Source organism: Neoarius graeffei, chromosome 10 (assembly GCF_027579695.1).
Source record: "Neoarius graeffei isolate fNeoGra1 chromosome 10, fNeoGra1.pri, whole genome shotgun sequence".
Classification (NCBI taxonomy): domain Eukaryota; kingdom Metazoa; phylum Chordata; class Actinopteri; order Siluriformes; family Ariidae; genus Neoarius; species Neoarius graeffei.
Window position 1 is genome coordinate 38,550,815 of NC_083578.1, and position 72,089 is coordinate 38,622,903.

At 43.4% G+C, this 72,089-nt stretch overlaps 2 protein-coding genes across 3 annotated transcripts; one reads left to right on the forward strand and one right to left on the reverse strand.

Moving 5' to 3' along the window:
* Positions 1-956: 956 nt before the first annotated feature.
* On the reverse strand, positions 957-37,251 carry pptc7a (protein phosphatase targeting COQ7 a). Of its 2 annotated transcripts, XM_060931783.1 has the most exons (7): positions 36,662-36,733; positions 32,668-32,825; positions 29,368-29,547; positions 25,410-25,608; positions 12,789-12,912; positions 12,565-12,694; positions 957-1,870 (listed from the first exon to the last, which is right to left on the reverse strand). In XM_060931783.1, the coding sequence occupies exons 2-7, from the start codon at positions 32,690-32,692 to the stop codon at positions 1,812-1,814; spliced, it is 717 nt and encodes a 238-aa protein (XP_060787766.1). In that variant the 5' UTR covers positions 32,693-32,825; positions 36,662-36,733; the 3' UTR covers positions 957-1,811. The 2 variants fall into 2 exon arrangements, with proteins under 2 accessions (XP_060787766.1, XP_060787765.1); XM_060931782.1 differs by lacking the exon at positions 32,668-32,825 and having other exon boundaries at positions 36,662-37,251.
* On the forward strand, positions 3,670-6,138 carry LOC132893057 (E3 SUMO-protein ligase ZBED1-like). Its single transcript, XM_060931784.1, has 3 exons — positions 3,670-5,142; positions 5,427-5,571; positions 5,711-6,138. Exons 1-3 carry the CDS (start codon positions 4,982-4,984, stop codon positions 5,846-5,848), a joined length of 444 nt encoding a protein of 147 aa, XP_060787767.1. The 5' UTR covers positions 3,670-4,981; the 3' UTR covers positions 5,849-6,138.
* Positions 37,252-72,089: the final 34,838 nt, after the last annotated feature.

The window sequence follows — 72,089 nt, forward strand, 5'->3', positions numbered from 1 at the left end:
AGGCCGCTATCAAAGCAGCCTGGGCTTCAATAACACTTCAGCAGTGCCACAGGCTGATCGCCTCAATACCATTAAACATTAATGCAGTAATTTGTGGTAAAGGCACCCCACCAAGTACTGAGTGTATAAATGAACATACTTTCAGAAGTTGGATATTTCTGTATCGCAAATCCTTTTTTGATTAATCTTAGGAAGTATTCTAATAATTTGAGATTGTGGATTTCTGATTTATGAGCTATAAACCATAATTAAAATAAAAAAAAAAAGCTTGAAAGACTTCACTTTGTGTAACGAATATAAAATATGAAAGTTTACCTTTTTGAATTATGAAAAAATGAACTTTTTCACAATATTCTAATTGAGATACAGTAGTATGTGTATATGCATAGTACAACAGTAAACTTCACCTTAGGGAATACAATAGTGTATTTCAAGCTTGTCTTAGAGACAAACCATCACACAGCTAGAAAAATAGACCTTTATTCAATTACATCTTTATGACATACATCTACTTATAGCATTCATTTGCCCTGTGCATTAACAGCGTATACCTCAATGAATATTTAAATTACAAAAAAAAAAAAAGCTCAGGAAGAAAAACACTAACACGCAAATTACAACTTATAAAATGTTATTTTCATATACAATGGTGTTTCCTATTGCATATGCATAAAACCAGGCTTGCTGTACGTCTACCTTTATCATACAGTATATCACTCAAGTCTACATGTATGCACGCACAGATGCACACACACATTGAAGCGTGTGAATCTTCAAAGTGGTTAACAGAGCATAAAAGTTTTGTTTTTCTCCCTCATAAGATAAAACCTTGCAGTCTCTTGCATTATTACATAACCCACACTGTGTAGAGAAACTCCAGTCTAATACAGTAATAATTTATATATTACTAAACAAAAAAAAATTTTTTTTTGGGGGGGGGGGGGGGGGGGGGGAGGGGAGAGGAGATAGGATTTTCCATCATTTTCTCCCTAATTTAGTCATGGCCTCCCCTATTACATGACAGCTAAGAACCAGGAAGAGTGAAGGCTATTTTGTATTTCCTTCAAGGTATATGATGCCAGCCAACCACATCTTTTCAAACTGCTGCTCATGCAAAGTTGGGGCAGCATAACGTACTTCCCTCTCAAACATTATTTTTGGCTGTGGCATCATCAGTATTTGAACTAGCGAGCTCCAGTTGAAGATAGGGTGAATGCTTTTCTCTTGTGCCACTCAGGAGCCTCTAGTACAACTTCCCTTTACCCTGGCTCCCGCATTGTGATGTTACACATTTATGCAGAGCCATTTTACAGGTAGATTGGCCAAGAATATACACGAGCTTAATAAAATGGCTTTTTAAAGATTGATAATTCTAGGCCAAACTAACTATTTTCTGAGATTCATCATGAATCACTGTCCTCTACGTTTGCCATTGGTATCTGAACATCACTAAAAACTCCATACTCAGACTCTTCTAGCATAATATTGCAATTTTCATGATCATCTCCACACAGCTCCCTGCTGGAACAATGTTAATCCTCTCAATGGCTAACTTTAGGTTGCATATTCCTGCAGAGGGGTTAATGTAATGGATTGGTCTCACCCATCATAAAACTAATTGATTTAATACTTATTTTAAAATGGTTTACATGAAGCTGTAAAAGCCAGACTGAGATGAGATTTGTTAAAATCCAATGAAGAGGATCAGGGTTTGGTCCTTGGCAACGACATGAAAACTGCTCCCCCCCATCCTGCCAGCAGGAAGCAATGACCATTCTAATGAAGAGGACAAGTGGAGCAGTGCAGTCACATCAGTTTGTGTACTCAGCAACAATAGACAGTAGGACAGTGATGTCATCTGGCTTTCCTCCTATAGAGAAATAGTGCATTCATAGAAGTAAAGCTGCATTAGCAAAACACTGCAGAAAATTGTTCACATTTGCAGAGAACAGTTACAATAAAGCAGCATAACTGACATATTGCACTTTTTTTTAATAGTTAAGGCTACATAATTAACAAATGCAACAAACTTTTGTATAGGTCACTTAGCATTGGTTTAACTACAGGGAGTGCAGAATTATTAGGCAAATGAGTATGTTGACCACATTACCCTCTCTATGCATGTTGGCCTACTCCAAGCTGCATAGGCTTGAAAGCCTCCTACCAATTAAGCATACCAGGTGATGTGCATCTCTGTAATGAAAAGGGGTGTGGTCTAATGACATCAACACCCTATATCAGGTGTGCAAAATTATTAGGCAACTTCCTTTCCTTTGGCAAAATGGGTCAGAAGAGGGATTTGACGGACTCAGAAAAGTCAAAAATAGTGACATATATTGCAAAGGGATGGAGCACTCTTAAAATTGCCCAGCTTTTGAAGCGTGACCATCGAACAATCAAGCGCTTCATTCAAAATAGTCAACAGGGTCGCAAGAAGCGCGTTGAAAAAAAAAGGCGCAAACTAACTGCCCGTGAACTGAGGAAAGTCAAGCGTGAAGCTGCCAAGATGCCACTCGCCACCAGTTTTGCCATATTTCAGAGCTGCAACATCACTGGAGTGTCAAAAAGCACAAGGTGTGCAATACTCAGGGACACGGCCAAGGTAACAAAGGCTGAAAAACGACCACCACTGAACAAGACACACAAGATGAAACATCAAGACTGGGCCAAGAAGTATCACAAGACTGATTTTTCTAAGGTCTTATGGACAGATGAAATGAGAGTGAGTCTTGATGGGCCAGATGGATGGGCTCGTGGCTGGATCAGCAAAGGGCAGAGAGCTCCAGTCCGACTCAGACGCCAGCAAGGTGGAGGTGGGGTACTGGTATGGGCTGGTATCATCAAAGATGAGCTTGTGGGACCTTTTCGGGTTGAGGATGGCATCAAGCTCAACTCCCAGTCCTATTGTCAGTTTTTGGAAGACACCTTCTTCAAGCAGTGGTACAGGAAGAAGTCAGCATCCTTCAAGAAAAACATGATTTTCATGCAGGACAATGCTCCATCACACGCATCCAAGTACTCCACAGCATGGCTGGCCAGAAAGGGTCTAAAGGAAGAAAGATTAATGACGTGGCCTCCTTGTTCACCTGATCTGAACCCCATAGAAAACCTGTGGTCCCTCATCAAATGTGAAATCTACAAGGAGGGGAAACAGTACACATCTCTGAACAGTGTCTGGGAGGCTGTGGTTGCTGCTGCACGCAATGTTGATTGCAAACAGATCAAAACACTGACCGAATCCATGGATGGCAGGCTTTTGAGTGTCCTTGTAAAGAAAGGCGGCTATATTAGTCACTGATTTGTTGTTTTTTTTTTTGAATGCCAGCAATGTATATTAGTGAATGTTGAGTTGTTATATTGGTTTCCCTGGTGAAAATAAATGAGTGAAATGGGTATATGTTTGTTTTTTGTTAAGTTGCCTAATAATTATGCACAGTTATAGTCACCTGCACACACAGATATCCTCCTAAGATAGCTAAAACTAAGAAAGCCCTACTCCAACTTCCAAAAATACTCAGCTTTGATATTTATGAGTCTTTTGGGTTCATCAAGAACATAGTTGTTTTTCAATAATAAAACTAATCCTCAAAAATACAACTTGCCTAATAATTCTGCACTCCCTGTAGTTTGACATCTGTTACAAGTGGGCTAACTTACATCATCCAACATTTGTCACTAGGGCTGGGTTCAAAAGATCGATCCATGATCCGATATCGATTCACGTTCAAAAAATACGAGCTCGATTCAAAAATGTGTGGATTGATCTCTTCCAGGTGGCTATAGGCACTATTTTCTCGACCGCGCAAGGACCGCTATAAAAAGCGGGGTACCGGCAAACGAAACCGAAACTTAAGAACGCGAGATGGCTGAAGCTGCACAGCTAAAATCACCGCCTGGCCTGAAAGCTGATGTACGGCATTACTCTGGATTCAAACGTTACGAGGACAGAGACGAACTCGACAGAACAAAAGCAGTGTGCAAACTGTGCCACATAGAGGTAAAATATAGTGGCAATACAACCAATCTCCGCAACCACTTATCCAGGCACCACACCAACACAGTTTCAGCTAAACCTGCTGCGAATCAAACTGCACTTGAGAAGGCATTTGGTGTTAAATTTCCTTCAAATTCTCAGCGTGCCTTGAGCATAACCGAGGGTGTCGGAATATTTATTAGTAAAGACCTACACCCCTACAGTGTCGTAGAAAATGCTGGATTCAAACTACTGGTGAAGAGACTGGAACCATGCTATGTCCTGCCCAGTCGCAAACATTTGAGCGAAACGGTTATCCCAAAAACATATGCGAAAACAAAAGACACACTTGCACATTCGCTGAAGTCTGCCGAGAGGGTGGCGTTGACCTGCGACTTCTGGACCTCAAGAAATACCGTATCATATCTTACTATTACATGTCATCACATTGACGAGGAATGGAGGCTAGTCTCAAGCGTTCTACAGACCAGAGCAGTTGAAACGAGCCACACTGCAAGTAACCTTGCTGATCTGCTCACCGAAGCCATACAGGAGTGGGAAATACCGTATCTGACAAAGACCCCGCAATTGTTACAGATAATGCCACAAACATTGTGAGAGCTGTGCAATTAATGGGGCATTTTCATATGGGGTGTTTTGCGCATCTTATCAACTTGGCATCGCAAGCAGGTCTAAAAACTCCAGCTGTCGCACGTTTACTGGGGCGAGTAAGGCGAATTGTGGCATTTTTTCATCGAAGCCCCACTGCAAGCCACACACTACAAGAGAAGCAAAAACTTCAGTTGCCACAACACAAGCTCGTGGTGGACATCACGACCAGATGGAATAGCTCCCTGGACATGGTGGAGCGCTTCCTTGAGCAGCAGCCAGCCATCTCTGCAGCGCTGCTGTCACCCGACGTCCGCAGGAGGGAAAGCGATATCTGTACTTTAACGGAGACAGACATCACCACCGCAGAGGACGTGGTGAAATGCCTAGGGAGGGCCAATGAAGACGGCCACGCTCGCCATCTCTGAGGAGGCATCTCCAACTATGTCCATGGTTGCACCACTGCAGTCCCAGCTTTTGAGTCAGATGAGATGCACTGCTGAAGACTCTTCTGTGATTAAGGAGCTCAAAACAGCAGTTCACAACAACTTGAATTCAAGGTATGTTCATTTAACATAGCTGTGTAGTAGTAGCACTGAATTGCAATGTCTTAAATACATAGAGTTTAAATAGACTTGTCTCTGATTTTATTTATATTTTCTTACTTAGAATAGAGCAGGCATTTAACCTCTGTAATTTTAGACTGTACAATTAGTATATACTAGTGTGTTTGCATGACTGTCTGTTCCATCTGTATGCATTTACTGTAGGCCTACCATGGTATACACAATGCATGCATGTTTTTTCTATCTATTTATCTAGTGATATTTGTTCCTCTATACAGATATGAAGCCCTGAAGGATAATTTGTGTGTAGCATCATCACTGGATCCACGTTTCAAGACTCTACCATTCCTGTCTGATGAGGCACGTGATGCTGTCTTCTTGAAATTGACCTCTGAAGCTGTTCATCTGGACCAATCAACTGATGTAAGTTTGCAGATTATGTATCTGTGCACATTTGAATATTTAGACTTATCTATATAATTTTTTTTTAAATTGGGCAGGACAAGATTGTGAATTCAAGTTAAATTGTGTATTATTTTCTAATATTTTTCTGCATCAGCAGCATGCTGAGGAAACTACACCAGAGCAAGAAGACACCTCCCATGGTGACATCGTTACTGCTCAAAGGAGCTGCCTCACTCCACAGCATGTAGACCAGCTCCTTTTCCTCCAGAAAAATTACACAGTTCCTGAAGACTAGGAGTCTTATCAGTCAAGCATAATTTCTTACACTTTGCTGTGGTTGCTGAGCTACTGTTTTTTATTTTCTTTGTGGTCATTGTTGGTTAGTTCTGGTCATTGTTTTAATCCTGCCATGGGTATGTTAATCAACCAAAAGATGGCCACCAACTGTCATGGTTACACTCAGACTTAGCAGTCAAGCATCATTTCTTACACAATTGCTGTGGTTGCTGAGGTGCTTTTTTTTCCTTTGCGGTCAGAAACCCTGCCATGGGTATGTTATTCAACCAAAAGAGGGCCACTGAATGTTATGGTTTTGATTTAGAATTCAAATAAAACCTGGATTTTTTTCATTCCAAAATAAATCCTTTAAATCCTTGACTCTTCTCTCGCTGTGTGTCCCTCTTACACATACACAGATACATGCACAAACACATATGGGGCTGTTCCTGTCAATAGGGACAGTTTTTACTTTAAAGTGACAATCCAGCAATATCTAAGTAGATCGATATCGGATCGAATCGGATCGTGACCTTATGAATCGGAATCGAATCGATCCAGGAAATCTGGATCGATTGCCAGCCCTATTTGTCACAGTTTTCTGCATCTAGCAGAAGGTTATCAATTATAATAAACTGAGTGCAGTGTAGTTCAAGCAGGCCATGAAGTCAAGCTCAGCCTTCAATCCCAGCTACATCAGCTGACTACAGCTGATCTAGGGCGGCATAGTGGTTAGCACGGTCACTTCACAGCAATAAGGTTCTGGGTTCGAGCCCAGCGACTGAAGGGGGCCTTTCTGTGTAGAGTTTGCATGTTCTCATGTCTGCGTGAGTTTCTCCCCCACAGTTCAAAAGACATGCAGTTAGGTTAATATGGGGCAGCCATGGCCTGAGGTTGGGCTGAAGTGCCCTTAAACAAGGGCACCTAACCCACAACTGCCCACTCCTTTGGGTATGTGTGTGCGCACTCATTGCTCACTTGTGTGCGCATGTGTATGTTCACTGCTTCAGATGGGTTAAATGCAGAGGTTAAATTTCACTGTGTGCTTAAGTCTGTATTTGAGTGTAGTGACAAAGGGTTCTTGGCTTCTTCTTCTTTAATCTCAAACCAGCCCACATCAGCTGTCAGCTCAGCTGATTCCCTTCTATGCCTTCTAGTGGCAAGTCTCTCATAGAGCGCCCATTTAAGCTGCTTTAACCTGCCTACCTTTGCTGCTTCCTCTGCAAGCCATTTTGCAAGAGAGCACCATTTCCATTCATCTGAGCTCTCGTTTGGCAAGTAGAAGTCTTCTGCTCCCAGGATTAATGAATGGCCTGCGCCCAGGCTCCTGGAAATCTTAATAAATAGCATCGCGGCTCCAGTCTGCACTTCCCTTGAGGAACGGCTTGCGTAGTCGCAGAGGGCATCTGCATCAAGCCCCCAGCTGCAGATCTTTTCAGCTCCTCTGCTCCGAGGGAAGCTGCCGAAAACACTGCCCGCACTTCCACGCGGTCCCAGCTCCGGCCGCTTCGCCACCCAAGAGCGCGCGCGAGTCTAAGCCTAGCAGCCGCACATGCAGACCCGAATAACTCGTCAGCCTTGCCCAGCATCCAGTGTCACTTGACACCATGAACTTCAGAATACAAGCCCTGGAGTCCAGTTTGCTCCCTCTACAAGTTGGTGTTTCCCAGCAACAGCAGGTTTGTTTAGATCCTCCATGCTTCCACGTTAGCCACGGGGCAAGCTCCTGCATCACAGAATGACATCACCACCTGACTACTCAATCTGACAACTTGCATTAACCCTATACGAGCCTAATAATCGATTTATCTGCTCTTTGTAATGACAACGCTCAGAGCATAAATAGTTTTCATTCATGGCATGCCTTTACACCCTTTGCATTTATCTGGCTAAATGGAGAGAAAGAATGTATTTCTCAGTCAGGTTCACCTTCGATTGTTGCAGCAGCTAGATAGATAGACAGACAGCTCGTCAGAAGCTCTTTGCTGGACCCTCCTTAACAAGTGTAAACTGCTTTGGCGCTTCACCTCTCGATGACTTGCTAGTGGATGACCCAATTCAAAGCCAGACCAATGTATCTCAGGGCTCAATATATTTTTTCCAAATTGGATATTCCTCGATCTGAAGAGAAAATATCAAGCCCTCTCCAGACTATAGAATTTCTAGGCATCACCTTAGACAGCAACCTGATGCAAGCTTCACTGCCTCTTGGGGAAAAAATCAAATCGCTTTAGAGAGGTCATGAGAAGTGCAGGAGGCAATAGCAATTTCAAAAAGGGAATCGTTTCTATGTTTGGACAGCTTAACTACGCAATGCGGGTTATTCCCCAGGGATGCTCCTTTGTATCCAAGCTTCTTGATCTTTCTAAATCTATAGAGAGAACTCCATGACAGGGTGAGCCTGGATACAGGCTGCAGACCTGAACGCCAGTTCTGGTCTCCTTCTGTTGGATAAATGGAACAGTATCTCATTCTTCTATAATGAAAACATGGAGTCTCCATCAGCAATTATGGTACCTTGCAAAAGTATTCATCCCCCTTGGTGTTTGTCCTGTTTTGTTGCATTACAAGCTGGAATTAAAATGGATTTTTGGGGGTTCGCACCATTTGATTTACACAACATGCCTACCACTTTAAAGGTGCACATTGTTTTTATTGTGACACAAACAATAATTAAGATGAAAAACAGAAATTTGGAGCGTGTGTAAGTATTCACCCCTTTCGTATGAAACCCCTAAATAAGAGCTGGTCCAACCAATTCACTTCATAAGGTCACAATTAGTTGATTAAGATCCACCTGTGTGCAATCAAAGTGTCACATGATGTCTGTATAAATCAACCTGTTCTGGAAGGACCCTGACTCTGCAACACTACTAAGCAAGCAACATGAAAATCAAGGAGCATTCCAAACAGGTTAGAGACAAAAGTTGTGGAGAAGTACAGACCAGGGTTGGGTCATAAAAAAAATATCCCAAACTTTGAATATACCAGGGAGCACCATTAAATCCATTAGAGCAAAATGGAAAAGAAAAGAATATGGCACCACTACAAACCTGACAAGAGAAGGCCGCCCACCAAAACTCACAGACCGGTTAAGGAGAGCATTAAATCAGAGATGCAACAAAAACACCAACGATAATGCTGAGGGAGCTGCAAAGATCCACAGTGAAGATGGGAATATCTGTCCATAGGACCACTTTAAGCCATACACTCCACAGAGTGGGACTTTATGGAAGAGTGGCCAGAAAATTAAAAAAAAAGAAAAAAAAAAGGCAGCATCACGTTTGGAATTTACCCAACAGCATATGGCAGATTCCCCAGACACATGGAAGAAGATTCTCCGGTCAAATGAGACAAAAATTGAACTTTTTGGCCATCATGGGAAATGCCATGCGTGGCACAAACCCCAACACCCTGAGAACACCATCCCTACAGTGAAGCATGGTGGTAGTGGCAGCATCATGCTGTGGGGATGTTTTTCATCTACAGGGACAGGAAAGCTGGTCGGCACTAAATACAGGGCAATTCTGGAAGAAAACCTGTTTGAGCCAGCCAGAGGTTTGAGACTGGGACGAAGGTTCATGGTCTAGCAGGACAAGGACCCTAAACATACTGCTAAAGCTACACTGCAATGGTTTAAAGGGAAACATTAAAATAATGTTTTGGAATGGCCTAGCCAAAGCCCAGACCTCAATCCAATTGAGAATCTGTGGCATAACTTGAAGATTGCTGTCCACCAACGCAACCCATCTCACTTGAAGGAGTTGGAACAGTTTTGCCTTGAGGAACGGGCAAAAATCCCAGTGGCTAGATGTGCTAAGCTAATAGAGACACCCCAAGAGACAGCTGTAATTTTAGCAAAAGGTGGCTCTATAAAAAAGTATTGACTTTTTTTTTTGGGGGGGGGGGGGGGGATACTTATGCACAGTCCAGATTTCTGTTTTTACGCTCTCACACACACACACACACACACACACACAAAAGTACACCTTTAAAGTGGTAGGCATGTGTAAATCAAAATGGTGCTAAACCCCCCAAAATTAATTTTTATTCCAGTTTGTAATGCGACGAGACACCAAGGGGGATGAATACTTTTGCAAGCCACCAAGTTGTTCACAGACGCAACCCCTTTCGTTGATTCTTGTCCCGCTTTGAATTTCAAAATTTCACCAGCTGTGCCCGGAGGCAGCCATCCAGCCTGACCTGCCACGTTTCATTCAAACAGTGCTAGATTTGTTGGCTATCCATCACTAGCAAATGATGACTGCTTCATAAGGATGCACAGAAATGCAGATGGGCCACGAGGCCTGCAACAGAGTTGCCTGCACTGGTGGCATGAATGGCCCAGCTGAGCCACCACGGAACATCTGGCCTCATGAACTCTTGCATACTATTCTCCTCTCCCAACGAAGCTCCTTGCACAATAAGGTAAGACAAACGATGTCATGCCCCCATCGTGTTGTCTCTTAGGCATGGACTTGATGAGTGACAAACAGTATTCATCAATCTGGTGCCAACTCTCTTTGATTGCAGTTGCCAGATCAGCTTTGCAGGCCGGAGCCTTGTCGTGGACCATTTTTTTCAATTTCCACCACAAGTTTTCTATTGGGTTGAGATCTGGACTATTTGCAGGCCATGACATTGACTGGATGTGTCTTTCACCAAGGAATGCTTTCACAGTTTTTGCTCTATGGCACGATGCATTGTCATCTAAGAAAATTATTTCATCATCCCCAAACATCTTTTCAATTGAAGGGATAAGAAAACTGTCCAAAATGTCAATGTAAACCTGTGCATTTATTGAAGAAGTAACCACAGCCATCTCCCCAGTGCCTTTGCCTGACATGCAGCCCCATATCATCAAGGATTGTGGAAATTTGGATGCTTTCTTCAGGCAGTCCTCTTCATAAATCTCACTGGAACGGCACCAAACAAAAGTTCCAGCATCATCACCTTGTCCAATGCAGATTCGTGATTCATCACTGAAGATAACTTTCATCCAGTCATCCACAGTCCATGATTGCTTCTCCTTAGCCCATTGTAGTCTTGTTCTTTTCTGTTTAGGTGTCAATGATGGTTTTCTTTTAGCTTTCCTATATGAAAATCCCATTTCCTTTAGGTGATTTCTCACGGTTCGGTCACATACTTGTACATTGACTCCAGCTTCCTCCCATTTATGCTTCATTTGTTTTGTTGTACTTTTTCGGTTTTCAAGACATATGGCCTTAAGTTTTTTGTATTGACGCTTTGATGTCTTCCTTGGTCTACCAGTACGCTTGGCTTTAAAAACCTTCCCATGCTGTTTGTACTTGGTCCATATCTTGGATACAGCTGACTGTGAACAGCCCACATCTTTGGCAACCATGCGTGAAGAGTTACCTTCTTTAAGAAGTTTGACAATCCTCTCTTTTGTTTCAAGAGACATCTCTCTTGTTGGAGCCATGATTCTTGCCAATCCACTTGGTCCAGCAGCCCTCCAAGGTGTGATAACTGCGCCGTTTCTAACTGCAGACTAACGAGCAGATCTAATCTGAGGCAGGTGTCAATTTAGGGAAAGGAAATTGACTGGGTGAGTCCTTAATTTTCTACCTGAAAATTGAGTGATTCCATATTTTTTTTCCCTGTGCTTGGTCTATAAAAGTAACATTTGCTGACTATCACAATGTATTTTCTTCGTTTATTTTAGTGTTTCTGAAGGCCAAGAAGTTGCACTTTGGAATGACTTTATTATTTTATCATGTTTGTGATCTCAGTTTGTTCTACAGAATAAAACGTCTGAATGAGTGCTCTTCCAAGACTGGTGATTCCATACTTTTTGCCAGGGGTTGTACAAAGCAAGCTGTGATGTGCTGTACATTCGAACACCTTTCCATCATAGCCAGCATTAACTTTTTCAGCAAGTTGTGCTACAGGTGCTCTTCTGTGGTTCACCAATTGTCCTTCCTTGGACCACTTTCTGATAGACAATAAATCACCACATACCGGGAACACCCCCCCCCCGTGACCTACAATTTTGGAGATATGTTGACCCAGTCATTTGGCCCTTGTCAAAGAGGATAAGATCCTTAATCCATGCCATTTCTGTTGCCACTGCCCTCCCTTTATTTATATTGCAATATAAATAAAAGTTCCTTGACAAAAGTGGTCCTGACAGAAATTATAGGATAATATATACAAATCACCGATAAATCAAAAAGAGGCACAGTGTAGTTGCTATGTCACACCATGTATTTTAGTATTGCAATGATGTTTCATGTGGGTGTTTTCAATGAGGTACAATGTGATAATGTTAACACTATCAACCCACATTAGCTTCCACGATTCCAATTTTCACTCTTCTGATATCAAGCAATATCCTTCAGTTGCCAAACAAACCACTACAAAATTCTAACTGAAATGTTAAACACATCACTGTATAGTTTTTGATTGGATTCGGTCACCAAGGAGCAATTTGGTTTGAAACAGCAGTCTCAACACACACACTACATACAATACTATTTAAAAAACAAAAACAAAAAACACCAAGTGTGTGTGTAGGTTTCTGTTGTGAACTATACAAATTACTTTCAATACTGTATATTGCACTTTCAAAATGTGCTGGAAACATCATGTACTTAAAGTGTGGTATCCAACATAAATTTCACCCAAGTCAGGGGATGTTATTAAAAATATTACAATTAAAACTTTGTCTTTCAGGATATTCTGATTTCAGGAATTTTGTAAAATATTACTTACCTCTTACATTCAGTCCATTGTCACAAGCAAACTGTGCAAAAGGTGACATATAATTGGGGTCATATGCCAAAACATGGGCCTGTTCTGCAATGCTCTTGGCTGTCTGCTGGATGCTCTCATAATTGGTGTTCTAAAACAGAGTATGCTATATTACCACCCTTTCTAACCACTGAGAAAGATATCATATCTACAAAATTGTGATTATCAAATGCCCATAGCAATACCTTGATTTTTCTGAGTTCTTGCAAGATCATATAGTCTGGCATGTTGTCAAAGAGCCCATCTGTAGCTGTGAGGATGATGTCTCCTAGCTGGACATCGAAGGATGTGCTGTCTGCAGCTTCTGGACTGAGAGGGAAACATAACTGTCATATAACAAGTCTTTTGAAGATGATTGATGGTGTCAGTCATTATATAACATTTGCTACACGAGATACAGAGGTATCGCCCAAGCTCACCTAAGCTTTGCCAGCTCTTGCTTACAAATGTTATCATGAATACACTTCGTATTATTCATTAACCAACAGAATTTCTACTTAATTATAACAAGACAGTCATCTATATCCCCCACCCTATATACCAAGTTTCAAGATATTGTCACATTTTTCAAGTTTTGCTGCAGGAAACAAACCCTACCTCTTTATGCCGACCTCAGCAACCCATGGCATAAGCCCACTGGACTAAAGGTCATAGTTTTCAAGTTCTGTTCCGGAAACAAAACCTACCCCTAAGACTAACCTGAGAGACCAAGTCTAAAATTGTTTCCATGGAAACATGAAAAATTAAAATTTCTCAAATTTCTTAGTATGAAAAGGCACATCTACATCACCTTGTTAACATGTATACTAAGTTTCAAATCTGTATCATGAATAGTTTTGGATATATCCCCCGGAAACAAACATTGCTCTTGGAAACCAAGTCAAAATCTATTTATGTAAAAATTTGAAAAATACTTGTCAAAAATCCAAAATAGCAAAAGGCACCAACTCACATGTTGCTTGATATGTATACAAAGTTTCATGAAGATATCTTCAGTAGTTTTAAAGATATGGCCCGGAAATGAAAACGTGACCGGACAGACAGCCGGACAGAACCCATTCCTATATCCCCTGCCAAACTTTGTTTGGGTGGGGGATAATAATAATTTAGTACATTTACTAAATGAATTAGTTTCCCATTAAATAACCATACAACAAAAAAAGGTCTTGGATTAAAATGCTGCATTTATTGCAATGCCACTTGGAGCATCTCAAACATTAATGGTGTTATGGGCCTGGGGGGGGGGGGGGGGGGGCACACTTTTTTTGTGTATTTTTCCCGTCTTCTCTTCCTTACTCAACCAGGCCTTTCAATGAGATAATTTGGGCTACACCCCGTATTTCTGAATTTAGGCTTTTTCTGTCATGATAGAGTAATTTGGGCTTTTCTGCACACGCAAAGTGCTGTTTTCCCCAGTGCTGTGTTTAAACCTGCTGCTGCTTTTTTAGCTACAAAGTTATGAATAAATAAATCTGTGAATGCCATTTTTACTTTTATTGTAAAATGTCTACAGCATTAATCCCTCTTGATATACATGTCAAAAATAATTAGAATACAGTTAGTATTTAAAGATGTGTTGGGGCCTGAGGAGAGTCTGGAGGAAAGGAGCCTGTGAATGAAAAAGCAAGTGATGCACTGTTGCCATCAAAGAGACAAACCTGTAGCAGACCTGTATCACGAAAGGTTTTTCAGTCACATCACAAGAATTGGCAGTGCAATTCACAGTATGTAGTCAGGTAAAAGATCGGAGTTTAAATGAAAGGCCAGTGTCTAAGACCATCACCAACAAGAGGCCCAAGCTCCAAGTCACTGATTCCACCCACACTTACACAACTGTGTATTTAAGATACAAGCTGTATCTTAAATCTCACAGCTGTGTCCTGAATAGCTCTCTTTTATTCAGTCTTTTACCTGATTTAAGTCATATAAAACTAGGTATCAGAAAGATATTGCAGTTGAGGTCAAATAATGTGGGATATAGGGCTATTTTTAGGTTTTTAAATGATACAGGAATTATTCGGAGAATTTAGCACAATAGGGTAGTAAACATTCTGGTTCACACTCCAGTCCAGAAGGTGGCAGTAATGCACTTAAAAGCTGTTTGCCAACCACCATAAAACAATATAAAAGAAGGAGAAAGATGATTTACCTAATGTGGAAATCCTGCTCTGGTCACCGGTACACGAGTCTTGCTCCTCCATGAAATCATGGCGTGCCGATCGCCGTTGATGGAGAATTCGTGCTCTGCGCGAGGCTTACAGCTAGTTCGACGAACCCGGAACAGCATGGGAATGGTGCGGATTTTGCGTCAATTACGAGAAATACATGCTAACTCTCGCTAATTTTTAATTTCTGTGTTTTTTTAAGAAGAAAGTCAAGACATTGTGTTTTATGCAGCCAAGTTAATTTAATCAACATTTTTTTTTTACTTTTGGTAGCATATTTTGGGCACTTGACCTTAATTTGGGTGCCTACGACATTATCCGTCACAGGTTTCATGTAACTGAAAGGACTGTCAACATGTGTCTGTTTGGTCCTGCTGACTAACAACCATGTCCCTCACCAGAGGATTCCTGATTGTGGCCAAGGTATTGTTGGTGGGCTCCTCACGTCATTGGAGGGCTGCCTAAGATGACCTGCCTCCTTCTCTTTAAAATGGGGAACTTGGAATGAGAGCGGGAAAGTTTTTGATTTGAGAGAAAGTCTGTTGAAAGCTTGACAATCTGTTTGAGAAAGTTTTGCTTGGGGCACCGTGTTGGTTAGGGAGAGTTTTAAAACACAATCACATACCCTTTTTTTTTTTTGCACCACTCAATTTCATAGTTTGTTTAGAGACCCTAGGATAGTAGCGTGTTGCTTGTATGTTAGGTGACCTATTTCGAACAGATAGGAAGGATATAAAATATTTATTTGTTTTTTTGAATGTTAAAAATAAATTTACACACAATTTTATATATATATATATATATATATATATATATATATATATATATATATATATATATATAAAAATCTCCTTCTCACCCCCGGCGGGGGGGTGGTATCCATGTCATCCTCAAGCTCAGGTCCTCTACCAGAGGCCTGGGAGTTTGAGGGTTCTGCGCAGTATCTTCGATGTTCCTAGGACTGCGCTCTTCTGGACTGAGGCTTCAGATGTTGTTCCTGGGATTTGCTGGAGCCACTCTCCCAGTTTGGGGGTTACTGCCCCAAGTGCCCCCACTACCACGGGGACCACGCAACCCTTGACCTTCCACATCCGTTCCAGCTGCTCTTTCAACCCTTGATACTTCTCAAGTTTCTCATGTTCCTTCTTCCTGATGTTGGCGTCAGCTGGGATCGCCACATCTATCACCACCACCCTCTTCTGCTCTTTGTCCACCACCACTATATCCGGTTGGTTAGCCAGGATCTGTTTGTCAGTCTGGAAGCTGAAGTCCCACAGAATCTTGGCCCTGTTGTTCTCAGCCACCTTCTGTGGTATGGCCCATTGGGACTTGGGTATTTCTATTCCATACTGGTTGCAGATGTTCCTGTATACTATCCCAGCCACTTGGTTGTGCCTCTCCATGTACGCTGATCCAGCTAGCATCTTACACCCTGCTACTATGTGCTGGACTGTTTCAGGGGCTTCTTTGCACAGTCTGCATCTTGGGTCTGATCTACTCTGGTAGATCCTGGCCTCTATGGCTCTTGTGCTTATGGCCTGTTCTTGTGCTGCCATGATTAGTGCCTCTGTGCTGTCTGTCAGTCCTGCATTATCCAGCCACTGGTAGGATTTCTTGATATCAGCCACTTCCTCTATCTGACGGTGGTACATGCCATGTAGGGGTTTGTCTCTCCAGGTTGTCTGTTCCTCCTCCTCCTCTGCACTCTCATCAGGGTTCTGCTGCCTGAGACATTCACTTAGCAGTTCATCCTTTGGGGCCATCTTTCTGATGTATTCTCGGATTTTCGATGTTTCATCCTGGACCGTGGTCTTGACGCTCACTAGCCCTCGGCCTCCCTCTTTCCGCTTAGTGTATAGTCTCAGGGTGCTGGACTTGGGGTGGAACCCTCCCCAAGTCCCCATTTATATATATATATATATATATATATATATATATATATATATATATATATATATATACATATAAATAAATAAAATAAGTGGGTGACGTCACAGTGGGAACCAGTGCTATAGACCAAAACCAGACTCGGCAGGCAAAAGTGGTTGCAATGACCTCTTCATTCTGATTTATTGGGGATTCTTCGGATTCCTCAAAAAGTAGTATATCTGACTGTGATAGTCCTGAAATTGGAATGTGTACACATGCTACTGCTATACACGTAGAACCGCATCAGTTCAAACCATCGGAAAGTGAATGCGATAGTAACACGTCGGCCACAGAGGCCCCCACCTTACGAAATAAAGCCAGAGAACAAAGCCGTCTAGAGGCTTGGATGGAATTGAACCGACAGTCTCGTGATTCTCATTAAAACAGGATAGGCGTTATAGCTTATGTAACATACATGTACATGCATGCCTTTTTACTGATAAAACATAAAAGGCTAATTAAATAAAATCAGATGAACTGAGACAATTACATTCTGAAGCAAATTAATCTTATACCGGTAACTTAAATACACAACACAAGTTACATGTATTAATCTAAATGCAGGTAAACAAGTGGTGGTGGTGGTGGTGTTATGTAACCAAATGAGAGTCGCATCTTACCCGTCTGTGTTCTCGCTTCTTGAAGGCCGATCTTGTGGCCGATTGTTTCAAAAAAACCTGACTTTCAGTTCTTCGTTCATTTGCTTCTTCCACACAAGGGCAAGATATTGCTGCTGAGGCAAGCATATCCAGCAGAGAAATCTGACGACTGGTCCACTCATTCTCCATACCGAGTACTCCGCCATTACTGCTCAGCTCACGCTCCGGGAGAACTGGTGCAGCTGAACTTGCTTTCCTTTTCTTGTAGTTTTCTTTTCCTGCACTCTCTTTCAATATGGGCTTCTAGCCAACACTCCTCAACAGATTAGAGGTTTTGTACGAGTCTTCAGTAAAATGTGCAGAGCAGAGACCACTTCGTAGGTGCCCAATCCGTGAATTTCTCTCAAAACGCATCCAAATCTTTGCAGTTTGAACATTCTTGGGCCATGAATGCAATGTAAATCCACCTTCTGTAGTGTTGCTGCACCCGGCAGCAACACACCTACGTGGCATGGCAATAAATTAGCTCAAAATGGAGGCTCGAAGTTGCAGTCAGCTCTGTGTTTTAGTATAGCAGAAATGGCGATGAGACCGATAGCCTTCCTGCTGTGACATCACAGATGTCAAGGTCATTCACTCAGACCACTACCTATATAAATCACTTTAAGGCCATTATTAAAAAATGTTCTGTTTCCGGTCCACCGGCCGGGTGAGTGCCGTTTGTGCAGTTGAATTTTGAATTTTTTTTTTTAACGCCGGTTTTTCGACATTTTTTTTTCAGGTTCGTAAATCTAAAATTGAACTTGACATTTACGCATTCCCAGGGCTTTCCACTGAGGCTCATACTAGCCAGCCATGACAAATAAGTAGCCGGGGGGGTAGTAAACACAAAATAAACTCCTGTGCACGCAGTTCCCAGGGTTAAATGTATTTTCCACAGACCATTTATTCACTTTACTCAAATACAAAGTAAAATGGCAGTAAATCTTTTCTTTTCTTGCGTATTGAATCATGAGGCGTTCCTGGCTTGTAAATCTCTTATTTTCGGTGCATGACACATTCACGCAACTGAGCATGCTATGAATTAACAACGACAACGGTCTGCAGTGGGGCTACACAAACACTCAGCAAACATTTCTCCATTTGTGTATGAAAATACACTCCAACGACTCAGTTTGGTTTCATTTACAACCAACGGTGTCTTTTGATGCCAGCACGTAATTGAACGAGAGAAGACTAGTTTACCGGAGATGAAATAAGCGTTCTCTCTGCTTCTGTTCCCTCCAATGTCGCCTCCGACGGCCCCAACACACTACTGCCTCCGCCGAGTGTGCACGCACTCTGAACTGAATCAGCTCTGCGCATGCGCCGTGCGGCACAAAAAAATGGCAGCCACCATGAAGGAAGCAGATCCGGAGTTTTAAATTTTGCTTGAGTGTGAAATCGCAAAATGGTATTCTAGCGAACAACAAAATAGTAAAGATTCAGAAAAACAAATCATTCAGTGATCATTTTAATAGTGTAATTTCAGCCGAACTAGGCCTAACGGTCGATTTAGAATTACAAAATGTCCGACACACGGACTTTTTAAGTACCTTTGTAAAAGTTTTGCAAATGTTGCAGTCAGCATTTAAAATGCTAACTTAAAGTTTTTGTACAAGTTTCAGTTGATTAAACTGTCATTTTATTAAATGTGTCTGCTTTAGTAATAAAAAAGTACTGAAAGAAAAAGCAAACACAGCATTGCGATTTCTTATCCATCCATCCATCCATATATATATATATATATATATATATATATATATATATATAAATCCCTCCCTGCCGACTGAAAATATTTTTGCTCACCCAGTGGACAGGAAACGGATTTTTTTTTTAAAGGATGGCCTAATCGTAAAAATTACTATACTAGATTTATTGTTAATGCTTAAAACTATTCCTATGCCATTATTGAGGTCTCAAGGCATTTACGAACAAAAAGTGAGGCCATGGTTCTGCGTATCTCCTTTAAGTATCATCTTCATTTAAAACTGCATACAATGTGACCAGATTAAAGTATGGCAGATTACTTTAGAGAACATCTGGTTACCCCATCCCACCTATCTAAAGATAAATAGCAGGACATGTGACAATTAACCTTGTTGGCAATGCCACAACTTTGGCTAACTTCTCCATGTTATTTATGTATGGGAGAAAAAAACGTAACATGATGCCAGCATGCTCTTTTGGTGTTGGGTCTATCAGTGGGCTGTGGTTGGTTGAAGAGAGTAACTGGACTTGAAGATTCTTGAAAACGTTTCGCCTCTCATCCTAAAGGCATCTTCAGTTCTGTCTGACTAAAGGGAGTATCCAGTATTTATCCTCTCATGGATCATCATAGAATCAGAATGCTGCATTGTAGGTGGCTGATAAAAGATGTCATAGACACCCACCTCTGTTCAATGATGGTCGTTCCAGGTTGACAAAAATGAACGATCCTCTCTGGCTAAGATGTCTGTCAGTTTTCTGGAAGTCCTCTCATACTCCCGCACCAGTCGAAGGGATCTCATCCCAAATAGTCCATGGGCCAGAGCAGAAGTCGGTACCACCAAAGGTGGCAAAATCTACCAATGATTTTTGTAATCCTCTATGTCTGAGGGATGTGTTTTGGTATGATAACAAAGCTACCACTTGGAAAAGGTTGTATTTTTACAAGCTTTTATACCCACACCCAGTACAGTTCGCCATACATGCCCATGTGTAGTTATAGGTGTATGCAAGTGTGTGGGACGATGGGATATGGCTTAATCTAGGTTATATCATATGTACACACCATAGGCATTTAGAAAATATAAGGATTAGATGGATAATTTGGCTTTCTATGAATTGCATAGGCCAAAATGTATCAGTCCTACACTTTTTCGCCTATATAATATAGTATTAGATTGAGGCAAAAGACTGAAGGAGGGTGGGTCAAATCCAAACTCTTGCTATTTCACATCTATAGAGTATAGGCTTTCAGAATATATTCTGGGTTAGATGGCTAAATACACATAACATAGCTATTTTAGACCCATAAATAATAGTTGTCCATTGAAAACCAATGCATTTCAATGTAATGCAACATGCATTACAGAACTAATATATAGTGGAATGGAGGAAGGTGGAGATGTCTCAATGCACATTATATCACATCTAAATATACCCTTTTATAAAATATATACTTTACTCTAATTAACGATACCAGAACTGTAATATTCGGACATTAAATGATATTAAAAAGACAACACATGCAGATTCTGCATAACTGTATTAAATTCAATTTTTCCAATTTGCCTGGAGATTTTTGTCTGAACATTTTACAGTACAACCATAAACTGACAACTTTAGAATGTTAGTGTGTGTTGGTGTTTGCTGAGCCAGTGCCTGGAGCAGAAGCTGTCTAATTAGGCTACAGAACAACAATGGCTGTTGTAACGTCACCAGATTACACCATGATACTTTTTACAAATGGGACATGAGGTGAGTCCTGTTTAATTTGATTTGTGTTATGACTCAGATGTGTGAGAATGAGTAAGGACATGATCAATGACTAGGCTACTTGTGACTGCTTTTGTGAAAGACTAGATATAATAACCCAAACAGTCAAAGTAAGTTAGTAATGTTAACATTACTATTAAGTAATAATCTCTGCTGTAAACCATACTGATCTAAGCTGTAGACTTCCCCAATTTGTGTGTGAACAAAATAAATATAAATATACAGAGAAAATAACACAGAATTGTAGCCTACTTTACAGTTATACATGTTAGAGAGCGGTTTCAGTTGGTAACTGAATTTATTGGAATCTGGAATGTTGAGTGCAGAGGGTAACTGATTTCTTGTATGGAAGCTTGAGTGTCAGAACACTGATGCACACTCAAGCCACAGCCTCTCTCTCTGTCACTCTCTCACACACACACACACACACACACACACTAGGAAACAGGCCTCATTTTAGCACATCAGTCATGACATATCTCTGTTCCTTTCAGATTATTGTACATCACAGAATAGAGAAGCATGGCAGAAGGAAGTACTGGTAGAAGTGGTATTCAGGGGGAGTGTTTAATACATTGTTCAGATGATGATTCAAACCTTGTGGCGCCTATAAACATAGAGTCATGGAACACACTACTGAGAGCAGCTGAAATCGGAGCCTATCGCCCCATCCTTGATCTTGCCAAAGATCTCCCTGAGGGTAGAATACCATCCATATTGTACCACAGAAAATGCCGGAGTATCTTTACTATGAAGAAATGACGAAGGTACAAATACAAACCACGAACTAGAATTCACAATTTTGCTATATTTATTATATAAAACAGTAATTGTCAAAATGTTACTTATTTTACAGGAATGCTGATGGTAGACTGGATGCAGGGACTGCCAGCCCCTTGGCTGTCCTGGAACTTTTGGCCTGCCAATGTGTACGGACCTGCAAACTTCCTGACTGTTCCTGTCTTTCAAACAAACTAAAATGCACAGAATTGTGTAGGTTACAAACTTGCAGCAATCAGGTGGAAGAAGTGGAGGAGGAGGAGGAGGAGAACATACATGGCAGTCTGGAATATGATGATAGTGACGAAGACTAAGGCTACATCCACATGACAACGGCAACGAGATGTTATTTAAAAATATATCGCGTCCAAATGGGCAACAATCAGTAAAATATCAGGTCCATATGGCAACGCAACGCTTGCTGAAAACGATGCAATACACATGCCACACCTCTAGGGGCGCTGTAAGACGGTCCCTTCGGAGACACCAGAACAATAGAAGTAGTAAGGACGCATGTGCATAAATTATTATGCGTGAGACTTCATATTAGCCACAAAGTCAGGAAAATCTGTTTGTAAAATTACATTATAATGACCAAATACAATGAAAAGTATTTTTCCAGTCTCACCTGTGAAAGGTAATCCCATGTGATCTCGTTTGGACAGCAAACCTGTTGGTAAAGTTAAACGCAGCTAATCTTTATTCTCCGCTTTGACCTCTCCAAAATGGCGGCGAGGATGACACATGATTCTACGCGGAAGGCGGCGTCTTTAATGGTCCGGAATAAATTAAATGATACACGTTGATGGATTAATTTGCTGTTTCTCACCTGTGAAAGGTAATCCCATATGATCTCGTTTGGACGGTAAACCTGTTGGTACAGTTAAACGCAGCTAATCTTTATTCTCCGCTTTGACCTCTCCAATATGGCGGCGAGGATGACGTATAATTCTACGCGGAAGGCAGCGTCTTTAATGGTCCGAAATAAATTGGATTAATTTGCTCCTCTACGCCCTTTTTGAGGAATGTATTGTTGGACTTAAATCAACATCTGACGAAGTGAGATCGCTCCTTTTTTCCCCTATTTTTGCTGGCGGGATTGCACCATTACACAATAAATATTCACAGTGAAAATATTTTGTAAGCGCGTTTCATGAACCAAGTTATAGGATTTGTTGACAACTCGCATCGCAATGAGAAGATCATTGGCACTACTGGTGTTAAGAATCAGACCATTTCATAAATGAATATTTTGCTGTAGAGCTGCAGTGTTTGTACAATTGCATGTTTTTGCTTCACTATTAATGTCACTATTCTGCTTCTTGCATTACTACTGTGAACGAACACTGAACATAAAAATAATAATAATATCCAAGCTCGTGTTTCACTCTCACTAGTGCTCTGTAAGGCTTTTTCCTGGTGATATTCGTTACACTTCTACCCGGCGTGAAGCACTCACAGTCATGTGGTTGTGACGTCATCGTAAACAAATCCGTTCTACTCATCCAGACGACTTCACAACGGCAACGCTGCCAGATCTTTCCACTCTGGAACCCGTTCTCAAAAAGATTGCGTTTTGGGCACCCAAAACGCCGGTGCCGTGTACGCCAGGCCTAAACGATAAGCAATTGTATCGGAGTCACCTGAATCCGTTGCCGTGTGGACAGGGCCTAAAAAGCTTGCAATGAACAAATAGGTTTGTGAACAGTAGAGGTTTAGTTGCGATTTTACTGTTGTGTGTTATGTTCTGCTGAAATAAAGTGGCACCATTTCCATTCTTTCATTGAAAAGTTATTGTCATTGAATGCTAACTTATGTGAGTGAGATAACACTTGTAATATTCTTCTTTTGCAAATACCCCTCTGATAGACACCTCTTGACCTAGACCTTTTGCCGGAGTCCTTATTAATATGTTCATCAAACATTTGATCACATTCATCTATAAATACCACTGAAGCAAAGTTGAGTCATTTTTGCAGCCAAGGTATTATGGTCACTATGAAAGTCAAATATGCCTATTCGCCATTTAATCTATATATTTTCTGAAAGCCTAGACTCTATAGATGTCAAAAAACATGACTTTGGACTTGATGCATCCTTTTCCATCATTAGTTATATAATGTACTTTGCATTACATTGAAATGCATTGATTTTCAATAGACAGCTATGGGTTTCAGGTCTAAAATAACTGTGTAATGTGTATTAAGCTATCTCAGCCATATATTTTCTAAAGGTTTATATACTATATACTCTGGATGTGATATAATGTGTATTGAGACACCTCCCAACTTCCTACATTCCTCTATACCTTAGTTCTGTAATGTACTTTGCGTTACATTGAAATACATTGATTTTCATTGAAATACATTGGACAGCTAGGAGTTTCTTGCCTAAAATAGCAGTGTAATGTATATTAACCTATCTAACCCATATATTTTCTGAAAGCCCATAATCTCCAGATGTGCTATAGCAATAGTTTGGATTTGACCCACCCTTCTTCAGTCTTCTGTCTCAATCTAACCCTATATTATATTGGTGAAAAAGTGTACGACGGATACATTGTGGCCTCTGAAATTCATGGGAAGCTAAATTATCCATCCAAACTGTATATTTTCTAAATGTCTATGGTGTCTACATGTGATATAACATTGATAAACACATATTCCATCCTCCCACACACTTGCATACACCTATACCTACACATAGGCATGTATTGCGAACTGTACTGGGTATGGTTATAAAAGCCAGTAAAAATATAAGAAAGCTACCACTTAGAGAGGGTTATCATACCAAATAGTGTCCCTCAGGGATGGAGGATTACAAAAATCATTGGTAGATTTTGCCATCTCAGGTGGTACCGATTTTGTGGTACAGGTTTTATCCAGATACTCCCTTTAGTCAGACAGAACTGAGGATGCCTTTAGGATGAGAGGCGAAACGTTTTCAAGAATCTTCAAGCAAGTCCAGTTGCTCTCTTCAACCAACCACAGATTACTATGTACCTGGATGACTGAGATTCGTCACAGATATGTCTATCAGTGGGAGAGCTCAGTCTTCTCTGATCACTCAGGAGTTGGTGTTAAAGCAGTTTTCAGTTTCCTAATGTACTCACAGATTCAAGACCATATTGAGATGCCCAAATTAAAAAAAAAAAAAAAGTCAGTGGTTCACCAAGTACACATACAGGAATTTTATATTTTAATAAAGAAACAGAACTGATTAATACAAAGAGTGTCTCTAGCCCACCCCGTGTATGATCAGTCATTGGACAACACTCACATTAGCAGCTGTCCAATTCCATTAGTGACTAGACACCGCATGGTTCTTTACTCACTATTAGAGCAAGACAATGGCATGGCCATCTTGCCTACCTTTGTAATGTCATATAAGCAAGTTTATTTATATACCACATTTCATACACAAAAGCAATTCAAAGTGCTTTACATAAGTACAATCAAAATTAAGACAAAGAGCATAACATTGACCTCAGATGCCAGCCTACACTATATGGCCAAAAAGTTTGGAGACACCTATATGTGGGTCTTTTCCAAACTGTTGCCACAAAGCTGGAAGCACACAATTGTATTGGATGTCTTTGTATGCTGTAAAATTACAATTTCCCTTCACTGGAACTAAGGGGCACAAACTCTCAACATGAAATGCTCATTCTAGCTGCTCTTATTCTACCAGCAAGGATTACATATTCAATCCCCAGTAGCAAAGGAGACATTTGTTCTTTCCTTAACCTTGACATTTCTAGTTATATGATGTTCTCTCTCTGTAAGGAAAGTAAGAACAGAAAATATTTTTTTACCTGTCACTAAGAACAGAGCCCTCTGCCTCCGGAGGGGCAATTGAAAGCTGGAAGGGTGTGTTGAAATAGTGTTGCTGTTCATCAGACCTGTGCACTACCTCCCCTCCTCGAACAACCAGAAAGCCCGAATCTCCCAAGTTTGCTGTGTGAAGCCGGTGACTTTGTCTGTCCAGCATCACTATACAAGCTGTGCTGCTTCCTGAAAGAGCATAATAAAACTACTTGAAATGTAGCCTGCTTTTGTTTTATGGGGGGGGGGGGGGGGGGGGGAATCTCTGTAATAACAAAATAGCTTGGAAAAGTCTGTGTATATAACATGCAAATGAATATGGTAAAATTAGCCATAACTTGAATCAAAGCAATGTATTTGAATCAAACAGCAGGGTTCCCACTGGCGCTTGTTACACTTGTCATTGACAAACATAATCCACCAGTAACAAAGAGAAAATTATTAGCAGTCATTACAGTGATGAATGTATGTCATCATTATCATATTTCATCTTTTATAGAAATCCCTCCGTTTGCTGAAATCCAATCCCAGTGAAGAGACAGCAGAAAACCAGAGTGTGTAAACAATGAGCATGTGTTTGTGACCAGTAAAAACTGATTATACATAATGACCAAATGAGCGCCAAGCTTTTGACCAGTCACAGTGTGTCTTAATCAGCCTGATGTGGTGGTGTAATTATCTCTGCGTGAACCAAACAATGGCACAGTCAAAGCTGACGAAGTTTTTTGGGCAAACTTCTTCAAGCACTGAAGATGATTTAAGGGCTGAAACAGCCACACCTGGGACCCCTATCATTCCCAAGCACATCAGACAGTGTCAGTAACACAGGGGTTGGTAAAAACCACCAAAATGAAAGTGCTGTCAGCCAGTAAGCAACTGAAGGGCTCTATGTTTTGGGCAGCATGGTATGTTGAGTTCCCGTGGCTAACATAGTGGCGACGTTAGGCCCCAACACTCAGGGCTATAACCCTGGGTATTTTCTTTTCGCCCTCAAAAAAAAAAAAAAAATTAATCAGAAAAAAAAAACCAAACAACCTGACTTGGAGGTCATCTGGGATTTTGAATGTTGTAATATAATAATTTAGCTTAGAATTGGCATCGTTGTGGTCCTAAAGGAGAGATATGTAGGTGAGAAATATTTTTATGAAACTGATTTTTAATTTTACTTGTGATATTTAAGTCAGTTGGCGCATGCATCAGTTTGCTGAGACATTATGGGTGTTAATAATGAGACAGAAATTGAAGTGAATGACAAATTTAAAAAGAGCAGTGCAAAAATCATTAAAGATGTCATAACTTTTGAATGTGTGTGGGTGATATCATCTTATAAAATTACAGGTTGGTGAGGTGATCTATCTTATGCCAATCTCCCTTAAAAAAATAAAAACTTGATTCAGCCCTTGGTCTTTTCAATAGCTTAAAAAGACATTTGGACTATCGTATGATTAAAAACGTGGCGTCATTCTGTGTTCAGTTCGTAAATCGACAGGAAAATAGGATTCCTTCACTGTTAGTTGATCCCAGATTCTTCTTGACTCTGCTCAATTGTAAGTCAAGTTTTCTGTTGAAGTGAAGGGTAAAGGGAGTCCTAATACAGTGGGGCAAAAAAGTATTTAGTCAGCCACCAATTGTGCAAGTTCTCCCACTTAAAAAGATGAGAGGGGCCTGTAATTTTCATCATAGGTACACTTCAACTATGAGAGACAGAATGGGGGGAAAGAATCCAGGAAATCACATTATAGGATTTTTAATGAATTAATTGGTAAATTCCTCGGTAAAATAAGTATTTGGTCACCTACAAACAAGCAAGATTTCTGGCTCTCACAGACCTGTAACAACTTCTTTAAGAGGCTCCTCCGTCCTCCACTCGTTACCTGTATTAATGGCACCTGTTTGAACTCGTTATCAGTATAAAAGACACCTGTCCACAACCTCAAACAGTCACACTCCAAACTCCACTATGGCCAAGACCAAAGAGCTGTCAAAGGACACCAGAAACAAAACTGTAGACCTGCACCAGGCTGGGAAGACTGAATCTGCAATAGGTAAGCAGCTTGGTGTGAAGAAATCAACTGTGGGAGCAATTATTAGAAAATGGAAGAAATATAAGACCACTGATAATCTCCCTCAATCTGGGGCTCCACGCAAGATCTCACCCCGTGGGGTCAAAATGATCACAAGAATGGTGAAAAAATCCCAGAACCGCACGGGGGGACCTAGTGAATGACCTGCAGAGAGCTGGGACCAAAGTAACAAAGGCTACCATCAGTAACACACTACGCCACCAGGGACTTAAATCCTGCAGTGCCAGACATGTCCCCCTGCTTAAGCCAGTACATGTCCAGGCCTGTCTGAAGTTTGCTAGAGAGCATTTGGATGATCCAGAAGAGGATTGGGAGAATGTCATATGGTCAGATGAAACCAAAATAGAACTTTTTGGTAAAAACTCAACTTGTCGTGTTTGGAGAAGAAAGAATGCTGAGTTGCATCCAAAGAACACCATACCTACTGTGAAGCATGGGGGTGGAAACATCATGCTTTGGGACTGTTTTTCTGCAAAGGGACCAGGACGACTGATCTGTGTAAAGGACAGAATGAATGGGGCCATGTATCGTGAGATTTTGAGTGAAAACCTCCTTCCATCAGCAAGGGCTTTGAAGATGAAACGTGGCTGGGTCTTTCAGCATGACAATGATCCTGAACACACTGCCCGGGCAACGAAGGAGTGGCTTCGTAAAAAGCATTTCAAGGTCCTGGAGTGGCCTAGCCAGTCTCCAGATCTCAACCCCATAGAAAATCTTCGGAGGGAGTTGAAAGTCCGTGTTGCCCAGCGACAGCCCCAAAACATCACTGCTCTAGAGGAGATCTGCATGGAGGAATGGGCCAAAATACCAGCAACAGTGTGTGAAAACCTTGTGAAGACTTACAGAAAATGTTTGACCTCTGTCATTGCCAACAAAGGGTATATAACAAAGTATTGAGATGAACTTTTGTTATTGACCAAATACTTATTTTCCACCATAATTTGCAAATAAATTCTTTAAAAATCAGACAAATGTGATTTTCTGGATTTTTTTTTTTACTTTGTCTCTCATAGTTGAGGTATACCCATGATGAAAATTACAGGCCTCTCATCTTAAGTGGGAGAACTTGCGCAATTGGTGACTGACTAAATACTTTTTTTGCCCCACTGTATCTCTTTTGAATAATTCCATGTTAAAATAACCTTAAGTAAGCTCAAACTAAATAGGTTTATTTTTGCTTGATGGTGCACGGGGTGCCCAAAATTAAGTCTCTTTTATTAAAGGCTGGAGTAGAGCCCAAATTTTATATGTAATGGAGAGACGTGTATCTGTACAAATATTTGAATTGTGACAGTTTGGTTGGAATAAATCTGGATTAAGTCCACTTTGATAAGTCAGTAACTCAGAAAAAATACAAAGAAAAAGTGAATACTTTTGGCTTTATTTTTCAAGGAAAAAAGTGGAGAATATTTTTCAGAACTCAGAGGGAACCCTGAAACAGTATTTGTTGAATAGATGTGTTTGGGTGTTTTATCCCATATGCTGGCATGTGAAGAGATCAGAAATAAAAACTCTTGCATGCAAAGTCCATCAGCAAAAAACATCTCTCTAAAGACTTAGGTCGTCACAACTGTACGCAAAGTCAAAAAACATTGCTGTGTGTATATCCATTAAACTAATGATTCACTTTTAAAATAAAAAAACACCCTGTACACAGACACAAAATTTGAATGTTCAGAGTGTATTACACTACATTTTTATTTTATATTTAATGCAAATTTATGCACATTATCTACAACCAGAAAATGCAGTCTAGAACAATTTCAAAAGAAACCTCCCTGTGCACAATTTCTTCTGATGTGACCAATTAGCCTAATTTAAATTAATTTGCCATTACTCAGTAGGTATAAACCTACACACTCACCTAATAGAGGAACTTTGTTCTGAAGGAGCTCGTAATAACTGGTAGTGAGGATTCCCACAGGGTTACTAGGCACAAAGTGGCCTTCCTTGACCAATCTCTCACATGTCCTCATGAGAGTTCCAGAAAACAGAGAAGGATCTACTCCATAATCCCGCCAACCACCAACTCCATCAGCTACACCTACAAGACCAAAACAAACAAACAAACGGGGGGCATTAGAAGACTAATGAGATACCATGGCCTGAAGGTTTGAGAGGCAGCCTTGGGCATCAAGATTTATTGGTTTGATTCCCAGACCAGCAAGAAAAATTGTTGAAAAATTGAGTGAATGAACAGCACCTCCCCCTCCCTCTGTATTATGGCTGAAGTGTCCTTGAGCAAGGCACATAACCTCCAACTGCTCCCTGGGCACTGTTAGCATAGCTGCCCACTGCTCTGGGTATGTGTGTGTGCTCATTGCTCACTTGTGTGTGCATGTATGTGTCCACTGCTTCAGATGGGTTAAATGCAGAGGAATTTTGCTGTACATGTGACAAAAGGGCTTCTTCTTGACTGAAAAGAAAACTTATGACAGGCATTGGTTTCTTCTGCAGTGCAGGACACGATCACTCTTGGAACACAAACAGGATACCTACTTTGGCATGATAAACTTCTAGGACATTCGTCAAGCAAAATACTGGAGTTATTCTTAACCCTCTGGGGTCGAGAGCTTCGCCGACGAAGCTCGGCAGGTTTAGAATGAGTAGGTCGTGCTTTTAGATAAATCTTCTTGCAAGGTTTTAAAATCATACAAGCATGATAAAACATTGACAGAAACTTTATAATTTACACTTTCCTATGTGCCCACTGCCAAATAATATTTTTTAAATTACCTAAATTAGATGAAACATAAAACTTCTTACTTGGTCACACCAGAGTTGGAGCACTGATTGCCCACTTATGCATCATGAAAGACTATTCACATGGTAACAACATAATCACTTTCACTCTTTTGGTTTCAATTGGTTTCTCTTTCACGGTGAAAACGCCCACTAAAAACAGGATAAAATCTTTCAGCCATAGTTGAGGCTACCTGTTTGGAGGTAAAACTTGTTGCGGGATGGCATGCAGATTTTATGCACTTCAGATGATTCAGGACAGCAATTCAATACATGATTCAGGACAATTCAATTCGATCTTGAGAACTGCGACACTGATGAGCAGGGCCCCTTTTTTTTTTTTTTTTAAACTTCGACTTGATCCAGTCAAAGATCAACTCAAGTAAGTGTAAATATTTCTTCCATTTCTTATGAGCATATTGGTTGATATGCATAGTTGTAGTGCATATGCAGGAAAAACGACTGAGCGATTTTTTCAGAGTTAAAAGCATTTTCCTCAAAAATAATTAATTTTGCTCTACTCTGAGTTGGAGTGAAATTACAGAGCAAGTTGCGACGCTTAACTGAGTAAAATAGTAAAAGAGTTAATTTCAAGACACACTGAAGAGTCAAATACCAGATAAATAAAGATGTTATAAAAAGTTGAATGGTGTTGGAATGTGTAAAAAAACATTACCTTACCCATTGTGATGAACCGTTTTGATCACTTGACCTGATGGGATTAAGAGATGGCAGTGGAAGGGGTAAATCACTTCATTGAATGGAATGGAATTTTTACTCTTCTCATTGAATACTCCTCCCACTGCCAACTCTTTATTCCAAAAGACTAGGACAAATTTTGTGATGGCCAGTTAATTGTCCAAATCAATGGAGCAGAATTAAGTTGTGCTTGATACATTCCTAAGACTGAACAGAATCACCTCAAGTGATCAAAACGAGTAAGGTAATTTTTTTTCACACATTCCAACACAGTTCTAAAACTGCTTTTTACATCATCTTCATTTGTTATTTTTTGAAGTTCAATCATGACGTACATACTTATATTGTAGCTGAATTTGTGCTGAATACAAAAAAAAAAAAAGACATTGAAAATACTGCTTAGATTTGCTGAAATTGACATCGGAGCATGCCAAAATCATTAGATTGCCAGAAAATATCCTCAGACCCCAGAGAGTTAATTAACATCACTTAATTGCTGGAACCCTGCAGGCTTTTAGCAAACCCTAAAAATACCTGACCGTATCTAAGGCACTAGCTTACATACTAATCAGCCAGAACAATAAAACCACCTGCCTAATATTGTGTAGGTCCCCCTTATGCCACCAAAACAGCTCTGATCTTTTGATGCATGGACTCCACAAGACCTCTGAAGGTGTGCTGTGGTATCTGGCATCAAGATGTTAGTAGTAACTATTTTAATTCCTGTAAGTTGCAATGTGGGGCCTCCATGGATTGGACTTGTTTGTCCAACCCATCCCACAGATGCGCAGTCAAATTAAGATCTGGGGAATTTGGAGGCCAACCAACACTTTGAATTCTGTCATATTTCTCAAACCATTCTTAAACAATTTTTGAAGTGTGGCAGGGTGCATTATCCTGAGAGGCCAATGCCATTAGGGAATACCATTGCCATGAGAAGGAGTCCTTGGCCTGCAATGGTTAGGTAGGTTGTATGTGTCAAAACAACATCCACATGAATGCCAAGACCCAGGTCTCCCAGCAGAACATTGCTTAGTGCATCACACTGCCTCTGCCAGCTTGCTTTCTTCTCATAGTGCATCCTGGTGCCATCTCTTTTCCAGGTAAATGACGCACACATACCTGGCTATCCAAAAGACATGAAAGAAAACATGATTCATCAGACCAGGCCACCTTCTTCCATTGCGCCATGATCCAGTTTTGATGCCCACATGCCCACTGTAGGGGATTTCAGCAGTGGACAGGGGTCAGCATGGGCAGTCTGACTGGTCTAGGACTATGCAGTCTCATACGCAACAAGCCGTGATGCACTGCATGTTCGGACACCTTTCTATCATAGTCAGTATTAACATTTTCAACAATTTGTGCTACAGCAGCTGTTTCGTGGGATCAGACCACACAGGCTAGCCTTCGCTCCCCACGTGCAACAATAAGCATCAGTTGTCCTTCCTTGGACCACTTTTGTTAGGTACTAACCACTGCATCCCAGGAACACCCCACAAGACCTGCTATTTAGGAGATGCTCTGACAGTCATCTAGCGAAAACAATGTGGCATGGGGCTGAGGGATTAATCAATTTCAAATTGGGATTTGAAAAATTGCAATTCGTAAATCGCAAAGGCTGCTATTTAGGATATGCAGCGCATCTGACCCAGGGTTTAAACTGTCATGTCAATGGTTTTACAAATTCATACTGTCCTCCTTGTGTGACGGTCAAGCTCACCAATCAGACGTGCTGTGCTCCTCATGTACCAGTCATGCTCATGAACCAGAAGTGCTGTGCTCTTCGTGTCCCAAAACAGCTCACCCACGACAAACACGTGAAACCTGGGGCAGAAAACTGCTTCGGCTGAACCCGAGGCAATGCTGGACCATTTATTCCTGAAGAAAAGCAGTTCTCCGGTGGTATGGGAGTATTTCAGGTTTGAGACAATAAACAAGCAGCAAAAGAAGGTATTGTGCAAGGCACATCATGGAACAGTTGTCACATCACAAACCTACGGTATTGACCCATCCCACGTGACGTCACAACAAATGCGGCTGCCATTTTGGACATGAACTACCAGTAGTCTACCACAGCCAACAACGAGGAACGACGGCGAAGCATCGAAAGGAATATAGCCATCAAAGAAAGTTTTTACTTTCAGCAAGACTTCCATCATGCCATTATATTGTTGTGCACCTGGATGTAGTAACCATCAACACACAAGGCAAGATTTATCATTTTATCGGATCCCGACAGATGCTGACCGACGGAGAAGATGGTCTCTAAAATATTGGCAAAATGATGTTTATTGACGGGGGGCGGCACGGTGGTGTAGTGGTTAGCGCTGTCACCTCACAGCAAGAAGGTCCGGGTTCGAGCCCCGTGGCCGGCGAGGGCCTTTCTGTGTGGAGTTTGCATGTTCTCCCCGTGTCTGCGTGGGTTTCCTCCGGGTGCTCCGGTTTCCCCCACAGTCCAAAGACATGCAGGTTAGGTTAACTGGTGACTCTAAATTGATCGTAGGTGTGAATGTGAGTGTGAATGGTTGTCTGTGTCTATTGCCGCTTTTCCACTACCAACGCGACTGAGTTGGGCTGAGCCGTGCTGAGTTGGGTTGAGTCGAGCTGAGTGGGGCTGTTGGAGTTGCATTTCGACTACAACCGCGCTGAACCGTGCTGGCTGGAAGTGGGTGGACACATTGGGTGGAGTTAGCGAAAGTGGGTGGACGTTACGTGATGTCGTTAGGCGGCACAAACAGTGACATCAGTGATCTTTTAAGCGGTAGTCTCACGACCCGGATAGTAAACAATAAACATGGAGTCGTTAGTGTTGCTGGTCTTGGTGCTGTGGCTTGTTGTCACTGACAACGCCAACAGATACTGGCAAGAGCGTATAGATGAGGCGAGTCGCATAAGGCTTCAGAAATTCTCGTAATTCGTAATTATTCTTCTTCCGGGTTCCATTTTGCTATAATGGATTTAATGGTACTCCTTGGGATATTCACAGTTTGGGATTTTTTTTTTTTTTTATAATCCAACCCTGATCTATACTTCTTCACAACTTTGTGTCTGACCTGTTTGGAATGCTCCTTGGTTTTCATGTTGCTTTCTTAGTAGTGTTGCAGAGTCAGGGTCCTTCCAGAACAGGTTGATTTCTACAAACATCACGTGACATTGATTGCATACAGGTGGATCTTTAATTAATTGATTATGTGACTTAGGAAGTGAATTGGGGTGGCACGGTGGTGTAGTGGTTAGCGCTGTTGCCTCACAGCAAGAAGGTCCGGGTTCGAGCCCCGTGGCCGGCAAGGGCCTTTCTGTGCGGAGTTTGCATGTTCTCCCCGTATCCGTGTGGGTTTCCTCTGGGTGCTCCGGTTTCCCCCACAGTCCAAAGACATGCAGGTTAGGTTAACTGGTGACTCTAAATTGACCGTAGGTGTGAATGTGAGTGTGAATGGTTGTCTGTGTCTATGTGTCAGCCCTGTGATGACCTGGTGACTTGTCCAGGGTGTACCCCGCCTTTCGCCCATAGTCAGCTGGGATAGGCTCCAGCTTGCCTGCGACCCTGTAGAACAGGATAAAGTGGCTAGAGATAATGAGATGAGATGTTTATTGACATAGCGATCGTGTGTAACGGGAAGCATTTGCATATCCGAAGTGTTGTGTTTACATCAAAGATAAAATAAACCGATATGACAACGACTGCTGCTGCCGCCAGGTTGGGGACACAAACTAGTAGAAAGGAAGTGTGCCAACAGTGCCAACACACTTCCTTTGTGGTCAATTCTGCTTTAAGGTAAGATGCATTTAATTATTTGTCTGCTGTGTGTTTGGAATCAGTAGCCTGACCGATTCGTTCATGTTTGTGGTGCCATTTGTTTGTTGACGCGTGTTGAAATGGAAGATTGGTTGTTGACATGATTTCCAGTGATGCTTTGGTGCTGCTGTGGATCAGATGTGTTGAGTAGTCTGACTGTTTTTTTTTTTATTGCGTGTGGTATCATTGTTGACGCGAGGTTGTTTTTTGAACATGCCAATGCGGACACGATTTCCCCTGATGAGTTATGACTTCAGACGCGATGCGTGTGTGGAGTCCGCGTGATATGTGCGTAAGATAGGCTTCTCATGTGTTTGGAGAGCCGCGCTCTGAGACAAGCGCAAGCACCCCCCCCCCCCCCCCCAAGGGAAAAAAAAGGGACCCCCCGAAAATATCGGCATAGCTCGAGCACTGGGTTGGAGAAAGTAATGGCAAATAGTGAGTGCACAAACCATAGAAGGTAAACTGTACACAGCGCCAGGGCAGTGTGATGGTATGTCTACTTTTAGATTGTGTTAGCTTATCAGTGAACACACTCGTCACTCGACGAGTTTCACGTCTTTACGACGGATACTTAAATGTGTGTTAGGTATTATTGTTGCAGTCTAAGCAGTCATTGTAGCAGCTAGATGAGCGAGAACCGAAAGGGTCTGTGCCATAAACCGTTATTTCTTCATGTCCAAAATGGCGGTCGCGTTTACAAAGGTCACATGAGTGGGAAGGGTCAATATGAGCACTTGAAAAAGCACCACAGGCAGTTAAGACGGGTGCATGGCTAAAAAGTCAAGTGAAAATAATGATGCTTTAGCCCAGTCTAGTAAACAAACCAACTCTGAAAACTGTTTACTTGCTGCCGAACATATCCCACTCCTTGACAGCCCTACACTCACTGTAACAAGATAAGTAACATTATTCACTTCACCTGTCAGTGCTTTTAATGTCATGGCTGATAGATGTACATCACTGCATAAAGAAGGATTAGTTATGTACCTATTTCACCTTCATATTAACTTTTTTTTTTTTATAAAAAGAAAAAACACTGACCAAGTGGGTCTTGACATACTGGTCCAGTTCAACCACAGACAGTATGGTTCTTTTTGGTTCGGTACATTTACACTCACAGTGCTATTGACTAAACTGATGCATAAAACGGTCGATTTGGCCAACGGAATGTTTAGGGCTACCCGGTCTATGTGACTTTGCATCTTTCTACCATTCTTTTAACTGGTTCACCAGCTCCCTCAAGGCCATATTCACTTCCAGATCTGGGTAGTAATCAGGAAAAATCACTGCTAACCCCTAACACCCAGACCATGACAATATTTCACTTCTTTTCCCTCCAGCAAGCGTTTCAACTCAATGTGTACCAAATCCACCAACTACAAGAATACCTGCTTTCCACATGCAGACTTAGGAGTACTTCATTTCATTCTGTGCAACATTCTACCCTGTGAAATATTTTTTTTCTCCTCAAAATACTGTTGTATGTGCATTTTTTTTAAATTTTGTTGTTTTAGTTATAAGCACATTGAGACCTCAACAACCAAGTTCAATTCCTTATATACGATACACATTTGTGCACTTGGCCAATAAAGCATCATTGTGATTCTATCAAAACATAAGCTAACGCTGGCTAGCTAAATGCTAGCTAGCTACGATTAGTGTCACGTTACGAAAGCACAAATAAAGACTTTATGAGCATTATTATTAATACTTCCACCTTGTGCATAAATAAAATGTTACCCTTTACCATGGAAAAACCTAACAAGCTAATACTACCAAGCCAGGTCCGAGGCGCTATCCTGGTGCGTTCGGTTTTGTTGCCCAGGCAGCCAGTACTTGCTAATAACGTTTTGTAGCTAACTAGCACATATTATGACATTAGACCGAGTTAACATTAATACCCGCAGCAACTTACCTAGAACATCAGCGGATCTGTGTCGTGCAATAAACCAGGCGTCATCACCATAGCACATGCATTTCTTTAAAATACCCTTTCGGAAATCTTTCCCATATCCAAAGCTAGCTGATACGAGTCTGTAATCGCGGCTGTCTGTTTGGGAAAGGCCGCCGATGACAGCCCGGGCTAGCAGTCTACCACAGGAGAGCACGGACAACATCCCCTGAGCTCCAGCCCAAACCGAGCTCTTATGTCCGGGGCTTAGCCCGCTTAATGACAGTTTTACTTACTCTTGAGGACAGCAAAGCGAGCAGCGAGCTGCTAACAGAAAGAAGAACGACTATAATCAAACTTCGCATACACACCCCTGCACTGTAATCCCCCCCCTCTCTCTCACCGATGAGAAAATGAATACTCTTTACATTCATCTGTCCTTCACATTTTGTCCCGAATCTATTTTTTAATCCTCTAAACACTTCCAAATATTACAAAATCTATTCCGCTGTCCAGCTTCAGTCACACAGCTCTTCCGTTCGCCCTGTACCTTTCTAACTAGTTACATAACGCTACAGTTAGCCAGCTAGATAACGCCAGGGAAACTAGTTAGTGTCTTGTGACTGATCTGACGTCACTCTTACGCAGTTCGAATTGCCTTTTCCGTTCTTGGACAGCGCTCGTAACCACAATCCACTTCACACCAAGCGCAAGCTTTAATTAATCGAGTTAGTTTGTTAATTTTTTTTAATGTATTCGGCGTTATGTGTTTTATGTTCATTAATTCAGTTCAATACACGCTGTATTGCACACTGCGACGTTCTGCATTACATTCATTTGTATGAAAAGCTTTACCGGACAGTGTTGCCAGCACTTTTCAGGTGAAAATAGCTAGTGTATGCTCTGAAATTGGCTAGAAGTCGACGTCATATGATGTCATAGGCAGGGGCGGTCTTAACATAGAGGCATAGGTAGGCGGCTGCTTGGGGCCCCCCACCAGTGGTCGTAGTAGGGGGGCCCCCAACCAACTTCAAAAAAGAAAAAGCCCCTTATCATGATTCATGAACACTTCAAAAGTATGGTACATTTTACTAATATTCCTAAGAAATACGTTGAAGTAGTAGTTAAAATGTCCAGTTCATAGTTATCTGTCCCTACACATACACCCCATACTTTCACAATGAAACGGACTAGTCCATAACGCTGCGCAGCGCAGCACGAAAGGTAAACACATAGTGACAGGAGTCTGAACAACGCGAAAATGAAAAGGAGTTACCCAAGCAGATCAAAAAAAAAAAAAAAGCGAAAAGACGCTGAGAAATATGTGACAATGCTGCCTAAGTTGGGAAACTTTTTTACAACTACTGTTAGCAATAGAGACCGCGACAACAACGTCATTCAAAATGTTGAGCATGATGCCGGTACAGCAGCAGCAGCTAGTTGCTGTGAAGTGGCACTAGCTGAGGAGGATAACATCAAGCAAGACCTTGCCACCTTCCATCACCGACAGTGTCAACGTTGACACAAATGAGGTGGAAGAGTTATCCAGTGATGGCCATTTTGACACCGATGATGATGACCATATTGTTAGTTGGTGACAATTTTTTTATTATTATTTTACATTTTCCTACATCTGGCTGTGCACCATGTACGTGTGAAGACCTGTGAGAAGACATCAACAAGTAGGACTCTGTGATGTGGAGAACAATCTCTCTTTTCTTTCTCATAGACTCTCATTCATTTACTCACCCTCTCTGTCTCACACACACACACACACACACACAAAACACTCTCTCTCTCACACACTGTCTCCTTCTCTCTCACTCACTCACTGACACATACATTCACATGGATATGGAAGTTGCTTAGAGCCAAATGCCACCTCATCTCTCCTCAGTCCACACTTCTTACCTCCCCTCACTCACTCACCCACTCACTCACCCACTCTCTCTCTCTCACACACACACACACACACACACACACACACACACACACACACACACACACACACTAACTCACTCACACACACACACAAACACTAACTCACTCACACACACACATACACACAAACACTCACTCACACACTCATTCACTCACTCACACAAACACTAACTCACTCACACATACACACACACACAAACACTCACTCACACACACACACTCTCAGGCTAAGATGCGTGATCATTTCCATATCGAAATGTGTCACTTGTATAGATTAGACTGGAGTTTTAACAGAATAGGAAACAGTATATTATAAATTATTTCCTATAGAAAGAAAGTATATGGAACCACAAACTAATTGGTTATGCATTTACAAAATACTATAATTTCCAACAAGAATACAGACAATAAAAATGGGTTGGTAGTTGGGAACAATGGTGGTCAGTCATTGGGAATACAGGTTTGCATAAGCACAACTCAAATAGTCTTTACACACTAGTGATGAGTCGCATCTCAACTTTCTCTCAACTAGAGCAGTGGGTACAATTATCAACAGTCCATAGTTAGACACCTTTTCAGATTTACCAATAAAAACAATTTTACAAAGGTGAGTTTCAGTTGCAACAGTTATTATTGGTTAATTAATCAACCGGAAGACCCCCCCGCCCTTTGATCTTGTCGTCTGATGACACAGCTCGTTACCTGAGATGGAATTTTTTTTAGCACAATCAGCAATTTGAGGAAAACTCGGACGTTATCATCGCAGGTAAGCATGGTGGAAAGAACACGGACATGTTTTACTTATCAAATTCACTGATATTTCATGACATCCTTGTCGAAACCTACTTTGTTTCTTACTCTTTCATTTGACAGTTGCCATTTTGTATCTAAACGCGTGTTTGAGAAGGTCACATGAGGTGTCGATAATAGTGATCACTTTCACCGGTGTCCACCATTATCGACACCCTGTGGAATTAAGTGACATTTAGAACTGTCACATATCGATCTTTGTGTAACATTGTTGAAGTAGATGAAGTACTTTAGAAAAATAAAAGTGCTGTGATTTATAATTTTTTTCTGATTCATAACAGAATGGAGCGCTTATAGAGTATTTGGAATCCTCTTGCAATAAAAATAATTAGACCAGAATTAAAGTCATAGCATATAAAAAAAATTACATGCTTGAAATATTCAGAGTTTTCTGTTCCATTCAGAAAATATTTTTTTGCAGTTTGTTGTAAATATCTACCACATATTACAATATCAGTAGACATTTTATATTTTTAGATGTAAATTTAAAATCTCAATTAAAAAAACTTATTTGAAAATACTGAAGCTTCACCAATCTGATTCTAATTACAACAAATTAGATCATTGTTTGAATTATTGGTAAATTACAACACTAGAAATTAATACAAACAACAACAAATGTGTTGGGGTTCACCCAGTCGGAAACGGTCAACTTACTTCTCGGGACCCCCGCCCTCGTGTCACCCAGAGCTCTGGGGGGGTTAGTCGCAAAGAAAGACAGGAACCCCAATGTAGTTCACATCTTTATTCGCAAGTTCCCCCAATTGGACAAGAATACAGAGGGTTATTATATACGAGTGTTATCTGTGTGTAAATGACATCACTTGTTTGATATCTATGTGTATGTGTGCATGAATGTGTGTATGTGTGTGTCTATGGGGGTGTGTGAGTGAGTGACATCATTTTGATATCTGTGTCTATGTGTGTGTGTGTGAGAGACATCTTAATTACATCACTGTTCTAATGGAATGTTCAGATGTATGTGTGTGTGTAAATCATAACATAATGACATATTTCTGATGATATGACATGATAGCAAGGTACAAACAGATTTTAAAGGTCATTGCTTACGTACACCCTTCAGGTCAGATATAACATAGGGCAATATGTACTTAAGATGGTGATAGAATTTTTCAACACATATGTTATAAGAAAGTAAACAAAAAATAAGAACATGTCTAGTCTACGAAGTCAGAAATTAATGCCAACAGAAATAGTTTAAAAGATCTAAAAGCTAAAGGATGAAAAGATCATAAATTCTTAACACATGAATGTGTGCTAAGTCAGCAAATTACATCTTGATTTCATCAATATGTAGTAAGACAATCATAAGCAAAATAACAAATAAGAATATGTCTTTGTAGCGCGTATGAAGTGTGGGTGGAGCACAGAGGATGGCAGGACAACGCTTTGAGGCAGAGAAGGCTATTTATTACACAACTTTTCAGTCTAAGTAAGGCCATACACACACACTTCGTCTGGTCCCGGGTTGCGCTCCCTCTGCTCTCTCTCAGCCTCCTTAAATAGGGAGTGGTTACTGGGAAAACACAAACACAGGTTAACTACCGTCAGGTGTAGCGATTCTGCCACTCACCTTCCCTGGCTCCACCCTCCTGTCACAGACCGGCGCTTGACCACGCCCCCGCTGCCACAGTCTTTAACAATCCTAAATTATATTCTGTAATTATAAAACTAACTTAAAACTATAAAACTAACTTAAATCATCGAATGCATCTTAGATCTAACAATTAAATCTAAATCACTGCCATAGTATATGCAATAGTCCAAAATAATAAAGGATCTTAAAAATATAAAGTCTTAACTCTTTGTGCAGCTGTGGTTGTGTGTGATATCAAAGGCCATTGTGAGTGTGTGTGATATCATCGCAGACCCTGTCACCATCTAGACACATCTCTGATCAACAATACACATTTCATATCAAAATAAACAAAATGTTCCCAAACAATGTCCAGCCGAGACATAAGGTCATTTTAACTGAACCAAAATTAATCCTTAATTTTGTCACAAATATAAATTGCTGCCTTCTTGGTCAAGAATAATACTTATATAAACCTAACAAAATGATTAACAGAATGTGATCTATGAAAATACTTAGAAACTGGGTAGAAAGTGGAATAAAAACATTTTCTGACACATGTTAAACATTATCAGTTCATTTGTTTACAAACATTAGAATTACTTCTTCATTTACATAAGCACCAACATCGATATATTTATATAGAAGATATTTTGTACTAAATATAAGTCTATCTAAAACAAATTTTAAATAAACACTACTTTTGTTAACTAAATACCACATACCGATAATTTTTTTTAATATAAATAATCATCTGGATGTTGATAACTGTGGAACAGTGTCAATAACTGTGGACAAAGGTGTTGATACTTGTGGAGCGGTGTTACATGATCTGATATGCTAAGTAATCGGGAATCAACTCTTTTTTTTTCCAGTGGAAGTTTGAGTAATTATTCATACACAATTTACGTATTGAAAGTCTTTTCTACTTTTGCAATGGCCAAAAGATCATTAAGGTGTCAGTAATTGTAGCTGCTGCTCTAGTATATCCAGAGAGCCATTTCAAGCACAGGGCAGTCACTAACGTTTGATCAAAATGTCACTGGATTTCTTCCGAGGCTCATTCTTGAAATAAAGGTTGGCTGGCAGATCAAAATGGTTTGAAAACCGGCTTGGCTTGTATTGGTAAAAATATGATTTATTGCATGTGAAAAGTATTAACACTAAAAAGATCAAGAGCCACAAAATAAAGATTACTACCCTTTTTTTTGCACTGTAAAAAATGATTTGTTGTTTTAACTTAAAGTTAGTACCCGGGCTGCCTTAAAATTTTGAGTTCACTGAAATGAATATAGTAAGTTAACACAACGAGGTGAACAATTTAACTTACTATATGAATTTCAATGAACTCAAAATTTTAAAGTGCATATCACAGATAAATTCAGGAGCAAGATCAATGTAATTCTCCTATTTTAGATTAAACTTCGGTCAAATATCTGTCACATTTTGCATTTTGTGCAATTTTTTTACCTTGCGCAATATCAGAAAAATTCAATTGAAATCAAGCCATTTGAGGCGAATTCGTCCACCTCTGAAAAAACTTGGCACTTGGATTTCCCAGCAAACATTGATTTTCGTGACGTCACATGCGGGATGCCTCCTTCTGAATCCTATGTCAGCGCTGGTTTGTTTATGAGAATACGACCTTAGATCCAAGATGGCAGTGCGTACACACGCAGTGGCTCCTCTCTGTCCCGACAGAACAGTGTTTTCGTGTTTGTGTTTTAAAACAGTGTGTATCCATTCGTCTTTGTCGCGTCCATCAGTCTTAAGGCGCACATACTCCTGTGAGTTTCTGCTCGACATCCGCAGAACTACAGTATATTCACAGATATAAATCCAGCGGACGTGGAAGTGCTATGCGACTATGGTTTGCTCCGGAGGCCTGCTCAACCACCGACCCCCACTCCTGCATCCAGCCCACAGTGGAAGCGCCACAGGCGGAACATGCGGAAGCAGAAGAGGGGCAAGCGCGGAGGTATCCGCTGGTTAAAGTCACCAAACCAGCTACAAAGCAGATATGTGTGTGGCCAGAGGGGTCCTCAGAGGCACTCTAGGACTGTTTTTCCACCACTGACTGGAGCATGTTCAGACAGGCGGCTACCTACAGCAACTCCACAGATCTCCAAGAGTACACGGAGACCGTCACTACCTACATGAGGAAGGGCATGGATGATGTTACGGTCACCAGAACCATCTCCATTCAGGCCAATCAGAAACCATGGCTGACAGGGGAGGTCCACAGGCTCCTGTGGGCTCGGAACACTGCCTTCAGAGCTGGGGACAAGGTGGGCCTGAGGACAGATAGGGCCAACCTGTCACGAGGCATCAGGGTGGCCAAGAGACAGTATTCCAGGTACATTGCTGACTATTTCAATGACAGCAGAGACACCAGGAACCTGTGGCGGGGGATTCAGACTATCACAGACTACAAGCCCTCACTGCAGACCTGTGACAACTCCATGTCTCTGTTGAATCAGTTGAATGACTTCTTCGCTTGCTTTGAGGCAGACAACAGCACCACGGCACAGAAGACCCCACCACCTCCCGGCGACCAGGTGTTAATGCTGTCCCCAGACAGCGTGAGGAGAGCTCTCAGGACGACAAATGCATGGAAAGCCCCGGGTCCTGATAACATTCCTGGTCGTGTCCTGAGAGACTGTGCCAAGGAGCTCACAGATGTCTTTACAGACATCTTCAACATCTCGTTGAGCCAGGCTGTTGTCCCCACATGCCTCAAAGCCACCACCATCATCCCGGTCCCGAGGAAGCCGTCTCCCTCCTGCTTCAATGACTACTGCCCTGTTGCACTCACTCCCATCCTCATGAAGTGCATCGAGCGGCTAGTCATGCGGCATATCAAGTCTGCCCTCCCCCCGCCCTGGACCCTTTCCAGTTTGCATATCAGTCCAACCGTTCGACCGATGACGCCATCTCCACTGCCCTCCACTCAGCCCTCACCTACCTGGAGACAAAAGACTCATATGTCAGAATGCTGTTCATAGACTTTAGCTCAGCATTCAACACAATCATTCCTCAGCAGCTCATTCATAAACTGGACCAGCTGGGACTCAACACCTCCCTGTGCAACTGGCTGCTGGACTTCCTGACGGGGAGACCACAGGCTGTACGGGTCGGCAGCAACTCCTCCAGCACCATCACATTGAACACAGGGGGCCCCCAAGGATGTGTGCTGAGCCCCCTCCTCTTCACTCTGCTGACCCACGACTGCACACCAACATCCAGCTCTAATCTCTTCATTAAGTTTGCGGATGACATGACTGTGGTGGGTCTCATCAACAATGGTGATGAGACAATCTACAGGAGTGAGGTGAGCTGCTTGGCCATGTGGTGCAAGGACAACAATCTCCGCCTGAATGTGGAGAAGATGAAGGAGATTGTTGTGGACTTCAGGAGAGTGCACACCCAGCATGCTCCACTATCTATTGACAATGCTGCAGTGGAGAGGGTGAGCAGCACCAAGTTTCTGGGTGTGCACATCTCTGAAGACCTGTCCTGGAGCAACAACACCACATCACTGGCCAAAAAAGCCCAACAGCATCTGTACTTCCTCCGCAAACTGAGGAGAGCAAGAGTCCCGGCCCCCATCATGCACACATTCTACAGAGGCACCATCGAGAACATCCTGGCCAGCTGCATCACCGTGTGGTACGGCGCCTGCACCGTGTCCTGCTGCAAGACTCTGCAGCGCATTGTGAGAGCAGCTGAGAGGATCATTGGTGTCTCTCTCCTTTCTCTAATGGATATCTATAACTCCCGCCTCAACTGCAAAGCCATCAGGATTGCAGGTGACCCCACCCACCCATCTCACAGCCTCTTCAGTCTGCTGCCGTCGGGGAGGAGACTGCGGAGTCTCTGGGCCAAAACCAACAGGCTCAAGGACAGTTTCTTTCACCAGGCGGTCAGGAGGCTCAATTTGCTCCCTGTTCTGCCCCTCCTCCCCCCTCTGCCCCCTGCCACAGATTCTGCTCACACACCCCCCTGCCCCCCCTTCAGCATCTGACGTGTCACCCTCACAGTTCCCCCCAACACACACACACACACACACACTCAACGTTCATTAACACACTGAACTCAGGGACTGCACATTTCACTTTACCTCGCTCATTTGCACTATTCCGCACTACCTCACTGTAAGAGTTTGAGCGGGTGGGTGGAGCACAGAAGTACGGCACGCCAGAACTGAGTTGTCAAAACTCTTTATTGTGTTACTTTTCAGTCACACACAAACTCCCAGTCACCCAGACACACACACACACACACACACACACACACACACACACACACACATTAGTCGTCTGGTTCGGGAGAGAGCTCTCTACCCCAGTGACCGCGCTCTATATAAGGAGGGAGAGACAGGAGGAAGACACGCAAACACAGGTTAATTGACGTCAGGTGCAGTGATTCTGCCACTTACCTTCCCTGACTCCGCCCTCCGGTCACAGACCGACGCTTGACCACGCCCCCGCTGCCACATTCCCCGCTGCCACATACCCCCACCACCCGACTCAGGCCAGGCAGCCGTCCGGCCTGCAGCCGACAACCCCCCCCCCTTGACGGGAGAGGAAGTCCGCCACGACCATTTGCGCCCCCGGCCTGTGGATTACCTTGAAGTTAAAGGGCTGGAGTGCCAGATACCAACGGGTGATCCGTGCGTTGGCATCCTTCATGCAGTGGAGCCACTGGAGGGGCACGTGGTCCGAACAGAGGGTGAAAGTGCGTCCCAGCAGGTAGTAGCAGAGGGCGAGAACCGCCCACTTGATGGCGAGGTACTGCTTCTCTATTGTGCTGTAGCGCCCCTCACGCACTGATAGCTTCCTGCTGATGTACAGCACGGGGCGATCCTCCACCTCCTGGGACAAAACAGCCCCCAGCCCTCTGTCCGACGCGTCCGTCTGCAACATAAAGGGGAGAGAAAAGTCAGGGGAGTGTAACAGTGGTCCCCCACACAGTGCAGCCTTCACCTCAGAGAAAGCCCGCTGGCATTGCTCCGTCCACTGGACCGGATCTGGTGCCCCCTTTTTAGTGAGATCAGTCAGCGGGCTGGTGGTGTCTGATTAATTAGGTATAAATTGACGATAATAGCCAGCCAGCCCCAGGAACTGTCTCACCCCCTTTTTGGTCTTGGGCCTCAGACAGGCTGCAATCGCTGCCGTCTTATTAATTTGGGGATGCACCTGCCCATTGCCCAAGTGGAAGCCCAGATACCGTACTTCCACCCACCCAATCGCACACTTTTTCGGGTCGGCCGTGAGACCCGCTCGCCTCAGCGACCCAAGGACGGCCCTTAGGTGTTGTAGATGCCGCGGCCAGTCGTTACTATAGATTATGATGTTGTCTAAGTATGCGGCTGCATAGGTGGCGTGGGGGCAGAGGACCCTGTCCATAAGCCGCTGAAACGTAGCGGGCGCCCCAAACAGCCCAAAAGGAAGTGTGACAAATTGGTGTAAGCCAAACGGTGTGGAAAAGGCCGTTTTTTTCTTGGGATAGTGGAGTCAAGGGGATCTGCCAATAACCCTTTGTCAAATCCAGTGTCGAATAAAAGCGAGCCATGCCTAGTCGATCCAGCAACTCGTCAATACGAGGCATTGGGTACGCATCGAATTTAGACACCGCGTTAACTTTTCTATAGTCCACACAGAACCGGACTGACCCGTCGGCCTTGGGAACCAAGACCACCGGGCTGCTCCAGTCACTGTGGGACTCCTCGACGATGCCCATTTCGAGTATGGCCTCGAGTTCTTCCTGAACCACCTTTTTTTTGTGTGTTTGGGTAGCCTGTAAGGGCGGCTGCACACTACCACCCCCGGGGGCGTCTCAATGTGGTGTTCTATGAGGCGGGTGTGGCTGGGCAGGGGCGAGAACATGTCTGAAAATTTGGTCTGCAACTGGGCAACCTCCGTGAGTTGGGTCGGGGAGAGGTGGTCTCCACAGGGGACCAGAGAGGTACGCAATGTCAATGTTCCCTTTTGAACCTCTGACCCCAGCTCCGCCTTCTCCGGAACCAATGACACCAACACCACGGGGACCTCCTCGTTCCAGAGTTTGAGTAGGTTGAGGTGGTAAATCTGTAGCTCCCCACCCCTGTCCGTTTGCCTCACCTCATAGTCAACGTCCCCGACTCGCCGTGTGACCTTAAAGGGTCCTTGCCACTTGGCGATCAATTTGGAGCTCGACGTGGGCAACAGTATGAGTACTTTATCTCCTGGTGCAAACTCCCTAAGGCGTGTACCCCTATCGTACAGGCAGATTTGCCGTTCTTGGGCTTGCCGCAAATTCTCCTGGGTTAGGTGTGTGAGTGCGTGGAGTTTTGTGCGCAGATCAATAGCGTATTGGATTTCATTTTTGCTCAGTGAAGGTCTCTCCTCCCCAGGGGCGCCGCCAGAAATTTTGGGCCCGTGAAAGATTAGAATTTTGGGCCCCCCAACTTTGCCCACCCTCGTCACAATTGCACTATTGTCATTATTTGACTTTTGATAGCCCATGGACTTTGAGTTTGTGACTTTGTTATTACATTTTATGTATTAACCTACCAGGGACTAGATGAAAACTGGTCAGTGACTAATTCTGGTGCATTTACAATCACAAATGAAAATTCAAGATTTTGCCACATGCCTTCTTGTGCTAGGACAATTGGTAGTGAAATGTGTGATGTGACTGCTAATAAATCATGGAAAAAGTTTTCTACCCAGGCCATTATTAAAAAAATGTTCTGTTTCTGGTCCACCGGCCGGGTGAGTGCCGTTTGTGCGGTTGAAATATTTTTTTTTTAAACCATAGGTCGCGTTAACCGACAATTGTCCGTCATTGACGGATTTTTTTTAGCTATGACGGAAAAATCTGAAGGCCGTCGGTCATTTTGACGGATGTTTACCGTTACCATTACCAATAACAATAATAGCCTAATAATAACAATAATAAAACATAATGAAACACACAATTGAAATGATTGGCAAGTTGTGGCAGAGTTTTCTTACATACAGTATACATAGTCTTCACTGCCGTCACTTTCAATCTGAGCCGACGTTGCGGCGAGTCTTGATGTTCAGTGCATAGGCTACTCATGTATACATTGTAGCCACTGCGCAAGGCTGTTCCCCCCATCGCGCTCCTGACCGCGCTCTGACTTTTCTAACCACTAGCACAGTGAGATGTATTAATGTTTCCCTTCTCTGCAGAAGACACGTCATTTTTGCTATTAAAAAAAGAGATGCATTGGGTTGTTTGTGTCGTTTCCCTGCCTGTACAATAGCGCTCATTTAGGCTAGTTGTTTTCTTGTTTTTAAAATGAAACAAATGTCGAGCTTAGGAAGCTTAGGAACATCACTACTCGAATATCTGCTAAACTATCATTTTAATGAGAGCACGGGTAGACAAACTAACATTTAAACATAACTTCGTTTTATTCAAGACCTTCCGTGTCAGGTTCCAGGCTCCGCCGAGCCGAGACGCGGGGTGCAGCTGCACCACTGGTGCAGAAAGACCGCATGCTGCAGGATTTCCTCCCTATGAAGAGAGTACTAGCAGGGTCGGGAAATCCAACTTTCCAGAGGCTCTTGCCGGCTTCTGATCACTTCCCTGGGAGAAATGTTTCCCGACTTCAGAACTTTGGCTGAAGTGGCGCTGGTTATTCCAGTCTCCAGTGTCGCAGCAGAGCGCGGGTTCAGCCTTCAGAATAAAATTAAAACGTCAATGAGAAGTCGTCTGTCCGAGGCAAAGACGCAAAATTTAAATGACAATTGCCTCGGCAGCAGTCTCCATTGACGACTTTGATTATGCACAAGCGAGCTCCCAATTTAAATCCATGCGGGCCAGAAGGAAGGTTTGAGCTCACGTAAACAGGTCAAATTAGATTGTCACTTAAATCGTTGTAGTGGACTGTTCATATTTTAACTGCAATTGTCTTGCTACGTTGTAAAATAACATTGTTCATATGCCCGTTAAGGCACAACAGCTGCAATGTTTTTAGCGGAGGGAAAATGGGTTCACAAGTGACCGAACGTCAGAATCTCTGTTCATCTTTTTGCATCATAAATACATAAATAAATTATTAAATAATACAAGCTTGTTCTGTGAATTAATTTTTAAATGAAAATGAGTCCATGAAAACATAAGTTATTAAATATATAGCATTTATAGCCTATATACATTTTCATTTAAAAGTTAAAATAAAATGACAGATAATAATGGACAATGACGGAATTTTTACGACCCTGTCCGTCAAAATGACGGACAATGAAAAAGTCTAACGTAACCACTGTTTTTAACACCGGTTTTTCGACATTTTTTTGGGGTTCGTAAATCTAAAATCGAACTTGACATTTACGCATTCCCAGGGCTTTCCACGAAGGCTCATACTAGCCAGCCATGACAAATAAGTAGCCGGGGGGAGTAGTAAACACCAAAACTCCTGTGCACGCAGTTCCCAGGGTTAAATGTATTTTCCACAGACCATTTATTTATTCACTTTACTCAAATACAAAGTAAAATGGCAGTAAATCTTCTTTCTTTTCTTGCGTATTGCATCATGAGGCGTTCCTGGCTTGTAAATCTCTTATTTTCGGTGCATGACACATTCAGCAGCTGAGCATGCTATGAATTAACAACGACAACGGTCTGCAGTGGGGCTACACAATTAAACACTCAGCGAACATTTCTCCATTTGTGTATGAAAATACGCTCCAACGACTCAGTTTGGTTTCATTTACAACCAACGGTGTTTTTTGATGCCAGCACGTAATTGAACGAGAGAAGACTGGTTTACCGGAGACAAAATAAGCGTTATCTCTGCTTCTGTTCCCTCCGACACACTACTGCCTCCGCCGAGTGCGCGCGCACTCTGAATTGAATCAGCTCTGCGCATGCGCCGTGCGGCACAAAAAAAATGGCAGCCACCATGAAGGAAGGAGATCCGGAGTTTTAAATTTTGCTTAAGTGTGAAATCGCAAAATGGTATTCTAGCGAACAACAAAATAGTAAAGATTCAGAAAAACAAATCATTCAGTGATCATTTTAATAGTGTAATTTCATCCGAACTAGGCCTAACGGTCGATTTAGAACTACAAAAAGTCCGTGTGTCGGACATTTTAAGTACCTTTGTAAAAGTTTTGCAAATGTTGCAGTCAGCATTTAAAATGCTAACTTAAAGTTTTTGTACAAGTTTCAGTTGATTAAACTGTCATTTTATTAAATGTCTGCTTTTGTAATAAAAAAGTACTGAAAGAAAAAGCAAACACAGCATTGCGATTTCTTATCCATCCATATATATATATATATATATATATATATATATATATATATATATATATATAATAAAATAAATAAATAAATCCCTCCCTCCCGACTGAAAATTTTTTTGCTCACCCGGTGGACAGGAAATGGATTTTTTTTAAGGATGGCCCCAGCATCAAAATACCTATGGAAATCGAGCAAACTGTATATGGCGCTCGCTCATTAAAAACTTCAATCCTAAAGCATTTATGGGTTGTATTGCTGCTTACCTCCTTCTCCAAAGCGGGGTTCAGTGGTTTGGTAGGGCGGAGGTCCCCCTGAGGCGGAATCTGTGCATATTTAGGGCACCCCATTAGTTATGAAACTGGTTATTAGCACTAGTTATTAGCACCAGCATAACGTAATATTTCATCTTGTTTATCACACAAGTCAGTTCAGTTATTAAAATGGAAAAAATGTCACTGTACAAACTGTAAAAGTGATAGGCTAATCCAACCACGTTCATACTGTTCATTTACCATTCGCTAATATTTTGAACACACATGTGAGCGATAGCTACCTTTCTTTGGGAAAAACTGAGTGACCAGTTGCCTGCCTCTCTGGTCCCTCTCAGCTTTCAGCTGCCTTTCTTTACGTTTTTGACAGCCACTCTTCATATTTAGCGATCATAGACTGTACGCACTCCACTGCTGGCTGGCTGGCTGCTGCACCGTGACACAGCAGCAAGTAGCGTTGCACTGATCAGCACACAGATTTAACGCATTGCGCTTCTACCAGAACTGGACCGTACCATTTCGCAAAAGGGGGAGGGTTAAATGACAATATGTTGAAGAATGCAAGAAATAGACAACCTTGTTCAATTAGCTCATTTTACCAGATGGAATATTGCATTGTTGTTATTTCAAAAGTCTTATTAAAATCATTAAAAGCATATTATCAGCCCCTTAAAGGGCCCCATGGCAGTGCTGGGCCCTTAGAATTGTTCTAACCTTTCCCCCCCTGGCGGCGCCCATGCTCCTCCCAATTTTCCCGCAGTACATCTAGGATGCCGCGCGGCTTACGCCCATATAATAATTCGAATGGGGAGAACCCCGTGGAGGCTTGGGGGACCTCTCGCACTGCAAATAACAGGGGTTTGAGCCATTTATCCCAATTGCGTGCGTCCTCGCTTACAAATTTTTTAATTATATTCTTGGAGTGCGCGGTTGAACCTTTCGACTAAACCGTCCGTTTGTGGGTGATAAACGCTGGTGCGGATTGGCTTAATTCCCAATAACCCATACAGTTCGCTCAGTGTGCGTGACATAAACGGAGTGCCTTGATCAGTCAGAATCTCCTTGGGGATTCCAACTCGGGAGATGACGTGGAAGAGTGCTTCTGCAATACTGCGTGCTGAGATATTGCGAAGAGGCACTGCTTCCGAGTTGCATAGTCCACCAGGACTAAAATAAAGCGATACCCTCATGTTGACCGATCTAATGGCCTGACGAGATCCATCCCAATTCTTTCGAACAGGGTCTTGATTAATGGTAGAGGGCACAAAGGCGCTTTTGGAATGGCCGCTGGATTTACTAACTGGCATTTGCGGCATGCTGTACACCACCTACGGACATCGCCGCGAATCCCTGGCCAATAGAACCGGGCCATTATTCGGGCTAGTGTCTTGTCCTGCCCCAAGTGTCCAGCCATGGGATTCAAAGTGAGCCGCCTGAAATACCAATTCCCGGTGGCTCTTTGGGATCAAAAGTTGCGTGATCTGCTCTTTAGTCTGAGTGTCCTGCATCACTCGGTATAATCTATCTTTCATAATAGAGAAATAGGGGAAGGACAATGTGGCGTTTGGCTGGACCGTTTGACCATCGATTACTCTCACTTGGTCAAACGCATGCCGCAGAGTCTCGTTTCGCGACTGCTCTAATGGGAAATCCACGAGGGATTCCCCAAGAGAGGGAGGAGGAGCCTACTGCTCCTCACTCTGATGCGGAGATGACGGCTCTGTGACAGCTGCTCCCGCCAATGCCACACCGGGAGCTCCCCCTGCTGAACTACGGCAGGACCCACTCTTCACTAAATGAGTCATTAACTCCCCAAATCCCGGCCAATCAGTCCCCAAAATTATCGAGTGGGTAAGGCAAGGATTAACCGCTGCCTTTACACTAAATTTCTCCCCTCGAAATAGAATGTGGACCGACACTAAAGGGTAGTTGTGAACATCCCCGTGCACACACAACACCTTCACCAATTGTGCTCCCCCCAATGCCTTGTCTTGCACCAGGCTTTGATGGATTGAGGTCTGATTACAGCTAGGGATCGACCGATATGTTTTTTTCAGGGCCGATACCGATACCGATTATTATGGAATTGGGATGCCGATAACCGATATGTGCAACCGATAAATGTAAACATTATAATTCACATGAAATTAAACATAGCACACACTGACAAAGACCTTCATATCCATGAAATGTATGTTTAATTGTAAAATTGAACATGAAATTTTGTGCAGGGAGATGCCAGCAGCATTTGTACAATAAAGTCAAACATTAGTTAGAATAAAATGAGAAATAAAATAATAATAAATATTCACCAATAAAAAAATAAAATCACTCCCTACTATATTACAGCTCACCATTTTCAGTGGAAAATAAATGAAAATACACTCTGGATTCTTTTACACTAAGAACTAAGTAAGACTTACCAACTTCAAGTAGTTTTTAAATAACAAACCAAGTGTAGGGATCTGCCTGCAGCATTTTTTAAAAAGTGAAATCAAACATACAGTAAAGTAGGCCATCACTCCCTATCAGGAGCGGCTGCTCCTTTAAGAGTATATCGCTTTCCGAATCAGAAGCGCTAGCGAGGAGAATCACTTGCGCAAGAATTATAAATACTAGTCACACCTGGCTTGTTTAAATGTTCAAACAGCGCTTTATAAAGTTGCCTTGACCACCTCTCTGTATGGCTGTCATTCTACTGTTCGAGTAGAACTACTGACACATTCACAACATTTCCAGACGGGGATTTAAAAATGACTGCAGCCTACGTTATGCTGTTTCAGCGAGACTAGTTGGTTGTAGGCTAATTCAAGTGCTTCCTTCCGTAAGCTAAGTTTGCCTGGCTACACAGATGCAAATGGACAATTTTAATGAGTAGTAGATGAAGAATGTAAACATATAATGATGTTGTGCTTTTGCAATTTGTGTGTTTGTGACTTATTGCGGGAAAAGCAGCGTGTCCTTACCTTGATACGGGCGCCTTGAAACAGTTCGGAGTGTTTAGCTGCGCGTGTCGATTGGCTATATCTCTTGTGCCAAACAAATCAGATGTCGTGGTGGGCGGGACCGTGTTCTTGAACTCAGAGAGGCGAGTGCAGGAAAGGACGTGCAGTGACAGTCGCGTTAGGAACGAAATGGCTGCAAAAAGGCATGTTATCAGCATATCGGTAGAAATTATGGCCGATACCGATAACCCTAAAAATGCAGAATATCGGCCCGATATATCGGCCAGGCCGATTATCGGTCGACCCCTAATTACAGCCAGAGCCCACCAAAGCCTGATGCGTATCCCCTTGGACACTCACCGGTATGCGATACGCTCCGGCCTGATCGAGGGTGGTTCCTGGCGCGTCAGGGAGCTGGACCACCATGCCCACCTCCTTTGCCGAGCACTGATGCCAGAGGTGCCCCGGCTCCCCGCAGCGCCAGCAAACTGGCCCGGGCTCTCTCTCTGCACCGGCGCTCTGGGGCTCACTCACCTGGGGGGGGGGGGGGGAGACAGACACGGAAGCAGGAAACAGGAGGGCACCGCGGGTGCGGCGGGCCGGCTGTGAGGGAGCCACCCCCACCTCCATGGTCGGGGAACGGGGCGAGGACGAGACACAGAAGGAGGGGGAAAGAGAGAGGAGAGAAGCGAAGAGGGGATCTGTGATCCTGCTGTGGGAACAGCCACCAAATGATCCTCCGCCAACTCGATGGCCTGATCCAGCGACGCCAGGCGATGGCAGTGGACCCACTCCGCGGTCCCTTTGGGAAGTTGTGCAATGAACTGCTCCAGTGCCACCAGATCGACGACTCCCTCGGCGTCACGGTTGTCAGCCCTCAACCACCGCTGGCAGGCGTCCCGGAGTTGCTGGCCAAATGTGAATGGGCGGCCAACCTCCTCTTGGTGCAGAGCACTGAAGCGCTGTCGATGTTGTTTGGGGGTGCGCTCCACACGCTGGAGGACGGCCCGGCGCAGGTCTGCGTAGACCAGCCGGCTGTCGGCGGGGAGCTGTAGCGTGCCCAGCTGCGCCTCGCCCGTTAGCAGGGGGAGGAGGTGCGCTGCGCGCTGTTCCACCGGCCAGCCCGAGGCCTCTGCTGCTTGTTCGAATAGCGCGAGGAAGGCCTCGGGGTCGTCATGCGGGCCCATCTTCGTTAGGGTGAGGTGGGGAGGGCCCACGGCGGTGGAGCTGGTGGACCCCGCCAATGTGAGGAGGTGCCGGAACGCCTGACGATCTTCCTGTTGCGCCAGCACCAGGGCCTCGAACCTTTGCTCTAGCTCTTTTCGGAGGGTGACCAACACCTGGTGCTGGCTCTGTTGGGCCTTGGCGAGGACCAGGTCTGCGAAGGGGGAGGACTCCATGGGGCTGTTCTCCTCTGTGCTCCCTCCCGGGTTTCGGCACCACTGTAAGAGTTTGAGCGGGTGGGTGGAGCACAGAAATACGGCAGGCCAGAACTGAGTTGTCAAAACTCTTTATTGTGTTACTTTTCAGTCACACACAAACTCCCAGACACACACACACATTAGTTGTCTGGTTCAGGAGAGAGCTCTCTTCCTCCTCTCTCTCCCTCATTATATAGGGCGTGGTCACTGGGGAAGACACACAAACACAGGTTAATTGACATCAGGTGCAGTCATTCTGCTACTTACCTTCCCTGACTCCGCCCTCCGGTCACAGACCGACGCTTGACCACGCCCCCACTGCCACACTCACCTTAACAGCTATTAGTTTATTGTTTATACTGCTTATTTCATGTTTACCTGCTATACCTCAAGTGCCCTTGACTGTTTATTTGCTCCAATTTACAACCCCAATTCCAAAAAAGCTGGGACAGTTTACCTGCTATACCTCAAGTGCCCTTGACTGTTTATTTGCTCCAATTTACAACCCCAATTCCAAAAAAGCTGGGACAAAGTACAAATTGTAAATAAAAATGGAATGCAATGATGTGGAAGTTTCAAAATTCCATATTTTATTCAGAATAGAATATAGATGACATATCAAATGTTTAAACTGAGAAAATGTATCATTTAAAGAGAAAAATTAGGTGATTTTAAATTTCATGACAACAACACATCTCAAAAAAGTTGGGACAAGGCCATGTTTACCACTGTGAGATCCCCTTTTCTCTTTACAACAGTCTGTAAACGTCTGGGGACTGAGGAGACAAGTTGCTCAAGTTTAGGGATAGGAATGTTAACCCATTCTTGTCTAATGTAGGATTCTAGTTGCTCAACTGTCTTAGGTCTTTTCTGTCGTATCTTCTGTTTTTTGATCCACCAAATGTTTTCTATGGGTGAAAGATCTGGACTGCAGGCTGGCCAGTTCAGTACCCAGACCCTTCTTCTACGCATCATACTGCTATGATGCTGTAATTGATGCAGTATGTGGTTTGGCATTGTCATGTTGGAAAATGCAAGGTCTTCCCTGAAAGAGATGTTGTCTGGATGGGAGCATATGTTGCTCTAGAACCTGGATATACCTTTCAGCATTGATGGTGTCTTTTCTTTCCAGATGTGTAAGCTGCCCATGCCACACGCACTAATGCAACCCCATATCATCAGAGATGCAGGCTTCTGAACTGAGTGCTGATAACAACTCGGGTCGTCCTTCTCCTCTTTAGTCTAAATGACACGGCGTCCCTGATTTCCATAAAGAACTTCAAATTTTGATTCGTCTGACCACAGAACAGTTTCCCACTTTGCCACAGTCCATTTTAAATGAGCCTTGGCCCAGAGAAGACGTCTGCGCTTCTGGATCATGTTTAGATACGGCTTCTTCTTTGAACTATAGAGTTTTAGCTGGCAACGGCGGATGGCACAGTCAATTGTGTTCACAGATAATGTTCTCTGGAAATATTCCTGAGCCCATTTTGTGATTTCCAGTACAGAAGCATGCCTGTATGTGATGCAGTGCCGTCTAAGGGCCCGAAGATCACAGGCACCCAGTATGGTTTTCCGGCTTTGACCCTTACGCACAGAGATTCTTCCAGATTCTCTGAATCTTTTGATGATATTATGCACTGTAGATGATGATATGTTCAAACTATTTGCAATTTTATACTGTCGAACTCCTTTCTGATATTGCTCCACTATTTGTCGGCGCAGAATTAGGGGGATTGGTGATCCTCTTCCCATTTTTACTTCTGAGAGCCGCTGCCACTCCAAGATGCTCTTTTTATACCCAGTCATGTTAATGACCTATTGCCAGTTGACCTAATGAGTTGCAATTTGGTCCTCCAGCTGTTCCTTTTTTGTACCTTTAACTTTTCCAGCCTCTTATTGCCCCTGTCCCAACTTTTTTGAGATGTGTTGCTGTCATGAAATTTCAAATGAGCCAATATTTGGCATGAAATTTCAAAATGTCTCACTTTCAACATTTGATATGTTGTCTATGTTCTATTGTGAATACAATATCAGTTTTTGAGATTTGTAAATTATTGCATTCCGTTTTTATTTACAATTTGTACTTTGTGCCAACTTTTTTGGAATCGGGGTTGTGTGTGTGTATATATATATATATATATATATATATATATATATATATATATATATATATATATATATATATATATATAAGTGTTTAGTCTATGTCTAGTTCTTATCTAGAGTGTTTATACTGTTTGTATTGTTTATTTCAATTATTCTATTTTTATTTATTGCATTGCCTGTTTGCACCGTGGGTCAGAGAGGACTGTAATTTCATCTGTGCTGTATGTCGAGCATGTAGTATAGCATATTTGACAATAAAGTTGACTTGACTTGACCTGGTGGTTTTCTGCAAATTTCTTCAACGTTATCACATAATTATTAAAATGGTTAACAGATGTATCGTAGGAGGGTGTAGCAACACCAATCTTGATGGGATTAGTACTCATCATTTCCCAAAAGACCGGACAATGAGAGAGAAATGGGAGTGCTTTGTGTGAGGCACCCGGAAAAATTGGTTGCATGCTACAGACTACAGCATTATTTACGGTGCTCACTTCACAAGGCCCGACGACTTTGAAAACTGTTTGCAGTGGGAAATGGGCTTCGCAAGGCAACTTGATCTGAAAAAAGACGCAGTTCCATCTGTCAGAATGCCCAAAGCAACACCATCTCCATCTGTGTCAGCGTCACCAGAGGAGCCAGCCGTGTTCGTCTCCCCTGACAAAAGGCGAAGTGTCGCATCCACTGAAGCCCTCGAAGCCGAGGACCAAGCAGAGCCAAGAAAAAGACCAAGAAAATCGACAATTCACAAGTTGACTGTTGCCAGGGTAAGAAATAATTCTGACATCTCATTATATTCTTCATCCAAAGGTGAAGTAACATTGCGCTCAGGTGACAATTCCATATTTCAATGCAAAATCGCTAGCTGCTAAACTTGGTCTACACAGGCTGTGCACTGAAACTGTGCAAGCTCTCGCAGCCTGATGGCGGGTCCGCAGGTGACGTCACGAATCTGGCTCCAGACTCCTTTGGGATTTTTCCAGACGCGTTTTGTTATTTTATTTCTTTCTGCTGTAGACAGATGGCCTTGTGCAAAATTACCCTTCTGGATGAGTGTGTAAAGGGACATACTTTCATCTAAAAAAACCCGAAATTGGTCCAGGATATGCATTTTAAGGTAGCCCGGGTACTAACTTTAAGTTAAAACAACAAATCATTTTTTACAGTGTATATATGATTTTTTCAGATGTTTGTTTGTTTCTGAATTTTTGCTTTGGAGTCAACTTTGGTCATGTTGCTATTTCTAGCAGTGTAAGTGGGCACTTAGAAGTCTAAAGTGACCAGGGGGCTTTGAATGCAGGATTTATATATATATCACACTGCTATTGAACTCTCGTTGGTCAGAATGTGTTTATGATTTTAGAAGAATAAAACTGAATTTAAAACATGCTGTTCTGCAACAACAGAAACATTAATTGTTGACTTGGCAAATGTTTTTGTAAGGATGTTTATTTATAATTTATATAAGTGCTAGCATCTTCTAACACTCAGTAAGTTTTCCACAACAGGAAAGTGCTCAGGACAGAGGACTTTACACATATCAGTTTCTTGCTAACACAACAGGTTCAGTTTTTGGCTTATTAATTACAAGAGAGAGAGAAAAAAGAGAGAGACTGCTATGGGAATGACTGTTTATAGCTGCTATAATGTAAGTAAGAACAGGAACTAACAACATTAAATGCAACTATAAACTCATATATAAACTGCCAAGTATGACATTTACGCAAAGTAAAAATGTAATCAGTGGCAAATTGCTGTGGTATAAGTGTCACAAAACATTTTCAGACATACTGTAAAAGGAAAATAATGAATGTCAAGGTTGTGTAATACTGCTAATAAGGAGAAAGAAATTGGTACAGTGATAGAAATGGTGTCTTCAACCAGTCTGTTCAGGTAGCAGTGTGGTTGTCTGGGAAAATATTTCAGCTGTCTTTGTGACTGAATACTGGAAAACAATATTGTAATAACACTCTGATGTTGGGAAACAGAGGAACTGGCATGTTCTTTTTATTAGTAGTATATAGGAATCACAGCCCTGTGATGACCTGGCGACTTGTCCAGGGTGTACCCCGCCTTTCGCCCATAGTCAGCTGGGATAGACTCCAGCTTGCCTGCGACCCTGTAGAACAGGATAAAGCGGCTAGAGATAATGAGATGAGATGAGATATAGGAATCACCCTATCCATCCGTCTGTGTGTCTGTTTGTCTGTCCATGTGTCTTGTAAGTGCAACTCCTCCTAAACAGTTTGATGGATTTTCATGAAACTTTACACAGTTGCAGTATACCACCTGAAGATGTGCATGAAGGAAAATAATCCTGGCCCGATGTTTCAAAGGGGAGATAATTCAACTTATTCCTTTACATATGGCAATATATGATGACAGGCTCATAAGCGGGGGCATCTATAGTGAGTTTACTCACAGTTCTAGTTGCGACACTTTTCAGTGGCAACTCAACACACAATCATACGCACATGTGTGGAGACACTGCTCTCTCTCTCATTCCTGACTGTCTGAAAGACACACACACAGGTTAATAGACAGCCAGTAATTTGACACAGGTGTATCTCATCACATATTACCTGCTGGTTTAGCCTGCTTCCTTGGCATTCACAGCTGACGCTCAACCATGCCCCTGCTACCACATCCCCCCACCACCTGACTCAGGCCAGGGAGCCGTCTGGCCTGCAGTTGACTTACCCCCCTAGCGGGAGAGATAATCTGCCACTACCATCTGTGCCCCTGGCCTGTGGACCAACTTGAATGTAAAGGGCTGAAGGGCCAGATACTAACGAATGATCTGTGTGTTGGCATCCTTCATGCAGTGGAGCCACTGAAGCAGGGCATGGTTGGAACAGAGGGTGAATGGGCCTCCTAGCAGGTAGTACCAGAGAGTGAGGACTGCTCATTTGATGGCCAGACACTCCTTCTCGATCATGCTGTACTTCAGCTCCCTCATGGAAGGCTTGTAGCTGATGTACAGCACCGGATGCTCCTCCCCCTCCATCCCCTGGGACAAAACGGCCCCCAGCCCTCTGTCCAACGCATCAGTCTGTAAAACAAGAGAGAGAGAAAAGTCAGGAGAATGCAACAGCAGACCCCCACACAAAACCGCCTTTACTTGAGCAAAAGCCCGTTTGCACGGTTCCGTTCACTGGACCGAATCTGGCACCCCCTTTTTAGTGAGGTCAGTCAGTGGACTGGTGATGCCCGAAAAGTTAGGCACGAACCACCTATAATAGCCAGCCAGCCCCAGGAACTGCCTCACTCTCTTTTTGGTCTTAAGTTGCGGGCAGACCACAATTGCTGCAGTCTTATCAATTTGGGGACGCACCTGCCCATGATCCAAGTGGAAGCCCAGATACCGTATTTCCATCTGTCCAATTGCACACAACATGCAGTGTTGTGGAGGCACGGCTTCCGGATATTGCATTGCATAATCCACAGTGACTAACACAAAGTGATACCCGCGTGCAGATTGATCTAATGGCCAGATGAGATCCATGCCAATTCTTTCGAAGGGGATCTCCATCAGTGGCAATGGGCGCAAAGGTGCTTTTGGTGTGGCCGCTGGATTTACTAGCTGGCATTCACAACATGCCGCACACCACCTGCGGACATCAGCACGAATCCCTGGCCAAAAGACTCTGAGACAATTCAGTGTTTTATCTTGCCCCAAATGCCCAGCCATAGGATTATGATGAGCCGCATGGAATAAAAGTTCCCTGCAGCTCTTCAGGACCAACAACTGTGTCATTTTTTGTTTGAGTGTCCGGTGTCACTTGATACAGCCTATCCTTAATAATACAAAGGTACAGGAAGGAAAGCACAACATTATACTGGAGGATTTGGCCATCAATTCTTTTCACTTGGTCAAAGGCATGTCTCAGAGACTCATCATGCGCCTGCTCCAATGGGAAGTCCCCTAAGGGATTCCCCAGAGAGGGAGGAGGGCTCTCCCCACTCTGTCATCATGACATGGAGCTGATGCGGGCATGCATGAGACTGCATCCCCAACCAACATTGTGGCAGGACCTCCCCGTGACACACTACTGTAGGACTCACCCACCACCATCTGTTTCATTAATGTTTTAAACCCCAGCCAATTGGTTCCCAGAATCAGCGGGTGAGTGAGGCTCGGATTAACCGCGGCCTCTACATTACGATTTTCTTCATGGAAATGGAAAGTGATGGGCATCAGCGGATATTTGTGTACATCACCGTGCACACACTTAACCTTCACCAAACGTGCATTTCCCAGTGCATTGAGTCAGGCTTTGATGTATGGAGGTCTGATTACAACCCGAATCCCCCAAAGCTTGATGTGTACCTCCTTGCATACTCACAGCTATCCTACAGTTAGGTCCATATATATTTGGACACTGACACAAATTTTGTTTTTTTACCTGTTTACTGAAACATATTCAAGTTATAGTTTTTTAATGGACATGGACATAAAGTCCAGACTTTCAGCTTTCATTTGAGGGTATCCACATTAAAATTGGATGGAGGGTTTAGGAGTTTCAGCTCCTTAACATGTGCCACCCTCTTTTTAAAGGGACCAAAAGTAATTGGACAATTGACTCAAAGGCTATTTCATGGGCAGGTGTGGGAAATTCCTTCATTATGTCATTCTCAATTAAGCAAAAGGCCTGGAGTTGATTTGAGGTGTGGTGCTTGCATTTGGAAGATTTTGCTGTGAAGAAAACATGCGGTCAAAGGAGCTCTCCATGCAGGTGAAACAAGCCATCCTTAAGCTGCGAAAACAGAAAAAACCCATCCGAGAAATTGCTACAATATTAGGAGTGGCAAAATCTACAGTTTGGTACATCCTGAGAAAGAAAGAAAGTACTGGTGAACAATACAAAAAGACCTGGACACTCACAGAAGACAACAGTAGTTGTCCCAAAACATGACCATCTGTGTCAATGACCCAAAACATAAAGCCAAAGCAACCCAGGAGTTTATTAAAGCAAAGAAGTGGAATATTCTTGAATGGCCAAGTCAGTCACCTGATCTCAACCCAATTGAACATGCATTTCACTTGTTAAAGACTAAACTTCAGACAGAAAGGCCCACAAACAAACAGCAACTGAAAACCGCTGCAGTAAAGGCCTGGCAGTGCATTAAAAAGGAGGAAACACAGCGTCTGGTGATGTCCATGAATTCAAGACTTCAGGCAGTCATTGCCAACAAAGAGTTTTCAACCAAGTATTAGAAATGAACATTTTATTTACAATTATTTAATTTGTCCAATTACTTTTGAGCCCCTGAAATGAAGGGATTGTGTTTAAAAAATGCTTTAGTTTCTCACATTTTTATGCAATCATTTTGTTCAATCCACTGAATTAAAGCTGAAAGTCTGAACTTCAGCTGCATCTGAATTGTTTTGTTCACAATTCATTGTGGTAATGTACAGAACCAAAATTAGAAAAATGTTGCCTCTGTCCAAATATTTATGGACCTAACTGTATATGCCCTCACTCAATCAGGGAAAGCCTGAGGTGCATTGGGGACACGAATCAGTAGCCCCACTTCCTTGCAGAAACACTGATTCCCCGCCTTCTCTCCATGCCTACAGACCTGTCTGGGCTCACTCGCGGTTCTGGTGGGCGTGGATGAGTTCATCTGTGGAGAGAGAAAGGGGGTTAATGGTGGCAGAGACACAGAAGGAGAAGGGAGAGTAGAACACAGGGATAGACATTGGTGTGGGGAGCAGGTTTCGGGGGAGTTGGCCCCTGTTCCTACGGGGCTGAGGTAGGGGAGGGGCAAGGAGAGGGAGGGGGAGAAGGAGAAAGTGAAAGTGAGTGAGCAAGAGAGAGAGGAAGTTGTAGCACAGCCTGCTTCTGGATACGCCGTCAGATGATCCTTGGCCAGTCAGACCGCCTTCTCCAGCGATGTTGGTCAGTGACACCGGATCCACACTGATGTCCCGCTCGGCAGCTGGGCAATGAACTGCTCCAGTGTCACTCGCTTGATGATGGATTCAACGTTGTACTTACCGGCCAACAGCCACTGCTGGCAGGCATCGCTGTTGTGCAAACATGAATGGCTGGCCCACTTCACTGTAAGCCAGCAAGCGGAAGCGCTGGCACTGTTCTTCTGGGCTGTGGCCGATCTGCTGTAAGATGGCTCTCTTCAGGTAGGGGTACTTCAACATGTTGGTGGCCAGGAGCTGTTGAGCTGTGAGCTGGGCTTTCCTCAACAGAAGTGGCAGTAGGCAAGCCGCCCACTGAGAGGTTGGCCATGAGCTTGCCTCTGCAACACACTTGAACAGCTTGAGGAAGGTGTTGGGGTTGTCCTGCAGCCCGATCTTCACCAGCTAGATGGGCACGCTGGCTGCAGGAATGATGGCTGGAGCATCTGCAGGTTGGATCTAGCTCCGTGTTACCTGCCGGTCCTCTGCCTGGGCTTCGAGCAGAGCCTGGAAGTAGAGGTCTGTGCGGGACAGAATTTTCAGTCCCGCTCCTGCCTGCTCCCGCATTGTGCAGTCCCGCTCCCGCAAAGAATTATGATTTTCAGTCCCGCTCCTGCCCGCGCCTGCCATATTTTGTCCTGCTCCCGCCCGCAAATCCCGCATGATGCAGACGTTCGCGTTATTTCTCATGAAAGTTCTTGTCACTGGCTTGGGGAATTAAACATGCTGAGCTTAGCTGAGCTCTCCACTGACCGATCCTTCACCTAGCGCACGGAGCGAGGGTGCGGGTTGCCAGGTGGCATGCACAGCTGAGGCTTTACAGAGATACCCAACACACCTACCAAAATCTACAGTGGATATTAAGAATATTGTACATTGCACATAGCTTATATGTCACTCCTCACATTTACATTCTAGGAAATACAAGTAGGCCTATAAGAAATTAATATAATTTAAAGACACAGCGTGATGGTGCCCCGCCCCTACTTTGAGTGGATTTGAGCATAAATATCTACAGCTCACGTTCAGGGGTCCATTTCCCAAACAAACAACCAAGTTAGCATTAAACCAATATGGTACGATGCAAGTTTGAACTAACTAACATCCAAAAAATGACTGTTTCCCAAAGCTGTAGTACCAACTTGGTCTGAACCAAGTTGATTTGAACCAACACAGTTCAAACCACGATGTTTTCAGATGTGTTCGGATGGTCTCGTTTATTGTCGGAATTCAGAGAAACAACCCAAAGTTGGCTGACAGTGCGAACGGCATTTCACCATTAAATGACCGTTAAGCCAAATTTGGTGCATCCATAATTTTCCCCTGATGCTTGCAACTTGGTGTAGATGTTCATTTAGACTAATATAAAACTGCAATACCCCTCATTTGGAAATCACATGTAAACAAAAGGCATCTCCATAAATTAAAGCATCATATACTAGTTTTGGCTATAAGGCTATTTGCCCTGATTAAAAATAGCTTAGCAAATTGCTGTGAGATGGCACAGATAATGTTATGTAGATCTACATGTTGTGTATTTATAGGTGGCATTGTTAGGGTTATTGTAAGTTTATTGTTTAGACTCTGACATTCTGCTGACACATTCCAAGTTGAGCGCTGCATGCGCTCATGATTGACAGCTCTCGCTTTGATTGACAGCTCTCGCTTTGCGCACTCACACTCACACTTCCGAGTCTGTGGCGTTATGATTCCAACCGCGATTTCATTCTCCTCTCATATGAAGTGTTGCGCAACCACACAACAAGCAAAGGGCAGCTGATTTCCCTCTGCGTCGTACACGAGTGAGAATGGCTTCCAAATGTCTGATTTCAGGACTCTTGACTTTTTAACGGTAAATGTACCTCTTTTTAAAGCAGCACTTACTTCTGAAGCACTGTGAGCTTCACTAGAGGAGCTCTGCTCTTCTGCCATGATCGGAGATCTCAAACACGGAAGAGCAGAAAGGAATCGGAAACGTACGCGAGATTAGACCACATCCGCAAATTTAGGCATCTTAAAATGTTTTTATTAATGCCAAATAAAATATCCAGCACAAATTATATATGATAGACATAAATTAATAATTTATAAATTTTATTTTAAACACGTTTTTAGTTAGCAGGACTGCAGCTTATCACCTCTCCCACCCGCTCCCGCATTGTGCACTCCCCCTCCCGCCCGCGCCTGCAATGAGCTTTCAAAATTTGTCCCGCGCCACACTGCTTTGCGTCGGGTCCCGCGGGTCCCGCGGGACTCCCACGGGAGTGCAGGGCTCTACCTGGAAGCGCTGGCCCTGATCTACCGTCAGCATGGCAAGGGTGTGCTGCTGGCATTGGAGGTCATCAGTGAGCATTTGTAGGAGCTCTCTGACTGGTTTGGATCCCATGGCAGTGTTCGTTCCTCAGTCCCGGGTTTCGGCACCAGTGTAATAACTCTGACATTGGGGAAACAGAGGAACTGGAAGCAGGCTTCAGAACAGGTGTGTTCTTTTTATTATGATGCTTTTCAGTGGCAACTCAACACACAAACACACACACACGGGGAGATGCTGCTCTCTTTTGATGTGGAGATTAATGAAAGTAATTGAACCTTGGGTCCACTGCTTTTTTCTTTATATATGTTACCTCTGGGTGATATTATTCATAAACATTGTATTAGTTTCCACTGTCATGCTGATGACACACAGTTGTATGTTTCTGCAAAACCAGATGAGAGACACCAGCTTAATAGAATTGAGGAATGTGTAAAGGACATTAGACACTGGATGCTTATTAACTTCCTTATGCTTACAAGCGTGCAAACGGCGCGCTTTTCGGCGCATTCCGCTTTTCCCCCGGCATTTTGGGCGACTTGTGTAATTCGTGCAGATCCGAAGAGTTTTTTTTTTTGAGGGGGGGGTTGCTCTCCGGTAATCCACTCTGGTAGTAATGATAGACCCGAGTACTGTGCAGACCATACATTGTATGTGTTACTGTAGCTCTTGAAGTGTTTCCGCGGAGTGGTGGATCGGACTCGAGCCTGGCATGAACCGCTCCGACGCGCTATAATGACACCAATCTATCACCAGCCAATCAGGAGACTTAATCAAACGCATCCCCCGCCCACCAATCTATCACCAGCCAATCAGGAGACTTAATCAAACGCATCCCCGCCCACTCGTGTCCGTGTCTGAGACGTTGAATTTTCACAGAAGGAGGGAAGAAGTTGACTGAGGTAAGACTGTGTGATAAATTAACGAACGAATAAAAGAGGAATTTCAACATATAGGGCTTAAGTCTGTTACCGTTAAATAAGCATTGCTTATACAGTAACATAATGTCGTTACAACGTTGACCCACTTTTAACGTGCCGAGTACCGACTGTAGCCGGTAACAAATGCTAATTAGTTTGCTGTCAACTTTTTCCTTTGTCGAGCTTTAAGCGTAAGGTCATGGATGTTCCTACTGCTTGTTCCTGCCGTAATATGATACGTGATATGAACCTAACTATAAGACACTCACTGACCGTGTTCAGTCACAGCCATCACATTGACTTGAGTTGCGTGATGAACTGTGACCTCTGTAGCATGACAGCAGTCATTGGTAGTAGTATCACTGCAAGTTCATATTTGTCTTTATTGTGTATGTATGGTTAAAGAAAATCAGTTCATGTTGAATTGAAGTTGTCATTTTGTCACTTAAGTTACAATTTGTGATATATCATCACTGTTGTGTTGTAATTTCAGTTGACAATTTCCATTTTATGTTGCTGTGAAATTAATTAATTTAGTGTTACAATACAAACAAGACAGTGCAACTGATGTTAACAGTTCAGCTTTCTCATTACAATATTATTAGTTGATATTAATAACAATCTGAGTCATTGGTGGTTCATTCATTCTGCTCACTACAGATATAGGCCTATATATTTTTTGTGTATAGTTAATTTCCATTGTATGTTGTACTGAAATTAAGTCATTTAGTCAGCTCTCACAAGAAATTAAAAAGTTAGACCAGGGTCTTAAATCTTATTCAGTTAAAATTAGGCTAAATAAAAAGCCTCAACTTGAAACAGTCTAGTCTGGATTTCTTTTTCTGTCAATGCTTCAAGGGGTAGATCTTGCTTGCCATCTAGGCAGAGGTTAGGGATCTCGGGCATAAAAAGGTTGGTGACCACTGCCATACAACGTTTGGTTCCCCCTGGTGGATATATGGAACCATTGACAGCAGAGATAGTAAGATTGACAGTGTAGCTGCTGGCTGCTATTATAATATTCAACAGCGTTCCGTTACAAACTGCTAGCTGCTACACTGTCAGTGGATGGAACCGATGGCTGGGCAATCTGGTTGCTAAGGAACGTGACTCCCGGGCTTTTCCTCAGATAGGTGTGTTCATTTATCAACTTGCTGAATTTCATCTACTAGTGTGTATTTCTTTGGAGCCTCGGTGACTGGGAGTAAACGATCAGCGTTGAAGTGGAAGTCATTTACTCGTCTACAATCAAAGCGTAAGTGTTAAAATAATTGTGCATATATATATATATATATATATATATATATATATATATATATATATATATATATATATATATATATATTAACTTTGTCTCTCGTAACCTAGCCTCCTTCATCCAACCATATTAGCCATGACCTATCCTTGGGGTAAAAAATGCCTGAAAAACGTAATGTTATTTGAGGAGTTGCATGATGACTATATGTTCTCAATGTAGTGTCTACATGGGTTAATAACTATTGTTTTTTGTTCCTAGATAATATTTAAGTGCCGTAATACCGTTCTATACGTGCAAGAATTGGTCTTATTAAAGCTTGTGGCTGTCTGGCTTAGTTAAAATGCTAACCGTTAGCACCCGACTAGCTGCCATTTTAGAACATCGAGTGATCAAATAGTAATGTGTAACCCATGTATGTGTTATATGAGTTCGTGGTGCATACATCCATCCGTGGTAGCCACAACATTACAGTCACTTAGGCTGTCTAAATTAAGCAAAAACATTGCTCTTCAGGAAGTGGCAAAGAAAAGGAAGAAAAAGGAGTAAAGATGGACTGACTTTGGGGTGGGGAACTGAAGATGGATTGGGAACTGAATTAATAAGTAATAGTAATTAATAAATGTTCTGTTTTGTTGAAACTGTTGTCTGACTGATATTTTGTGTGTGTGTGTGTGTGTGTGGTGGGGAGGGGTCCGTGTCGCCACGCTACCTCACTCTTTTTTGATCATGGTTGTGTTTGCATCCCTGTGCTTAACTCTGACAAGGCTGAAGTACTTGTAATAGGACCACATGCAGCTAGAAGTAAGTTTTCTGATTACATAGTAACTCTGGATGGCCTTTCTGTTTCTTCATGTGCAGCATTAAAAGACCTCGGGGTGATTATTGACCCCAGTCTTTCATTCGAAACTCACATCGATAACATTATCCTGGATAGCTTTCTTTCATCTCAGAAATATTACTAAGATAAGAAATTTAATGTCACTACGTGTAAAAGTACAAGGGCGGCACGATGGTGTCGTGGTTAGTACTGTCGCCTCACAGCAAGAAGGTCCTGGGTTCGAGCCCAGCGGCCGACGAGGGCCTTTCTGTGTGGAGTTTGCATGCTCTCCCCATGTCTGCGTGGGTTTCCTCCGGGTGCTCCGGTTTCCCCCCACAGTCCAAAGGCATGTAGGTTAGGCTAATCGGTGGCTCTAAATTGACCGTAGGTGTGAATATGCTTGGAGAGGAGATGGGTGCCACCAAACAATCCAAGCCCAGAGAAAAGACATGAGTGACTATGTCAGCATCTCTCATGCCTCCCTATGACTGCAATGCGGTTACGGGAATGAACAGAACAGAACACGATGCAGAAAAACTAGTTCATGCTTTTGTTACCTCCAGGTTGGATTATTGTAATGCCTTACTGTCTGGATGTTCCAATAAGTGCATAAACAAGCTCCAGTTAGTTCAAAATGCAACAGCAAGAGTCCTTACTAGAACTAGAAAATATGACCACATCACCCCTGTCTTATCCACACTGCATTGGCTCCCAATCAAATTTTGTATTGATTATAAAATACTACTATTGACCTTTAAAGCACTGAATGGTCTCGCACCACAGTACCTGAGCAAACTTCTGGTCATTTATGACCTGCCACACCTACCTAGATCAAAAGGTGCAGGCTATCTGCTGGTACCTCGTATAGTGAAGGCTACATCAGGGGGCAGAGCCTTTTCTTATAAAGCCCCACAGTTATGGAACAGCCTTCCAAGTAGTGTTCGGGAATCAGACACAGTCTCAGCATTTAAGTCTAGGCTGAAAACATATCTGTTTAGTCAAGCCTTTTGTTAATGGTGTTTATGAGGTAAAGGAGTAGATCTGGAAGGTCCTCAGACAGAGTGTTTTGGTAAACTGGGATATGTATGGATGCTGTCAGTCCCCCACTCGCTTGCTCACTTGAGTTTGTTGACGGTGTAGTGGCTGGCTGCTTTATGTCCCGGGGCTCCCTCATGCCTGTGTTACCTTCTGGCTCTCCCCTTTTAGTTATGCTGTCATCGTTTTGCTGGAGTCCCTGCTTGTACTCAGTACAAAATGTATACTGTTCCTACTTATTCAGGGGACATTGGGCATGTCTAACAACCTGTGTTTTTCATCGTTTTGCTGGAGTCCCTGCTTGTACTCAGTACAAAATGTATACTGTTCCTACTTATTCAGGGGACATTGGGCATGTCTAACAACCTGTGTTTTCTCTCTCCCCCCCCCATCTGTCTCTCTGAGTTACAGGTCAATCCTGAGATCGAGATGCTGACCTCTTCTGCTCCTCGGACCTGCCTGATCCATCCTGATGCTCTATGTCTGGTTGGAGTCTTATCACATCACTCCTGTGGAGGACAGCCCCATATGGACAGTTGAAAGTCACACTTGGAAGATGCTCTGGACACTTACAGTAATGCTTTTATGGCTGAGGATTACAGTTGACTTGCTAACTTTAGGACTGCAGTTGTCATGAACAGTTTTGCACTTAAGTTTCCATCAATGAAGAGAGTTATAACATTGTGGCAGCGGGGGCGTGGCCAAGCATCGGCCTGTGACTGGAGGACGGAGTTGGGGAAGGTAAGTGGCAGAATCACTGCACCTGAGGTTGATTAATGTGTTTGTGTGTCTTCCCCAGTGACCGCACCCTATTTAAGGAAGAGAGGGAGAGCAGAGAGAGCTCTCTCCCCAACCAGACGACTGGAGTGTGTATGTGTATAGTTAAGGCTGAAAAGCTAAAATAAACGGGTTTTGTGAACTCAGTTCTGGCTTGCCGTCCTTCTGTGCTCCACCCACCCATCCGAACTGCTACAGCGGTGCCGTAACCCGGGATTTGGAGTGCCAAAGCAGAACAGCCCCATGGAGTCCTCCCCTTTCGCTGAGCTGGTCCACGCCCTCGCCACGGCCCAGCAAAGCCAGCACCAGGCACTATTCGCCCTCCGGAAGGAACAGGAACAGCGGTTTGAGGCCCTGGTGCTGGCTCAGCAGGAACAGCGACAGGCGTTCCGGCACCTCCTCGCGTCGGCGGGGTCCACTGCCGCAGGGCCGTCCCCCTTCACCCTGACGAAGATGGGCCCACAGGACGACCCCGAGGCCTTCCTCACGTTCTTTGAGCAGGTGGCAGAGACCTCGGGGTGGCCGATGGAACAGCACGTGGCTCGCCTCCTCCCCCTGCTAACGGGAGAGGCGCAGCTGGCTGCACTACAGCTCCCCGCCAACCACCGGCTGGCCTACACGGACCTTCGCCGGGCCGTCCTCCAGCGTGTGGGGCGCACCCCTGAGCAACAACGGCAGCACTTCCGCGCTTTGCGCTTGGAGGAAGTCGGCCGGCCGTTCGCGTTTGGCCAGCAACTCCGGGATGCCTGCGGGTGGTGGTTGAGGGCCGACAACCGCGATGCCGAGGGGATCATCGACCAGGTGGCGCTGGAACAGTTCATCGCGCGTCTACCAGCCGGAGCTGCAGAGTGGGTCCAGTGCCACCGCCCGGCGTCGCTGGATCAGGCAGTCGAGCTAGCGGAGGACCATTTGGCGGCTGTCCCGACGGCAGGACAGCAGACAACCTCTTCTCCCCTCTCCTCTCTCTCTCTCCCCCTCTCCCTCTCCTCCTGTGTCTCATCCTTGCCCCGTTCCCCCACCACGGAGGCGTGGGCCGGCCCCACCCCAGCCAGCCCGCCGCACCCGCGGTGCCCTCCCGTTTCTCCCTTCTGTGTCTGTCTCTCCCCCCCCCCAGGTGAGTGAGCCCCAGAGCACCAGTGCAGAGAGGAAGCCCGGGCCGGTTTGCTGGCGCTGCGGGGAGCCGGGCCACCTCCAACAGCAGTGCTTGGTAATGGAGGTGGGCGTGGTGGTTCGGATCCCCGATGCGCCAGGAGCCGCCCTCGATCGGGCCGGAGAATATCGCATACCGGTGAGTATCCAAGGGGATACACATCAGGTGTTGGTGGATTTTGGTTGTAATCAGACCTCAAGCCACCAAAACCTGGTGGAAGACGAGGCATTGGGGGGAGCACAATTGGTGAAGGTGTTGTGTGTGCACGGGGATGTTCACAACTACCCTTTAGTGTTGGTCCACATTTTTTTTCGAGGGGAAAAATTTATAGTGAAGGCGGCGGTTAATCCTCGCTTCACCCACTCGATAATTTTGGGGACGGATTGGCCGGGATTTGGGGAATTAATGAGTCACCTAGTGAAGAGTGGGTCCTGCTGTAGTTTAATAAGGGGAGGTCCCGGTGTTGCTTTGGCAGGAGCAGCTGTCACAGAGCCATCTACATCAGCTCCGTGGCAAAGTGAGGCGCCGCCGGCTCCTCCTCTCTCTATCAGGGAATCCTTTGCGGATTTTCCCTTAGAGCAGTCGCGAAACGAGACTCTGCGGCATGCATTTGACCAAGTGAGAGTAATCGATGGTCAAATGCTCCAGCCAAACGCCACCCCGTCCTTCCCCTACTTCGCAATTATGAAAGATAGATTATACCGAGTGATGCAGGACACTCAAACTAAAGAGTAAGTCACGCAGCTGTTGATTCTGAAGAGCCGCCGGGAATTGGTATTCCAGGCGGGTCACTTTAATCCCATGGCTGGACACTTAGGGCAGGATAAAACACTAGCCCGAATAATGGCCCGGTTCTATTGGCCAGGGATTCGCGGTGATGTCCGTAGGTGGTGTACGGCATGCCGCGAATGCCAGTT

Bases quoted from the DNA above. Each gene is read 5' to 3' on its own strand.
- LOC132893057 (XM_060931784.1), top strand. From the start codon at position 4,982: ATGAAGACGGCCACGCTCGCCATCTCTGAGGAGGCATCTCCAACTATG. The intron at 5,143-5,426 runs GTATGTTCATTT...TCCTCTATACAG, and splicing joins CACAACAACTTGAATTCAAG to ATATGAAGCCCTGAAGGATA. The intron at 5,572-5,710 runs GTAAGTTTGCAG...CTGCATCAGCAG, and splicing joins ATCTGGACCAATCAACTGAT to CATGCTGAGGAAACTACACC.
- pptc7a (XM_060931782.1), bottom strand. From the start codon at position 36,863: ATGTTGTCCGTGCTCTCCTGTGGTAGACTGCTAGCCCGGGCTGTCATC. The intron at 29,548-36,661 runs GTAAGTTGCTGC...TTGGTCTTGTAG, and splicing joins CAGATCCGCTGATGTTCTAG to GTGTAGCTGATGGAGTTGGT. The intron at 12,695-12,788 runs GTATTGCTATGG...ACTCTGTTTTAG, and splicing joins AAGAACTCAGAAAAATCAAG to AACACCAATTATGAGAGCAT.